This window comes from Lissotriton helveticus, chromosome 8 (assembly GCF_964261635.1).
Source record: "Lissotriton helveticus chromosome 8, aLisHel1.1, whole genome shotgun sequence".
In the NCBI taxonomy this organism is placed as follows: Eukaryota; Metazoa; Chordata; class Amphibia; order Caudata; family Salamandridae; genus Lissotriton; species Lissotriton helveticus.
Genome location: NC_136069.1, coordinates 1,716,762,415 through 1,716,834,503, shown reverse-complemented (window position 1 = coordinate 1,716,834,503; position 72,089 = coordinate 1,716,762,415).

The following is a 72,089-nucleotide window of genomic DNA, read 5'->3' as shown; positions in this document are numbered from 1 at the left end:
TTGGCTGATGAAGCCGCGAAGGCAGCGTTCAAACGGCTTCCGTAGCTGCAATCACTCATTCAAAAACAAAAATAGACAGCGAAATAATGCAAGCTGTCACTGCTTCAGTAAAAGACAGTGGTAAAACACTCCCAAAAGGCTTTCCAGTAAAGTACTCATATATAACTAATGCAAATAATGTTCCTTTTGCTCAAATCCCTGGAGTGGGGGATAGGGCAATTCCAAACATGGAACATAGGTTAGGACTAATCTTAGCAGCACATGAAGGGCTTGCGCCTCTGCACACGCAGGAGTTTCCGCCACGGTATCATTATTCAAAGAGAGATATTGGTGGCCATGCATGAGGAAACAAACTAGAACCTATGTTCTAGAATGTGAAATCTGCCAAAAAATTAAAGTTTCAACAGTGAAACGACCTGCGCAGACGCCCCTTCTGATTTCAGATAAAAGATTAGCGTGAGTTTACCTGGACCACTATAGTCCCTTACAAAGGGTTGGAAACTATAAATATATCATGGTCGCAGTGGATTTCTGCTCAAGATTCATTTGGATGTGGCCTCAGCGCTCAGCTGACGCTAGAACTGTTATAAAAGATTTGCGAGTCTTTATTGGCACATACGCAATCGGCATGCTACATTCTGACCAGGGTCCTGCTTTTAGCTCCAGGGCTTTCAAGGAGGCCATGGCCAGCTTGGGCGTTGCATTGCGGTACTCAAGTCCATTCCATCCAGAGGGAAATGCAGTAGTGGAAAGAAAAAACCGTGACATAAAGCAATCTATAACAGCTAGGGTATTAGGTTCGGGTGACATGTGGGTCAAACATCTAATAAATGCCCAACGTAGTCTTAACAATCTGCCAAGAAATTCTCTGGGGGGAATCACTCCATACGAAATACTTTTTGGTACTCTAATGCTCATACAGGACCTTGATCGTCACACTTCAGTGGTGAAACAAAAACCTTTTAATATCAAAGAACGTTTGGCTGTTTTACAGGACTTAAATGAAACAAGAAAGAGTCTGAGCAACACACAAGAGAAGCCAACAACCACAGAAGGAAAACCACCTGTCACAGCAAGGTCTGTCTGGATTCCAAAGATTGGGGATCTAGTCAGAGAAAATATCGCGGACAAGAAGGAATTTGGGCCTTCTTACAGAAAACCAGTACCTGTACTAGTAATCCACGGATCAAGAACAGTGGTACTGTCGCCCCTTGCTGAAAGAAAGGAGAACAGGTCCGTATCCATCGACCTGGTCAAACCACATCATGTGGCCGATAATAAGTAGTAGGCCCAGTGGACTCCCAAGGTGTAGCAGACAACCAAATCTTGCTACAATCCAAGAGGTTCAGACTGAAAGACTTATCACTTTTGATAAACCTGCAATGAGAAAAGAAGGACTATGCAACAAAACCATGGAACTTGTACCTCTTGAAACCCATATATCTGTTTGTCAAGAAACACCTGTCTACAATGATATAGCCTCGGACTATACAAATATGACAAAGGAAGAAGCAGCTTCAAAGATTACAAACAATCCGGATGCAATTCCAACAATTGACAGAACTGCCTCTGGCTATTTCATCAACTTTGATACATTTTCTTAGGATCCCAGTGAACCGGAAACAAAGCCAGCAAATAAAACTTTCAAAGAAAAAATAACAGAACTCTTTCATCAACTCGATAAAATATACCTGGTTGTACCTTGGATTTAATTTTGGATTGTGTTAGGTGTACTTTTTCTCCTACTTTGGCTCATTCTTGATTTAAGTTTGGGAAAGATGATAGATGAAAAATACAGTACAATGGACACAGCAAGTAAGAACATCAACTTGCTCCTGAAACCTCACAAATCATCCCATCGTGAGCGAAGAGATCTGTCATCAGTAAACATCACAGCCATTCCTCTACCTGGTGGTATAGCATTGGACAGAACTGATTATGGCATTTATGGCCCGGTGGAACTATTGAAGATTCCACACCAGTTCAAGGTTTCTTTGAGTGACTTTGTTTCACCTAGCACATTTTCTGATGATTGGGACTTTGATACTGTTAATAACATGATGACAGATTTAGAAATGTCAGCTAAATTCACAAAACATGAATACTTAGAAGGTTCATCAGATTATGAACAATTGTATTGTTATAATCATTATGGTCACCATTATTTGCATAAATCAGCAACCCCTAGAATTTATTTTACTTATAATCAATGGGAACAGAATAGTGAAAAAAGAAATTGGCAGGGGGGGGGTGGAGCAAGATGGCGGGTTGACGCCGCTGGGATGTCAGGCACTCTAAACAGCTCCCGCTAAGAAGCCCGAAAAGCACTACCACAGCTGTCTTTTTTTTCATCGGAATCGCTTACTCTGCCGGATGAAAGCACGTCAAAGCAGAGAGAGCTGAAAAAACGGAGAAAATGCTAACGAGATAAAGAGCTAACATTGTTTCCGAAAAAGAGCTCCAGTTTGGATTTGGATTTGTTATCTTAGGATCTTAAAGGTATACCGCTACTGCTATACTTCACCCTACCGCTTTGCTGGCACACGAGGATTGTAGTCATTTGCTGGTGGGTACTGCAGCTCTCTCTCCTTCAGGACATTAAGAATAAACAAAGTTTAAAGTTTTAACAAATCCGCAAAAAAGTAATCATACATACCTGCCGGTAGAAGAGTGACTCATGCTCGCGCTAGCCGTCAGCATTGGAGTCTTCAGGCGAAGCAATAGATCACGGCAGTTTTGTTTGCTGTGTTCTGGAGTAGGCTGGGAGCTCTGGTTGTCCTGGTCGGCCGGCAGAAGCAGCAAGCTCGGAATGGCCCTGCCGAAGGTACCGGCTCGTCCTACGCAGGCAGGGAAGCCCCCACCCCCTGCTGCAGTGTTGGAAACAGCTTGGATCGAGGACGGGACAGGAGAACAGGGGGCTCTGAACATGAGACTCCGGGCAGACAACTCAAAGGTTGGTAAACCTATCCTTCAGCTGATCCACTCAGGGAAAGCGGCGGAGCTAATTTCGTCTAAAGCAATTATAGATACTGACTCGAATCAGGATATTGCGGCGCTGCTCATGGAGGCTATACTCGGCCAGGAATCTAGCGCAGAAGTAGGCTATGATGCACCGGATGATGGTGAGATTGTTGAGCAGGGGGCAGATGGTTTAGATTTGGGGGATAACGTGACTTTGAATTTGAATAACGAAAATGCTGTACTAGAGCAGGACCTCAGACCAGCACTACAGAGGTATTAGAGGATGGCGCTGATAGGTTGAGCATAATAGAAAATGTTGTTGAGCTCAGTGCTGTAAATGAGTCTAATGCTATACAGAATTCATTGATGTTGAGCTCTTCAGAAGGAGAGGCCCATCAAAAATTAAATCAAAAGGGAGATCTAGACTCAAACATAAAGAACACACCCAGTCTGGGTGCCAAGAAAAAGAACGAAATAATTAAAAGCAAACATTTGAGGGGGTTTAATAAGAATACACCGGCTAAAGCGGTCCAACAGGGTGGTGTTTCAGGCCACAAGGAAACTCTTGATTAATCAATCAATCAATCACAAGAATTTGTATAGCGCGCTACTCACCCGTAAGGGTCTCAAGGTGCTATGGGGGGGGGGGGAGTCGCTATTGCTCGAACAGCCAGGTCTTGAGTTGTTTCCTGAAGGAGAGGTGATCCAGGGTCAGCCGTAGGTGAGTGGGGAGGGAGTTCCAGGTCTTGGCTGCCAGGTAGGAGAAGGATCTTCCTCCGACGGTGGATTTCCGAATTCGTGGGACGGAGGCGAGGCTGGCGGGTGGGTGTGTAGAATGTGAGGCGTCTGTTGAGGTACTTCGGGCCCGTGTCGTGGAGAGCTTTGTGTGCGTGGGTGAGGAGTCTGAAGGTGATCCACTTGTTGACGGGGAGCCAGTGCAGGTCTTTCAGGTGGGCAGAGATGTGGCTACGGCGAGGGATGTCCAGAATGAGTCGTGCTGAGGCGTTCAAAATGCGCTGGAGTCTTTCTGGAGTTTGGCTGTGGTTCCAGCGTAGAGGGTGTTTCCGTAGTCCAGACGGCTGGTGACGAGGGCATGGGTGACCGTCTTCCTGGTTTCTATGGGGATCCATCGGAAAATCTTTCGGAGCATGCGCAGGGTGTTTAAGCAGGATGATGAAACTGCGTTCACTTGCTTGGTCATCATGAGGGAGGAGTCCAGGATGAAGCCCAGGTTGCGTGCGTGGAACGTTGGTTTGGGTGCACTGCCCAGGGCAGGGGGCCACCAGGAGTTGTCCCATGCGGAGGGTGATGGTCCAAGGATGAGGACTTCCGTCTTGTCTGAGTTCAGTTTCAGACGGCTGATCTTCATCCATTCTGCGAAGTCTCTCATTCCTTCCTGGAGGTTGGCTTTGGCGGTGTTGGGGTTGTTGGTGAGGGAGAGGATCAGCTGGGTGTCGTCGGCGGGCGATGGCTGCGAGAGGGCTCATGTAGACGTTGAAGAGGGTTGGGCTGAGTGAGGATCCTTGCGGGACGCCGCAGATGACTTCGGTGGCCGTGGATCGGAATGGGGGAGGCGGACTCTCTGGGTTCTTCCGGCGAGGAATGAGATGATCCACTTTAGGGCCGCTCCTTCGATTCCGGTGTTGCTGAGGCGCTGTATCAGGGTGCGGTGGTAGACGGTGTCGAAGGCTGCTGAGAGGTCCAGGAGGATGAGGGCAGCCGTTTCCCCGTTGTCGAGCAGGAACCTAATGTCGTCGGTGGCTGCGATGAGGGCAGTCTCGGTGCTGGGGTTTGCTCGGAAGCCGGACTGTGAGGGGTCGAGGGATCCGTTGGTCTCGAGGAAGGCGGAGAGTTGTCTGTTGACGGTCTTCTCGATGACTTTGGCTGGAAAGGGAAGAAGCGAGATGGGGTGGAAGTTCTTCAGGTCCGTGAGGTCCGCGGTGGGTTTCATGAGGAGGGCGCTCAGCTCGGCGTGTTTCCAGCTCTACGGGAAGGTGGCGGATGCAAAGGAGCTGTTGATGATGTTCCGGAGTTGGGGTGTGATGATGGAGTCAGCTTTGTTGTAGATTTTGTGTGGGCATCGGTCGGTAGGGGAGCCGGAGTGGATGGTGTTCATCGTGCGGGTGGTGTCTTCGGTGCTGACTGGGGTCCAGTTGCAGAGGGTGGTGGTTGGGGGCATTGGTTCGGCGGTTGGGTACGTGGTTTGTGCGCCGAAGCTGTTGTGAATGTCGGCGAACTTGCGGTGGAAGAACGAGGCGAGGGAGTCGCAGAGGTCTTGCGAGGGAGTGATGTCGGTGTTGCAGGCGCTGGGATTTGAGAGCTTTTTGACTATGCTGAAGAGCTCCTTGCTGTTGTGGGTGTTGTTGTCCAGTCTTTCTTTGAATGCTATCTTCTTGGTGGTGCGGATCAGCTGGTGGTGCTTGCGGGTGGCGTTCTTGAGGGCCGTCATGTGTTCTGCTGTCTGGTCGTGGCGCCAGGCTTTCTCGAGGGTGCGGCAGGTTTTCTTGGAGTTTTTGAGGTTGGTGGTAAACTACGAGGCTTTCCTGCTGCCGGGTCTGCTGGGAGGGTTCTTCAGTGGTGCGAGTTCGTCGGCGCAGTCGGTGAGCCACAGTGTGAGGTTGCAGGCTGCTTCGTTGGGGTCCGTTGTGTTGGTAGGAGGGTTCTGGCTGAGGGAGGTGGTGAGCTGGTCGGCGGTGATCTTGCTCCAGCTTCTGCGGGGAACCTGTTGCGGGTGGTGGTGGGTCGTGGTTCTCCTGAAGTTGAAGTGGACGTAGCTGTGGTCTGTCCAGTGTAGTCCGGTGGAGTGGCTGAAGGAGTTGTGCTTGCTGGAGGAGAAGACGGGGTCGAGCGTGTGGCCGGCGTAGTGGGTTGGGGTGTTCACCAGTTGCTTGAGCCCGAGGTTGGCGAGGTTGTCCAGCAGGGCGGCGGTGTTGCAGTCCTTGTCGTTCTCCAGGTGGAACTTAAGGTCCCATAGGAGGATGTAGTCTGAGGAGGTGAGGGCGTGCGGGCTGATGAAGTCTGCGATGGCTTCGCTGAATTGGGTGCGTGGTCCCGGGGGTCTGTAGATGAACGTGCCTCTGAGGGTGGTCTTGGGGTAAGTGTGGATCTGGAAGTGAAGGTGCTCGGCGGCGGTGAGGGTGTCGTCAGAGTTGGTCGTGATGCGGATGGTGTTTCTGTTGATGATGGCAATGCCTCCTCCGGTTTGGTTGAAGCGGTCCCTCCGGGTGATCTTGTAGCCGTCCGGGATGGCTATGGCGATGTCGGGGGCTGGGGAGGCGTTCATCCAGGTTTCCGTGAGCAAGGCGACGTCTGGTGAGGTTGTGTCGAGGAGGTTCCAGAGTTCGATGGCGTGCCTGTGGACGGAGCGGGTGTTGAGCAGGATGCACTTGAGGTGGTTGTTGTTGGTGCTCGGCTTGGCGGGTGCGGTGCAGGTTCGGAGGCAGGTGAATTTGCAGGCTTGGCAGGTGAAGGGTCCGTGGGTGCGTTACGGGATGGCTCGATAGCAGGCGAGGTTCCGGCCGGTGTTGAGTGCGTGGAGGGTGGCGGCGTCGTAGGTCTGTCGGGTGCGCTGGCATCGTCGAGGTCCAGGGGTCCTGGCGCTGGGCGCGGTCCAGGCGTGGACGGGCGTAGACGGGCTTGCCTATAGCGGCCCGCTGCGCATATGCATGGGCTCCATATGAGGCGAAGTGGGAGGGAGGAGCAGCTGGGAGGCGGGATCGGGGGGGCCAATGGGGATAACAGAAAAGAAAAGGGGCGGGACCACGCGGCAGCAGCGGCGGGAAGCGGGGGGAACACCAGGGGCACAATCAATTGGACAGAAATGAAGATAAAATTAATTACAAGCACAGAATGAGGGCAACAGTACAACTAACGAGGCACAGAACAGTTCACAGTGACTAAAATAAGTACAGTTACGACAATTACGAAATAAGGGCAACAGCAGGGAGAGAAAAAATGAGCAGCAGCGAGGGGTGCTGAGGTCAGGAGCGAGCCTGTGGCATTGGGTGCAAACGAAGGGCGGTGTTAAGTCACTGGTCTTAAGACTCTCAGGGAGGAGCCCGACAGACACACCTCAGAGCGAAGGTGTGATAAGGAAAAATACGGATGGAGGTTCCGTTGCTTCTGCTGTTTTCAGTATGTCTCCCAGTATGCCTCCCCTTTCTGTGATGCTGTGCTGACCGGATAATTGGTGGTGACTGTGGTCTACTACCATCTTAGTATAGTGGATACATCCCTATTCTTAGCCTATTCTTAGAGTTAGCCTATTGACTTTGATATAATTCTGTGCTCTTTACATCGTTTTTGGGCCTGTAAGGCCCAAACGAGAGAGACTCCTTTTTCCTTTCTGCCTCGGTTGCCCGAGGCGCTTGTAGGTCAAGAGTGATATTTTCGTTATGAGCTGTTGTTCGCTGGAGAAGAACCGGTCAGAGCTGGCCCTTATCGGAGGAATGTAAGCGAAGCTCGGGTTTAAGACGCAACAACAGGTGGCCACTGTGGGAGCATCGGGAGCCGGGCCTGGTACAGAAGTCTGGTGGGCGGCAGGTTACTGTCTGGAAATTTCCACGAACCAAGGGCTCTCTATATTATCGAAGTGCAGAGAGGTAGAACGGGCAGACGATCTTTGGGAGAGAAACGACACAGACGATTTTTGGACAAGCAGATGATCTTTTGGAAAGACCAAACCTCTACCGTTAATTGGTCTGTTAGAGCAGTTAGAGTTATTTTGTAGCCAGAATTGGAATAATCAGAGTGAAGAAGTTAGTTGAATGGATGGTTCTCAGAGTAGTGGAAACTAAACTATTAGATTGAAGCTTGGAAGTGAAGACAGTTCGTGGGAGAGAGGAGAAGTCAGTGCAGATTGGACGGTGCAGAGCTGAGAGGCAGAGACGAAGACCAGAGAAGGGTTCCAGTGCTTTGGAGGGGTGACGGAGGTGAAGGTGCATAGTGGTGGAGACGTGTATCCGTGGGTGCAGAGCAGAGTCTGAGATGAGCCAAGGCACAGATGAGAGAGGGACCCAGATGACAGCCAGTACCGGACTACATAATTATAAGGTGAAGTCTTTCCTGCTATTATAGTGCGCAAATATAATAACTCTTTCCTTTACTTTTCAGGCTATGCTTAGATTGCTAGGTGCTACTATGAATGCAATGTTTATTTTTATTGTTTAATAAAGGGACCCCAGTTCTTAATAAATGCATCTGAGTATTGTTTCCATGATAGAGTTAATCTTTCTTTTTAGCCAGATGCTGACGAACAGAAGGATGGGACATCCCCTTCTGAGAAGGTAACTGATGACAGGGGAGAGTGTAAGTCATAACAGGACTAATTCTTGAATGTAATAATGCGGCAGTTCTTGTGTGAGAGGATCGGATCTCCTATCCAGTACACGAGGGATAATAATAACTCATGTGAGATAGATACTTCCAGTAGATATTAGGTACTTAGGAAATTCCCAATAGAGAGCAGGAGGTATTATTAGGATAGTGGGAACACTATAGAGTGAGATCGCTCAGGATAGGACGTTTTATATATATATATATATATATATATATTCACTGAAAAAACCATAGGTTATAGACCATATATAGTTAGGAATTAGCATTTAGAAAACCTTATTTTACTCACACAAAACCATTGAAATTCCATATATAGTTAGTTGCACTAACTATATATCGCGCACCCGCAATCCACTGCTGATGATGTCACATATTACATCATTCATGACATGGTCAGTGACATCACTGATGACATCACTGATGACATCATCTAGTGTCTGTGTGTTTTTGTAAAGTTTAAATACGTTTTACATATTGAAGAATGACTGGATGGATGGAAGACTGAGTGTGTGTGTGGCTGGCTGGGAGGTGTGTGACGCTGTGCATATCAATGTGTACTTGTATCAGTGATTGTATAAGAGAGTAAGTATGTGTTAGTATATGTGTGAAAAGTATGGTGTTCTGTGTTTAACTATAGATGAGGAAATCGAAGTGTGATTGATTCTTCACAGGACTGACTAGGTGTATGAGTGCATATGATAGTGTTCTAATAATAACTGACTGTATGTATGAGTAATTGTATGGGTGATTGAGTGAATGTGTGTGTAGACGTACGAATCAGTGAGTGCGTATGTAGTAACTGGTATTGGTGTGTCATGATGTCATCAGTGATGTCATTTGAGACGTCATCAGTGATGTCATTTCAGATGTCATTAGTGATGTCATCAGTGATGTCACTGAAGTATGGTGTTCTGTGTTTAACTGTATAGATGAAGAAATGGAAGTGTGATTGATTCTTTACAGGACTGACTTGGTGTGTGAGTAACTCCATGGATGAGTGGCAGTGTGTGACTGTCTGCATAGGTGTATGAGTGCATATGATAGTGTTGTAATAATGAGTGACTGTATGTATGAGTGATTGTATGGGTGAATGAGTGAATGTGTGTGTAGACGTAGGAATCAGTGAGTGCGTATGTAGTAACTGGTATTGGTGTGTCATGATGTCATCAGTGATATCATTTGAGATGTCATCAGTGATGTCATCAGTGATGTCATTTGAGATGTCATCAGTGATGTCATCAGTGATGTCACTGACCATGTCATGAATGATGTAATATGTGACATCATCAGCAGTGGATTGCGGGTGCGCGATATATAGTTAGTGCAACTAACTATATATGGAATTTCAATGGTTTTGTGTGAGTAAAATAAGGTTTTCTAAATGCTAATTCCTAACTATATATGGTCTATAACCTATGGTTTTTTCAGTGAATTTTCAAGGTTTTGTAAATGCTAATTCCTAACTATATATGGTCTATAACCTATGGTTTTTTCAGTGAATTTCATTGGTTTTTTAACAGCTAATATCTGTAGCTGTAAAATGTATTCTTCTTTAAATCCAAAAATATATTTTATATGTTTATTAATAATTTTTTTTTTAAATATTTTTTTTTCTTCGTTCCCGCTTCGCGAATCGGGAAGCTTCCCGTTAGCTGACCTTGATGCCGCGAAATAGACCGCGAGCCGGTAAACGTTTCTTTACCGCAACTGCCGCGTTAGAAAACATCGTGACGCCTCCCGTCCGCATGACGTTTCACGTTGTCGCGTGATACGTCATATGACGTGCTACGTTAGCGAACTGGTACGCTTACCGAGTCGCAAAGCACAGGTTTCTGGAAGCAAAGCGGGAGGCCCTGTAAAGCGCTTAACGTAAACACAGCAGGTCATGTGACTTGGTAATAACACTTTTCATTGGTTCATTTCACTTTTGGTTTCCTAATGATGTAAGACTAGGTCATATAATCTAAAATGAACACTTTTCATTGGTTGAGAACTATTGTTTTTCCCAAATGATGAAAATCCCTCCTTCTTTCCTCACTCTGACTTTCATCATTGTGAGAGAAAGACCCTTTGTTACCAGTGAGCAATGGCTTCTTTAGTAGCTTCAGCTGGTGCTTCCCCACCACCTCCACCACATCCAAGGAAGAGTGGACCACCTGCTGAAGTTATAATTCAGCAAGAAGAAGAAGAGGAACAGGACGACGAGCACGAAGAGAGGCACTTTTTGCCTGAGGAGCCCAGGACGTCTCACCGGAAAGAAAACTTCATTTGGCAATTTTTTTAAATTCCCAAAGGTCAGAAAAAAGTAAATGCAAGATACGTAACTTGCCTTATATGTCAAGATAGACTGTCCAGAGGGACCAACAAAAAATACAGTTTCGGAAACTACACAATGCATCGCCATATGACTAGGTGGCATCCTAACAACTACAGTGCTGCACAGTTTCGTAACGACCTAGATAATCTCCCTATTATGGCCAGAAGATCTGTTGTACCGGAAGTAACGGGACCAGAGGGCAGGGAGATGGTGCCAAATATTCAAATGAGATTTCATGAAGTAAAACACGTCTGCGTACATTGCAGTGGATTCATTTGCTACGGAGAAAGAAGCATCACTCTGATCAACAGAGCTATTGACTATCATATGCAAGTTTGTACGAAACGCCCCAAATAATAAATACTTTTTTTTTGTTTTGTTGCTCCTGTTGAGCCCTTTACAATGAATCGTTTTCATTGCCCCCTGCAAGAAAAACCCAAAAAAATATAAAACTGTTCAGAAAAATTCAAAAAAAGTAAAAAAATGTTCAGAAAAATAATAAAAAAAATATAAAACAACAAAAACAATAAAAAAAAAGTTCTTTTCAGAACTACCTCCCCGTTATTAAAAAATTGGTACAATATTTGGAACTGTGCCAACCTCTATTTCTCGTAGTACGCTTCCCAGTTCGCTCGCCGGTACGCGAACCGGAAGCGAACCAAAAACAGTAAGTATAAGGGAAGGAAACAGACACTTATGTTAAAAGAAAGACAGCTATAGGGGAGTAAACTAGAGATACTATTACCCGTAATCCACTGCTGATGATGTCACATATTACATCATTCATGACATGCTCAGTGACATCATCAGCAGAGGATTGCGGGTTTTTTGGCAACGTGCCTTATCCACGGTTTAATAACGCTGCCTTTTGCTTTATATAAGTTTTCAAATTGTATGAAATATATACCAATAGGTCGTTATGAACCTTTAGGTAGTGCTTTTCTTCATGAGGTCTGGTCGCTTCCATACACATACAGATGTTTCAAAGATGATCAAGAAGTTTATCTGAATGGAGAGGAATGCACTGAGACGCCAGATCATTCACTAATGTGTAGGCCAATACAGTTACACGGTTCATGCAACAAACACCGACCAAATATGGCTTGCGTGTTGCAAGGCACGCCAGTTCCTGCTATCATCCCCACGTTCAAGTTGTTGGAAAATGGTAGTTATTTGATGCTCAATAATGAAGATAGTTCTGGGTTAATTAAAAGTATTCCTTTTATCGTAACAGTAAGTGAACGGGTTATTTGCTGCAGAAATGTTCTATTTCCTCCCACACATGAACATAGGGAGTTTTCAATCTGGCCACAAATACCAACCTTGGGAGCAGATTTCAACGGCATGGCAAGAATAAGAGCTCTTTTGTCTCAGAGAGAGGTGGCCTTGAGTTCGGCCCGTGAAACTTTCGTGCTTCACATAGCGAACACCCGTACAGAGGTGCAGACCCTTTTCAATAGTGATTCGCCTTTCCATTTCAGCAAGATGGTTCGGACTATCTTTAACGCGTCCTCCACAAAGGCCCTGGCGCACTTTTTTAAAGTTGTTACCAGTGGTCTCGTGACTTCATTTGAGAAAATCTTTGGAGTCATCCCTGCTTTCTTTCATTCTATTTTTTCCACTGTGCTTCGTGGATTGCCATTTTTACTTGCATTTCCAGCGGACGCTCTTGTGCTTTTTTACATTTTTAAATATGGATGTCCCTCCTGTGCAAGCTCCCGCCCTGCAGCTGCTGACACTGTTCCGCAATCGCATGCTAGAATATTATGGCACAATGCCGTTGGCGATATTAAGCACGGCATATGGATTATCTTTTCGATTCTCCTACTTCACCTGTGTCCAGCCTGTATTTCACTGCCTGACCTGTGATTTCGATTGGGCCATTGATTTGTGTCTCTGCGGACCGGTTTCTCCTGACGTCGACTTTAATCAGCTGATGACTCCTATCATTACTCACGAGTTGGTTTGTCCTGGCGAAAGGATTATGGCTGTGGCATTGATGCATGGACTAATTGGTCCCTGGAATTTACTGGCGGCAACACAGTCTTTCTTGGAACAGAGCTTTCTTGAAAACCCACCGAGCTGTCCTCTGATGGTGATAGAGGATCCGGTGCTGGGAGAGCACGTATGTTCTTTTCCGCTTTTAAATTGGATGGCTGAACTCTTTTCGGATGAAGACGGTGACTTCCTATTGGAGGCTGTTGCAGCTTATTTTGCATACACAGTTATGTCATAGACCTTTTTCATGTTTGATATGCTGAGTACTAGCATTTCATTGACAATTCATTGACTTATTTGTCAAGTTTTTATTATTTAGCTTGCCTATTGGCTTAAGACTCGATAAAGTACTTGGCTGTTTTATTTTTCTTTAGCATTACATTTTCCTAGTTTTTAATGTTTTACCTTGCGGACCGTCCACATATAAAGTTGCAATCTGCTCTCATGAGATGGCACTTCTATTATCTTATTCAGTTCGTTTCCGGATCATGGGGAGGTGTCATCTAGGTCCTGGATATCTTTACACCGTGTTAAGTTAGCATGGGCTCATTACCGGTTTAAACGCCATTTTTCCTTTTTTGCAACTTCTGCACACGACACTTAGTTGTTGCTTTAGCTTTCAACCTAGTAGTTCATCGTGGGTTACATGAGAATAATATGTTATTGCTCTACTATCTGCTTTGCTTGTTAAACTATATCTGTACAGCGAGTGCTGAAGTTTCAAGAACAACACGATACAGAATTGTTATGAGGTCTGATCTGCACGACTTCATACTCATAACATAAGTGCAGCTTCTGCCAATTCTGGGCATGAGGCGGGTTTTATATTGCTTTGCCGAACACACATACACAACAGTTGATGCGGTTCACATGAAGAGAGAGCTGGTGTATGCTGATGTGATTCCTTCAAATCTAAGACACTAAAGTATGGGCACGCCCTAAACCAACACAAACAGACCTTCTTAGCAAATAATATAATATGTGTATTAGGGAGGGTGAGATATAAGCAGCCGCGGGCCGTGGAGGGAGTTACAGTGGGGCAGGGAGGCGGGGAGGGGGAGGGGCAGGGTGGAGCCCTCTCCACCCTGCCCCTCCCCCTCCCCGCCTCCCTGCCCCACCGTAACTCCCTCCACGGCCCGTGGCTGCTTATAAGTGTTGATAACTCTTATTCATTTACAGCATGTTAACATACTGTCACCATTCGCTTTTTATGTACTAGTAACTATGCTGGTAATTTTGCTACTGATAATATGTGTACTTGTATTATCTAAGATACTACGCCTGAGAAGACGGCATTAGTAAATAAACATTTCAAATACACATGTGTTCTTCTTAACTCCATGTTCTGGTTTCTAAGAAATATATAACTGTGGTAAATAAATAAATAATACCTTTATTTTTGATACAATAACAGATAGCTCAATAAATAAGAGTCAAGATTCGAGGTAGCTGGAGTTTGCAGGTTTAATACAGCATAAAGGACAGGAACAGGACAACCTGCACGGAAACAGGATGGCAGCGCTGCCGGGGGCAGGATCTGGAATGAGCAGGCTCGAGAGGGTAACTTTAATAACAATGTACAACATATATATAGTAAAACAATAGCATTACAGTGAGTACAGTAGGCGTAGCAGTGGGCGGAGCAGAAGGTGTGTCTTGTAGCAGTCGCGAAAGATAAGACTAAAAGTAGGTGTAACAGGGCGTATACATAGACATGTGATGTAAACGTAACAGAATATGTCATAAATGGGGCAGAAACATGGAGGGGGCTACCTAAGGAGCCGGGACCTCTGACCTAGTGGTGCGCGCAAGCTGGCAATGACGTGTTACTAGGAGAAGCTGGGGGCTATGACTTCTGCGCTAGAGAAGGAGACGAAAGTCTGGAGAGTCAGGGCGACATGTACCTAACCACTATCTAGTATCTGATGTTTAGAGAACATGTTGATAGAATCCAAAAGTTATCAGGGCAAAGGCTAACAGACTCTAAGACTGGTGCATGCATTATTCTACATGTAATGTGTGTAAAGGAATATTAAATGACCATTAATACAGTATTTCCCTTACATGGAGACGTAAAGGCTAGACGATGACTGAAACTATTGATGCGATTCAGTAGCTTAGGAATGCAGAGAAGGAGAGCTGGACTGATAACTAGGATCATAACGAATGTCTGACAAAATATCGAAATCAAAAATATCGAAATACAAAAATATCGGGACAAAAATATCGAAGTCAAAAATATAGGAATCCTATCCCTAACAAGGTAAGTACAAAAATATCGAAAAAATAATATCGTAGTACAAAAATATCGTATTTAAAAATATCGTTTTTTTAAATGTATTAATAATAATGTAAAAATAATTATAAAATACATATAATGTTACAAATATTAAATAAAAATATTAAAACATAATTAAAAATGTAAAACTAATACATATACATTTAAAATAAATAAAAAACTTAATAATGTAATGTAATTTTATATTTTTTAATTTCATTTAATTGATTTAATTTAAATTAATTTTATTTTTACCCTGTACGACTGTACCCCAAAAACCCAAAACTGACCCTGAACCCTAAAAATACCTTTACCCAAAAACCCAAAACTGACCCTGAACCCTAAAAATACCCCTTCACCCATGAACTGAAAACTGACCCTGAACCCTAAAAATACCCCTTTACCCATGAACTGAAAACTGACCCAGAACCCTAAAAATACCCCTTTACCCAAAAACTGAAAACTGACCCTGAACCCTAAAAATACCCCTTTACCCATGAACTGAAAACTGACCCATAACCCTAAAAATACCCCTTTACCCAAAAACTGAAAACTGACCCTGAACCCTAAAAATACCCCTTTACCCAAAAACTGAAAACTGACCCTAAACCCTAAAAATACACCTTTACCCAAAAACTGAAAACTGACCCTGAACCCTAAAAATACCCCTTTACCCATGAACTGAAAACTGACCCTGAACCCTAAAAATACCCCTTTACCCAAAAACTGAAAACTGACCCAAAACCCTAAAAATACACCTTTACCCAAAAACTGAAAACTGACCCTGAACCCTAAAAATACCCCTTTACCCATGAACTGAAAACTGACCCAGAACCCTAAAAATACCCCTTTACCCAAAAACTGAAAACTGACCCTGAACCCTAAAAATACCCCTTTACCCAAAAACTGAAAACTGACCCTGAACCCTAAAAATACCCCTTTACCCATGAACTGAAAACTGACCCTGAACCCTAAAAATACCCCTTTACCCATGAACTGAAAACTGACCCTGAACCCTAAAAATACCCCTGTACCCATGAACTGAAAACTGACCCTGAACCCTAAAAATACCCCTGTACCCAAAATTAATTAATATTATTTAATTACCAATTAATTATTAATTAACAATAACAATAAAGTAAATATATTAGCACATTTGCTGTAATTAATTTAATTTAATAATTAATATTATTTTGCACAATTAATTAATTAAGAATACCAATAAATTATATATAAAAAAATTACTATAATTAATGTAATTAAATAATTAATAATAATTAATTACCAACTAATTAATAATTATAAATATGTAAAAATTATAATAATTAATTAACTAATTAATAGAAATTAATGACCAATTAATTATTAATTAAAATATGTACAAACATATATCAATTAATTAATTATTATTAAATTACTTCCCACCCTATTCCCCTATAAACCCATAACCCGCTAGAGAACATATTTATCTATTAATAAATTAATTAAAAATAATTAAAAATTAATTCTCAATTAATTAATTAATAATTCCTACTAATTAATAATTAATTTAACATAATTAAATTACTTCCCACCCTATTCCCCTATAAACCCACAACCCGCTACAGTAGTAAAAGACAATATTTAATAAAATAACATTAAAAATAAATAATAAAACATAATAAATACAATATAATATACACTAAATTTATTTAAAACTTGATATTAGTAACAAAGTTATTAATTTCGATATTATTAACATCGATATTTACAACTTCGATATTACTGATATCATGCCAATATCGATATTTAGACTGTCGATATTACTTACCTTCGATATTTTTGTATCTCGATATTTAAACTTCGATATTTTGTCTTTCCGATATTTTATTTTCGATATTTTGTCTGTGTACCGATCATAACATACTCTTGGCAGACTGGCAGGCAGAGCCTGGCCGTGCCGGGCACTGTGAGGCAGGAAGTAAGTGAAAGGTCAGGGATACAGGTGGGGGCTGTATCGCTCCTCAGCGAGGGTTCAGGAGACAGGAGCTGAATCTGGTGTCCGGGCCCTTTTGAGGCCTAGAAACGGGAACTTTTACTGAATTTACGTGCACACTGTGAAACGTGGCAACATAACTTTACATAGGCCTAATACTCGTAGCTTTCACGAGAACTGGAAACTGGCATATTAGAGTTGGACACAACTGGAATTGCGTCTTTAATCGATCATAAGGGAATACATATGCATATTAATCATGCACATATAACATAAGATGGGGAACACGTAGGGACACAGAACATGGCAAAATTTACTTTTCCACATTCCCTCCTTGTCACTACGTTTCCATCAGGAAACATCAATATTCATGATACCATCTATCATTTCATACAGTATCATTTGCTCGTCTCGAATTATCTTGGAACGGGATCTAGAGCGGGGCTTAGGACTAGGACTTGGAATACAGGATGTAGCACAAATGCCGCAAATCGCAGGGCCACATTGTAAACAGAGGCAGCAACTGAATATGATCATTACTGCTATACCTAGGAATGACAATACTTTCCATCCCCAGGCAGAAATTATACTCCAGAGCCAACCGGACCATGTCCAGGTGCCTGGATTCTGGTGTAACTGATGGGCAATTTTATGAAGTCTGGTCATAGCTGAATAAACAGACGGCGCGTTATTAGGAATGAAAATGCAGCAACTAGATCCGATGACTCTACATGCCCCGCCCCTATCGGCCAGTATGACGTCAAGGACGAGACGATTTTGCAAAACTACAAATCTCATAGCAGATTGCTCTTCGGTTAAGTTACCTAGAGCGGAAGTAGTCTCATTCACTACTGCTTCAAGGGTTCTGGTTAACCTACGGATTAGCTTACTATTCTGGACGGGACCTAAAAAGAAGAAGAATCCTTTATTAAAATCTTGATACTGTTCTAGGGTAGTTTCAGTTTGATCGACAATCGGGGACTCGATCTCCCTTCTATGTCTAATGTGTACTAGATGTGTGTTTCTATGATAGTCGGATGGGGCTAGGAAAACTGGTGGCAGTAGGAAGGCAATGTAGCAGGTTCCATCCCAATCGAGGGGCAGACGAACATATGCGGTCTGACCACAAACAAAATATGAATGACGTGAGGCTTTGAAAATAGATTCCCTACTGTCACTATACTTGACAATGGTAGTACAATCACTATGTCCTACATGTGCAGAACCATTCTTTCTGACACATAATTCGCCTTTGACTGGTAGTACTGAAATTGCAGGCAAATCTGGAGTAGTATCAGACTGAACATTCAGGACCATAAAATTCGAAGAATAATTACCTAGATTATAAACTTCATTTTCTAGATCCAACCCGGTTCTATGGGAAAGACCTTGCTTGTCTGGAAAACATGTACTGTTTAGAAGGGACATATCAGTTGAGGATGACGTTAGCGTGGACCATGCTCCACACGAACCATTATGTGAAAATGGATAAGGAAAGAGTGGCAGAACTCCCTTCGGTGTCTGGAAAGGGGGGAGTCGACCACACACCCAACAATTAGTGGCATTGCTGGTCTGGTGTGAATAGTGTAACATACGGATGAAGGTGTTATTACGCATAGCAAGGCGATAGGATAGCTCATGAGGAGGCAGATCACTAAATATGTGCTCTACTGTAGCATTAGAAGACTTATTTACATGAGAAATTGGAAAACATAAATGCAATGCATAGCTCGTGCAGGTAACCATCAAACTCAAAAATAGAAGAAAACATAAAATAATGATACATCTGATAGAGTTTTGACTAACTCTCTCACTATGGGGGTCTATCTTATACATGTCAGAAACCTGTCTAACCGTTTCACCTAGGGGAGGACTTGGACAATTAAACTGGCTGACTTATTTTACTAGACCGGAGCTTACGTTTATACTCCTGCTGCGGAGTTTCCTCTAACAGGGAGGGCTTGGTGTCAATGTCATTTGCGGGACAGTCCTTGAGAACAGTATTTTGGCAGTCTTTAAAATCCTTGCAATTTTCGGAAATGTTTTTGGAAATAGTCTTTAGTCCATAAAATGTCTTTACATGAGACAGGTGCACCCACCCCTTCCTGCCTTCCAGCTTGACGGCAGTACGGGTGGTAAGAAGGACTTGCTTCGGTTCCTTCCAGCGAGGCTCCAGCGGACTTGAACGATCAAAATTTCGGACCAGCACGAGGTCGCCTGGTATGACCTCATGCGGTTTCACCTCGGTATTGTCTGGGAATGCAGCGGCAACCTGTGAACGACAAGAGTGTAGGGCAGACATCAAGGAAGCTAGGTAATCTGTCAGCATATTACTGGAAACATCTGTAATACTTCGGGGTCTAGGTGTACCCCACATGTTAGGGGGGCGGCCGAATACGACCTCATACGTGGACAGACCTGATCTGGAATGTGCGACCATGCGCATATAGAATAGGGCGACTGGCAGAGCTACTAGCCAGTCCACACCTTTCTCTTTACAGACTTTTGCAATACGGATTTTCAGGGTCTGATTATGTCTCTCTACGAGACCTGCTGCTTCAGGATGGCGTACACAATGAAACTTCCACTGGTACCCTAACAGAAGGGAAACGTTCTTCATGAGTTCAGATGAGAATGGCTGGCCGTTATCAGAATACACGACCCTAGGGAGTCCATAACGGGGGAAGAATTCACGAACCAGCTGCTTGGCAGTGGTCGCGGCTGTGTAATCTGGAACTGGATATGCCTCTGTCCACCTGGACAAAGCGCATACAACTACAAGGACATACTTGAAACCTCGACATCGCTCCATCTGAATGTAATCCATCTGGAGGACTTCAAAAGGGTGGTCAGGAGGCTGGAATCCCCCTTGTTCCACCGGGACACTTTTACCTGGATTGAACTGACAACATATCATACAGGTACGGACTTTCTGCTTGGCTGCAGCTCGTAAATGCTTGTTAAACCAAATGTTCTGGATACTGTCTAACATGGCTTTTTCTCCTAAATGTGCAGGACTATGTGCGGTATTAATAATGACTTGAACCATTGAGTCGGGGAGAAACCATGTGGCTTTTCCCTTCGTCAACCATCCCTGATCTGTCTGGACCCCTCCTTGTTCGGACCATTTCTTGATTTCATCGGGAGTAGCATGTAACTGGATATCTATGACATCTTGAGTGGGGTCCTTAACTGTCATACATGTAGTCGGATCTGGAGTGTGTGTCAGTGTTGTGTTAACTGGAATGTCTGGAGTCTGAGCTGTGAGCTTGGCTGTTTGATCTGCTAGATCATTACCTTGGGAAATAATGTCAGTGACTTTCGTATGTGCTTTGCACTTCATAATAGCGATAGCTGTCGGTAAATGTATTGCTTCTAACAGAGCTTGAATAAGGAGACCATGCTGAATCTTGGTTCCATGAGAAGTCATGAAACCTCTCTCCTGCCAGAGCACTCCGAAGTCGTGTACGACTCCAAATGCGTAACGTGAATCTGTGTAAATGTTAACTTTCAGGTTCTTGGCACGTATGCAGGCTTGGGTCAGAGCGACTAGCTCTGCTGCTTGAGCGGACAGAGTGTCAATACGATGTGTCTCTACAACTTCAGTGTCAGTAGTCACTGCATACGCGGCTACTAGTTCTCCTGTACTTGTTCTCATACATGAACCATCCACATAAAGTGTCAGGTCGGGGTCTGGTAATGGAATATCTGTCAGGTCTTGTCTTGGCTTTGTCATGGTGTTAACCACTTCCACACAATCATGTGTGGCAGGATTTGAAGTAACTGACGGTAACAGTGTAGCAGGATTTAGAACGTTGCAGCGTCTGATTTCTATGTGTGGCTGGAACAGTGTCAATTCATAACCTGTTAAACGAGCAATTGTCAAGTGCTGAGTCTGTGTTCGATTTAAAAGAACTTCCACGGAGTGTGGAACTTGTACTGTCAGGGAGTGTCCTAATACTATGGAATCACTTTGTCTGATAGCTAGTGCTGTGGCTGCAACTGACTTGAGGCACGCAGGCAGAGCCTGGGCTACTGGATCTAATGTGCTCGAAAAATAAGCACAAGGCTTGTATTGTCCTGCTTGATCTTGTGTGAGAACAGATAATGCTGTACCTTCACGTTCTGTGACGAAAAGTGTAAAAGGCTTACTGTAGTTCGGTGTAGCTAGAACTGGAGCTTGGCATAGAGCTTTCTTTAATTCATTAAAAGCAAGTGTATGTTCAGATGTCCAAGGGAGAACAGTCGATACGGCTGCCTCCTGTGTCGTTAACTGTATCAGTGGCTTGGCTAGAAATGCATACTGGGGAATCCATTGTCTGCAATAAGAAGTGAGGCCGATAAAGGCACGTACCTCCTTCTGGGTCTTGGGCTGAGGAAGACTCGCTATTAACTGGATACGGTCAGGTGTCAACTGTCTACCCCTCTTGGACAGTAAGTGGCCTAAATAGATCACTTGCTGGACACAGAATTGAAGCTTCTAAGGGGACACCTTGTGTCCCATCTCGGCTAGGAAATACAGAACTGTCAGTGATGCTCGCTCGCAGTCACGTTCAGAACGGGCTGTGATCAGTAGATCATCGACATACTGGAGCAGGGCAGTGTCAGTTGGCATGTGAATATTGTCTAGTTGTCTCTTAAGTGCTTGACTGTAAATGCTAGGACTCTCTGTGAAACCTTGAGGAGCTCGTGTGAACTTATAGCTCCTTCCATTTAAACAGAATCCGAAAAGAAACTGGCTGTCTGGATGAATGGGGACACTGAAAAATGCATTTTTAAGGTCTATGACTGTAAAAAATGTAGCTTCAGAATCAATGGCTGTCAATAGGGAAGAGATATCTGGAACAACTGGGTACTGGGGAATGATACATTTATTAAGTTCTCGAAGGTCAATCACTAATCGATATACTGGAGGTGCATTTGGATCAGTACGTTTCATGACTGGAATGATAGGAGAATTACATACATTGGAGTCAGTTTCTACAACCACTCCTTGAGCAATGAGCTCGTCAATAATTTTGGATAAGGCTGCTACAGCCTCAGGTGGCAATCTGTACTGTCTGATTCGTGGTAACACTACACCTGGCTTGAGAGTCACACGATGGGGTGTGATTTGCATGAAACCAACATCAGTTGGACCTTGTGCCCATAGATGCTGGGGGACATTCAATAATCTTGGATCAAAATCACGTAATACATAGTGACCTTTGAAGTCACGTAAAAACAAACGTATTCCCTCTGGGGAGCAGCAAATAACTGCACCTAATTCTTTCAGTGTCTTAATGCCTAACAAATTTTCTGGACATGACTTCGTAAGTAACAGGTCAGTAGTTCGGGACAATGGACCTACTTCTAGAGTAACTGGTTTAGATATCTCGTTTACAATAGGCTTTCCTGAAAATCCAAGGGAAACATTTCTTGAGCCTGAGAGCGGAGCCCCTGGAACCTCGTCGTGACTTATGGTCGTCCTACTTGCCCCTGTATCAATCAGAAACTTTCTGTCTTTCCCTAATACTTGACTGTGAACATAGGGACCTTCTTGATCTACAGGTATCTCGATGAGAGGCAAGCCTACCTCCCTCTCTAGGCTGTTTCATGAGTACTGCTGGTACTCTGGATACTCGGACTGTGCATACTGATACATTTGCTGTGTAACATGCTGTGTTGCAGCGATAGGCTGCGGTGCTGTAACTGTCTGTGGTGCATTCTGTGGTGACTGAGAAGTCTGCGAAACTTGTTCTTGTCTAGGCGGACGTGGTCTTTCTTTAGTCTTACCGGTAGCTATATTGTGTTTCAGAACTGCACACTCGTTTATAAAATGACCTGGTTGCTTACAGAATGTGATCGGTAGCTTGAAATACTTGTTCTAGAGAACCTTGTTCTGGTGCTGGATGAGGAACAGTTTTCTTGTAGTTTAGACGTGAATGTCGGTCGGAAAGTCTAGTTCTACCTACATACGCTATTCTGGTGGGATTCTCGTCGTCTACCTCTTCAGTATCAGAGTTACTTTCTTTCTCGCTTACTAGTGCTTCTTTGCGTTGTTCGTGTAACCTTATTATTTCTTTACGAATTTTCTTGTACATACTCTCTATACTACTGATGGTTCTGTGCTTACCCTCAGCTATGTTATCACTCCACCTTGTCAGAACTTTCATTTCGGCCGGATCTTTAGTCGGGGAATCTTGTTCCCTTATTAAACAATTAATCAGAAACTTTAATAGCATGAGCTGAATCTCAGCTTTCCTTTGAGATATCGCTTCGGCAACACTTTCTGGATCTGTTCCTGTACGAATGAAACGATATATTCTGTCTAGATCTTCTTTCATATTCGGTAGGGTGTCCAAATATTCGGTCACCCGTCTTATACGTACGGAATATAGAACCATACTATCATCGCCTGGGACTGGATCATAACGGCATTCGGTAAGAGCTCGCCTGATATCTGCGACGGACTGGTGTTTAGGCGTACGCTGTAACGCACGTTCATGTAACTCGACTGATGTTACACGTCTGTGTGGCGGCGGGGTTCCCGGGGGACCTCCCCCCGCGGCCCCTAAACTGGAATCGTCGACGGATATTCTTCTTGCTGGCATAGTGACTGATGTAGCGGGTACTTGTAATGTAGGCTGGACCGGGGGTACCGTAACAGGTACTGTGACAGGTGCCCCGGTGACTGGAGGAGCAGGGATTGCATTATTTACAGGAGCTGGCGGAACAGGATTTGCATATTCGGGGACTGTGTCGTCCAAGTAGGACGAGAGAAAAATATCAGCTGCGGTCGGTTTGTGACGTAGCTTGGTCGGAACTAATGGTGGCGGAAAATTACTGGATGCCTCCAGGGCTGCTTTTGGCAAGCCCTCGGCAAGAAGAGGGTACATACCCTTAATAAGGGCATTCCTCTGTCTGTCTGACTGTTCGGTCTTAACTCGTTCACCTATTTCAATTAATTCCTTTTCTTGAGCTCTTTCTATGGATTCTCTACTTAATTCTGACTTTCTGATTTCTTTTTCGGTTCTTTTATGAGATTCTTTGCGCCATAACTCGATGGCATCTTTCTGTGACTGTCTGGCTTTCTTTTTCCATAATACTTCTTCTACTCGCATGATGCACTCGGCATCCCATGTGCCTGATACAGGCCATCTATACTTTTCTTCTAATTCCTTGGTGTACTCGACCCATAAATCTAGGTACAATATGGCACTTATGCCATGCTTGAGATACATAAAATGACCTGGACTGTCCCTAGGCGGGACAGGAACTGCTTCTTCTAACAGACCTTTCCTAGTTTTTAACTGGTGTAACTTAGAAAACAGGGGCATGGCTGAACTAGAGTCTAGACACAATAAAATACACAATGAACACAATAATTACAACACATTCGTACCACGACATTGAAAACACAATGAAATAACATTTAAAATAACAGTTCGGACAAGATACTACCTGAAATATTGAGAACAGAACACATGAATTTTCTCGAGAACAGAACTGACTAGAGTTACTAGATGCACTGCTGAAACAGTACGAAACTTACCGGTCTCATAAAGAGACACGTCAGGACCCGCACCCACCTAGGTGGACACTTCGTGTTGGATCTGTGTACCCCAAACCCACGGACCAGAGACAATTAGATTGACCCTGTCTAGATACTACCCCAGCAACGGTACTCACCGGGCAGCAAGAACGGAAGGCCTCGGACTGGACTGGACTGCTACGACGACGGACTGACGAACTTCGGACTTTAGTTACGGGTGGGCCTCCGGATACCTCGGACCTTGGACTCTCGGCTTGGGCTCTGGTCGGGACTCGCCGCGTTCCTCCACCGCCTCGTCTGGATGCTGGACCGCAACCTCCGTCTCCTCCGTGGGCCTGAGGGATACTTGAAGCAGAAATATCTGCACGTGCACGGTATGGTTCCGTCACGGCTGCAGAGGATCAGGGGGCTGGCGTGGCTTCTCCGGCGCGTGGGGAAAGGGCAAGTCCCTATTCGGGCGCCATTATGTGGTAAATAAATAAATAATACCTCTATTTTTGATACAATAACAGATAGCTCAATAAATAAGAGTCAAGATTCGAGGTAGCTGGAGTTTGCAGGTTTAATACAGCATAAAGGACAGGAACAGGACAACCTGCACGGAAACAGGATGGCAGCGCTGCCGGGGGCAGGATCTGGAATGAGCAGGCTCGAGAGGGTAACTTTAATAACAATGTACAACATATATATAGTAAAACAATAGCATTACAGTGAGTACAGTAGGCGTAGCAGTGGGCGGAGCAGAAGGTGTGTCTTGTAGCAGTCGCGAAAGATAAGACTAAAAGTAGGTGTAACAGGGCGTATACATAGACATGTGATGTAAACGTAACAGAATATGTCATAAATGGGGCGGAAACATGGAGGGGGCTACCTAAGGAGCCGGGACCTCTGACCTAGTGGTGCGCGCAAGCTGGCAATGACGTGTTACTAGGAGAAGCTGGGGGCTATGACTTCTGCGCTAGAGGAGGAGACGAAAGTCTGGAGAGTCAGGGCGACATGTACCTAACCACTATCTAGTATCTGATGTTTAGAGAACATGTTGATAGAATCCAAAAGTTATCAGGGCAAAGGCTAACAGACTCTAAGACTGGTGCATGCATTATTCTACATGTAATGTGTGTAAAGGAATATTAAATGACCATTAATACAGTATTTCCCTTACATGGAGACGTAAAGGCTAGACGATGACTGAAACTATTGATGCGATTCAGTAGCTTAGGAATGCAGAGAAGGAGAGCTGGACTGATAACTAGGATCATAACATACTCTTGGCAGACTGGCAGGCAGAGCCAGGCCGTGCCGGGCACTGTGAGGCAGGAAGTAAGTGAAAGGTCAGGGATACAGGTGGGGGCTGTATCGCTCCTCAGCGAGGGTTCAGGAGACAGGAGCTGAATCTGGTGTCCGGGCCCTTTTGAGGCCTAGAAACGGGAACTTTTACTGAATTTACGTGCACACTGTGAAACGTGGCAACATAACTTTACATAGGCCTAATACTCGTAGCTTTCACGAGAACTGGAAACTGGCATATTAGAGTTGGACACAACTGGAATTGCGTCTTTAATCGATCATAAGGGAATACATATGCATATTAATCATGCACATATAACATAAGATGGGGAACACGTAGGGACACAGAACATGGCAAAATTTACTTTTCCACATACCGACCGACTGTTCATGAGTTCCACGTATCCTGAGGTACTATAACTTCATATTCTGGATTGTCTAAACATTGAGAGTTTGTTATATCCAATGTGACACTGTACCTAGCTTGCTAAGGGGTTTTTGATTACTAACGTGAGTTTTGGGGCACCCTAATTCGCCGAGGTTCCAATCCTCTGTCCACAGTTCTGTGTGAGAACAGAAACCCTGCGACAGGGGCACCCCCGACCCTTGCTGGAGCTTCATCACACTTGCGATACAACTCCAGCAATGCGCCACCTTTACGGCACAGATACATCACGCATCTGTGCTGTTTTTGCCCCATGATGCGCCGCATTGTAAATGCAGCACACCATAGGTGACGGAACAGCGGCACAGAATGACTAACACATCCCTGGTGATGCGCCAGTCATCATAAATCTATCCCTATGCTTCTTATCTTGTTCGAGATGAACCGCCATATGTATCATCAAAGTTTTTTGCATTTCCTAAATAGCGAACTTTAAGGAATAAATAGCGATTCTTTACCATTCCTAGTTTGCGATGAGCTATTTGCTAATTACAAATTACCCATTCATTTCCTTCATTTCCATAGGGCGGTTGGACTCACTTTTAGCTCGAACGGCTGAATGGATTTCCACGAAACTTGGCAAAATTGTAGGGACTGGTAGCCCGATGTGCCTTTGCTATGTCTCAAGATATATGCTCCAGTGGTTTTTACGAAAATTAACTTTGAAAATATATATTGGGCTACATTGGCCTATATATATGTTGGAGCCCAAATGTAGCCCAATGTAGCCCAATGAAGCCCAATGAAGCCCAATGTAGCCCAATGTAGCCCAAAGATGGCCGCCAGAGACAAAAAAAACAAATGTAGCCCAAATATCAGCCAGATGTAGCCCAACTATAGCCCAGTGACAGAATGACCAATCAGCTTCGCAAACCTCCGTTACGCGAAGCGGAGCGCTGTTACAGATATATATCTTTTTTTTAACGTTAATTTCTCAAAATCCACTGGAGCACATATATTGAGACCTAGCAAAGGCACATCGGGCTACCAGTCCCTAATATTTTACCAAGTTTCGTGCAAATCCATTCAGCCGTTCGATTATTATTATTATTTATTTTTTTTGCCCCGCGGGGCCCTTTTAAAACCTCCACATCAAACCTAGGGGGTCAGCGAGGATCTACTATGCCCCCTTATGGTCATTTGCCCCTTCGCTTTGGCCTCCTCTTGTCTCTCGATCCTACCGAGAGACAAGATGGCGGCCGCTACGGACTGTTTGGAATGTTTACAGACGCCGGAGAACCAATCAGCTTCGCTTCACAAAGCTCCGTTGCGCGAAAAGTCCGCGAACCGGAGCGCTTCCCGGTCCGCTGTTACAGATATATATCTTTTTTTGAACGTTAATTTCTCAAAATCCACTGAAGCACATATATTGAGACCTACAAAAGGCACATCGGGCTACCAGTCCCTACAATTTTGCCAAGTTTCGTGCAAATCCATTCAGCCGTTCGGGCTAAAAGTGAGGCCAACCGCCCTATGGAAAACTCAATGTTAAAAACACGTTTTGGGACCCCCCTTTTTTCTCAGCCCCCCCTTGACGAACCCCCCCCAAATTTCCAGGGGCTGCTCAGAAACAAAATGTTCCATTTTCCAGAAAATTTAAGCCAATTCCGTCCACAAACGCCAAAGTTATTAGACATAGATTTTTCAAAAATCCCATAGAGAAAAAATCCTAACTATATATACCTACTGGCGACCGCCAGTAGGTAATGTATATATATATATATATATATATATATATATATATATATATATATATATATATATAAGAGCTGCTCCCCGAGGAGTGAGGGGGTAGAGTAGTCCAGGCCGGATCGTCGTGGGACTACAAGTGGAGAAAGAGAGAGATCGCTCAGGATAGGGCATGGTATGCTGGAGCTGCTCTCCGATACGAGAGAGAGTAAATTAGCCCGAGCCAGATTGTTGTAGGGCTATAAGGTAAGATTATAGGATATAGGATGGAATTCTGTAGTTCCTATAGGATTTAGTGGTATATTAGCTGTGTAAGCTTGTATATATTGTGGGTTCCCCATACCCCAGGTACTGTTTAAATAGGGTCTGGGAAGGGATGAAGTTACGTGATGACTGGGTTTGTGGTGTTTGGGTGAGCTGACAACTTGGTCAGAAAATCCGGTCATTACAGATGCCTACGATAAATCCTACTGCCCCAGCCAAAGTAAAGCCAACTGATAGCATTTCTGCTTCAGGTCCTCCTGGGGCTGATGACGAAGATGACGAAGATGCTTTAAATTCGAGAACTTGTTTGGAATCATCATTAGCTCTGATCTTTCAAGCTTTAAAGGATCAGCGGCAAGAAGCACAGGAACATTACTCACAACTTAGGTCAGATAATGCTGGTATTCAACTGGCTGTCAGAAGGCTACTCCAAGTCCATCGAAGCCGACGATGCTCCCAATGCCCCACCACCTCAGCAACGGCCAGAAACAATCTAAGCCGCTTCTGAAGCAGAAGGGAAAGGGGAAGTGGATTGAAAAAGAGAGACAGCCTGGTTGAAGGTTTTCTTCACTGGTCTTCTGCCAACGTCGAAGGATAACACTGGCACCTGCAGTAAGACACACACTTAACCTTCTCTGATACTCTTAACAATTTACAAGGAATGACAAGTCTAATTATTACTAACGTTACCTGGAAGACCTGGCTATATGCTTCTCTCTTATATGATGGGTGGCTGACAGCTACTTGTTTGGTTAGACTGTTCTGTGTCTGCAAAACATATACGTATATATATATATATTATTAGCTATAATTTCACTATAGCGTTTAGTGACTTTTCACCACGTCAGAATTTTATCCCAGAACCTTTACTCACCAACTCTATATGTTTTGCTGCCTCAAAGGTTACCAGAAATAACTGAGAGTTCCTGGTATATTAACTTCAACTGTGGAAAAGAAAAGTCCAGACCACTGAATGAAGCCCTGGGAGTATCTAGGAAGAGTTACGCCTCACACAGTCCTGGCGTTAATGTCAGTAACCCTAGTCTTACTCCCAAGGACCTCAGTGTTGAATTGTTCCTTCAGAAATGAAATGAACTAAATAAGTCTTTTGACAAACTGTCTTTTAGAAAGTACCTGTAGATGGCACTAACGTCCTGTGCCTCAAAACTGGATTCAAAACCGCTTACTTGGCTCTGAACTGCAAACGATGCTGGTGATCCCACGTAGCGCATGCGACTTGCTTGAAGAAGATTCAGAAGACTGTAGAAAACTTGGAAGCTGAAAGTCTTGACTAGAAACAGAAAACTGGAACGGCGGACTTGACAGATAACGCGACCGCTACGGTGCGAATTCAGTTGAAGTGCGTCACTACTTAGTTCAAATCAGAGCTTCAGCTGTACTGCCAGCGCGAGCTCTCGAGCACTAGACCGCTGCCGCTGGACAGCGATCACAGGACATTTGGCGGCCATACTGATGAGGATTGCATAGTGCCCTTAAACATAGTCTCCACATAAGATTGGACACTAGGAACCCTCTTCTCCCACGGGGAACTGATGGCACCTTTTTGCGCCGTATCGGCCTTGCTACAGATTTCGACCTAGAGCCCCGGTCAGTACCCATAATCCTGACAGTACCTCCCTCCAAAGGGGACCCTCCCAATTTTGGCTTCGAGGGATTGGTCTGATGAAATTGTCTAACTAACTTAGGAGCATGAACATTACTGGAAGGCTCCCATGATCTTTCCTCTGGGACAAAACCCTTCCAATCGACTAGATAGAACAATTTCTTCCTGGAGATTTTAGAATCTAAGATTCTACTAACCTCAAATTCTTCATCTGATTCTACTCTGATTGGTGCTGGTTTACTTTTGTATCGAACCTTAGGAGGATTTTTCTTTAGCAAGGATAGATGAAAGGCTGGATGAACTTTTAAACTGCGGGGAAGTTGCAATTTGACTACTACCGGGTTTATCTTTCTCTGTATTTTAAAAGGGCCAATAAACCTAGGCTGAAACTTCCTATTACCTTTCAATCTAAGATGTTTAGTGGATAACCAAACCTGATCACCTATCTCAAAATTTTCTCCTACCCTCCTCTTTTTATCTGCCTGCTGTTTATATGAAATCTTTGCTTTGGTGAGATTTAACTGAGCCTGCTGATAAGATTTTTTCAAGTTTGCTATCCACTCTACCACAGTTGGATTCTCCTCAATAAGTTTCCCCAATGTTATCTTAGGGTGACGGCCATAGTTTAAATAGAATGGGGTAAACCCTGTGGAGGCATGAACTGCATTGTTGTAAGCGAACTCAGCTGACCACAGCAGGTCTGACCAAGTCCCTTCTTGCTCCATTAAATATAATCTCAGTTATTGCTCCAACTCCTGGTTAACTCGCTCGGTCTGCCCATCTGTCTCTGGATGGAAACTAGTTGAGAACCGAGTGTCTATGCCCAAACTGTGCATATAGTTCTTCCAGAATCGAGACACAAATTGAGCACCTCTGTCCGAGATTAGAATCTGAGGAATACCATGAGCTCGCACCACATGCTGGTTAAATAATTTCATCAGCTGTGGGGCGGATGGAACTTTTTCCAAAGGAAAAAAATGACCCATTTTAGAAAAGGTGTCTACCAACACCAAAATGGCAGTGTACCCCTGACTAAGTGGTAGATCTACAATTAAGTCTAATGATACTGTGTGCCATGGGCCTGGAGCATTTGGTAGAGGTTGTAATAACCCCTGTGGACTCTGTCTAGAGGGCTTTTCTTTTATGCACAGTTCACAGGTTGCGACATACTGTCCCACTTGAGCTGCCATTCCTGGCCATCAAAAATGCCTCTGTAACAACTGCAAAGTCTTCTTAATGCCCTTGTGACCAGCCAGCGGATCGTCATGACAACTGGCCAGTGCCTTTTCCTGTAATTCACTGGTGGGCAAATACAAAGCTTCTTCGTAGTATGGTAAAGAATGTTTTATCGATTTTTTCTCATCGTCCGCTGCCCACTTTTCCAATTCCTGCCATGAACACTTTTTCAATATCTCCTTAGTGAAGTCTTCTAACTGAATAGCTCCCACAATTCTCTCTCGTGGAATGATTGGTTCATCACCTGGAACTCTTTTATCTTCTGAACAATTCATTCGTGATAAAGCGTCAGCTTTTCCGTTCTTCACTCCTGGTTTGAAAGTTATGACGAAATAGAACTCAGAAAAATATAACGACCACCTCAGTTGACGAGGAGTCAGGGTTTTGGCTGACTTTAAAAATTGCAAATTCCGATGGTCCGTGTACACAGTTACCTTGTGCCTAGCCCCAAGCAGATAGTGACGCCAATCCTGAAATGCTTCCTTTACTGCTAGTAACTCCTTGTCTGCAATGGTGTAATTAAATTCAGTTTCAGACAATTTCCTCGACCGATAAGCCACAGGATGAAGTTGTCCAGTAAGCTTGTTTCTTTGTGAGAAAATTCCACCCGTAGTGAAATCTGACGCATCCGTTTCCACGAAAAATTCCTGCGCTGGGTCTGGATGCATCAAGATAGGTGCCGTGACAAACGCCCTCTTAAGGAACTGAAATGCCTCTTCCGCTTCAGGGGACCAAAAGAACTCCTTCCCTTTCTTAAGGAGTCGGGTAATGGGTTGAACTTTGGCCGAAGAATTCGGAATAAACCTCCTGTAGAAATTGGAGAAGCCTAAGAAGCTCTGTATTTCCTTGACGCTCTTAGGAGATGACCAATCCTGAATGACTTGTACCTTGGATGGATCCATGGCCACCCCGTCAGCCGACAAGATGAATCCTAGGAACTCCACTTTTTCCACGTGAAAATAACACTTCTCCAACTTGACGTACAAATGGTTTTCTAGCAATTTCTTTACAATTGCTCGCACCTGAAGAACGTGGTTCTCAATGCTGTCCGAAAAGATAAGGATATCATCAATGTAAACAACGGCTACTCGGTCCAGAAATTCTCTTAAAATGTCGTTCACAAAATGTTGAAACGCCGCCGGAGCATTGCTCAATCCAAAAGGCATTACCTTATATTCGTAAAGACCGTACTTGGTACGAACCGCTGTCTTCCACTCCTCACCCTCAGCGACTCTTACCAGATGGTATGCCCCTCGTAAGTCCAATTTAGTATATATTCTTGCTCCCTTCACTTGGTCTAGTAGCTGCGATATGAGTGGTAGTGGATAACGATTTTTTACAGTCACCAAGTTCAATGCTCTGTAGTCTATACAAGTAAGTAGTGTACCATCCTTCTTCGGCCGGAAAAACAGAGGCGAAGAGACGGGTGATTGAGAGGGTCGTATGAATCCAATCTTTAAATAATCATCCAAAACCTTCTTTAAAAACGTATTCTCCGCTTCTGTAAGTGCATAGATTCGACTGCATGGCAACCTGGCTCCGGGTTCAAGCTCAATTTTACAGTCGTACTCACGATGGGGTGGGAGTTTTTCTGCATTTCCTTTATCGAACACACTGGCCAAATCCTGATATTCTGGGGGAATTTCTATAGTTTTCAGTGCACACACCTGATGGGTGAGTTGAGCCAATTCCCAAGCTGGTGAACCCTCTGTTTTCTGATGAGAAGGGGTAAAGCAAAACCAACGACAATGTGCTGAGGTCATTTCCACTGATCTCTGTTCCCAATCGATTTTTGGATTATGCTCTGTGAGCCAAGGCAATCCCAATATTAATTGGAACTGTGGAGCCTCTATTAGATTGAAACGAAGAAATTCCCGATGGCCCTGTAATCCCAACAGCTCTAAAGTTTCAGACTCTTTAGTGATGGGTCCCGAAGTGAGATTAGTGCCATCCACTGCTTTGACTATTTTCGGGTGTCTCTTAGTCACAGCCTGAATCCCCATTTCTTTGGCATAAGACAGGTCACAAAAATTGCCTGTGGCACCTGAGTCAATCATGACTGATACCCCAGAAATTTCTTTAGTGCCAAATCTCACAACGAATGAGACCGTCAAATGTGGAGCTGCCGACTGAAGGGTGTTTATTAACTGCTGCACCTCTGGAGTTGAATTTTGTTCTTTTCCCACCAGAGCAACTCCCTCTACTGGTGGGATTTGGCTTTTAAACTTACACTGACCTTAGGTTTTTTCAAGCAGTCTCTTACGAAATGACCTGACACACCACAGTACAGGCACAAGTTGTTGGCTCGCCTTTTTTCTTTTTCCTCTTTAGACAATGGTCCCCTAATGGAGCCAATCTGCATAGGTTCCTCCCCTGCACCGTTTTCAGATCGACTAGTTTCACTCTTTACCCGGTCAAGACGTGGGAAATAGGTCCGAAAGTCTTTTTTCTTCTCTGACTTCCTTTCTGAAAGTCGATGTTCCAACTGCAAGACCAGGTCTATTAATTCTGATATCTCTTGTGGTCTCTTGGGTATCTGCGCCAATGCATCTTTTAGCTCGTCCCTCAGGCCTCTGTAAAAAATGGCGGAGCGTTTACTTTCTGGCCACTCGGTCTCTACGATTAGTTTGTTAAATTGAGCAATGTAGGCAATTAACTCCCGGTTTCCTTGTTTTAGGTCCAAATGTTTATTGTCCGTGGCCTGTTATGCAGTTCTGCGATCAAAAATCAGTAAAAATTCTTTTTTAAAGACATCGAAGTTGTACAGGGCTGGGTCATCTCTAGAAATTAATGGCATTGACCACGCTGCTGCATCACCGCTCATGTAGGACAGCATGAACGCAACCTTCACTCTATCATCTTTAAATACAACAGGTCGACAGAGAAAGTGCAGCGAACACTGTGTAAGGAATATCTGGGCCTTATGTGGGTCTCCCCCAAATCTCTCTGGATTAGCCAATGGGACTACTGGAGCAACGGAATGAATTACCTGAGTAGCTGCTTCTGAAGCAGAATTTCTACTCGATTCCGAAGACCTTCCTGCTAGGAGTTCCTCCATTTTTGACCTAATTATATGATTCTCTTGTTGGGACCTTTTCATTTCCTCTCTTAAAGCCCTATTATCTTCAACGGACTGAGTCAACTGACTTTGCAGTCCATCCAAAATTCCTGCCAGAGTTTTCAAATCAAAGCCCTCTGCCATCGCGGCTTAGATGGAAAGTTGGCACTTCAATCTGTCAGAAGGCTACTCCAAGTCCATCGAAGCCGACGATGCTCCCAATGCCCCACCCCCTCAGCAACGGCCAGAAACAATCTAAGCCGCTTCTGAAGCAGAAGGGAAAGGGGAAGTGGATTGAAAAAGAGAGACAGCCTGGTTGAAGGTTTTCTTCACTGGTCTTCTGCCAACGTCGAAGGATAACACTGGCACCTGCAGTAAGACACACACTTAACCTTCTCTGATACTCTTAACAATTTACAAGGAATGACAAGTCTAATTATTACTAACGTTACCTGGAAGACCTGGCTATATGCTTCTCTCTTATATGATGGGTGGCTGACAGCTACTAGTAGTTGTATAAGCTTTATTCGAGAGAATTCTCATAAAAGCACATAAAATCAGAACAATTACACAGAAATACATAATCACAGTAAAAAGTCATTAAACACAGTGCAGCTCATACTACGTTATACATAAAACAATTTATACCATTTACATAAAAATCTGTTAAAAAGGGAATCCCAGGTTACCAGCTGTCCCCCAAAGACCGCCGTCTTATCGCCCAAGCCCAGCCCATGTATTTAGCTACCCCCGTAACTATCGAATCCTGATTTGTTGTGCACAGGATTCTTAGGGCCACTGCACTATCTCGTGTCCCCAGGTTTCTGCATATCGGCGAGAGCCATTTTCTCCTCGGATTTACATAAGCATGACATGCGAAGAGAAAATGGCCTATGCTCTCCTCGGCGCTCTCACAGACGGGACATAGGTTATTAGTAGGACTGTGCCAGCCAGATGTCAATTTCTTAAGGGGGATAGATCCTGCCCTTAGCTGGAAGACAAGTTTCCTGTCCATAGGTACAGTGATATAGACCCAGTATTTTTCTAGGACAGGTAAAATTTTAGTCTCCAGGAAGCGACCAGACATAGAATCTGCCCTGGTGTCATTCAGCATCCTACCTCCCACCCAATCCCAATATTGCTCCTTGATAGCTTCTTTACTTGGGAAGGTTTCTCCCTCGGGGTTGTTCCAAAGATTCAAAAACCCTAGATTTACCAACATGGTCTTTAGGTGTTTTAACCATTTTATCTTGTGGAAGATATCTTCCTTGATTATCCACAAAAAGCCCTCCGCGTACTGTCTTATTTCTGGAGTCGTCCAGAGGCGTCTCCAGTAAAGAACTGGTCGCAATCGGGCTCTGTCGACAATCGTACGTCTGCCTAACTCCAAGAACAATGGGATTAGGGGGGTACTCTGTGGAAGTCCAGTAATCCCGCGCATGAACTTGTTCTCGGAAGTCTGGAGAGCCACCAGACTATTCCAAGCCCACAGTTCCGCGCCATATAAAGTGGCACCCAGAACCTTCGCATCGTAAACTGTCATTACAGGTTTTATAGGTTTTGTTTTTGATTTACGATGTTCCCCCCTTAGGGCACCTGAAAGCTGCTGGTGCTTTAGGACTACTTTATTCACATGATGCGTCCAGCCATTTCCCCCCGCGATCTGCACTCCCAGATACGTGAATTCCTTAACTATATCAAGCCTGCTATTATTTAGGGTTATCTTTGGATTACTCCTACGTCCTGCAGAGAAGACCATTAATTTGGTCTTTCCTACATTCACCTCCAGTCCGTGCTCCAAGCAGAAAGCGTCAAAAATGCTTAATGCACGTTGCAACCCTATAGGGGTCTTAGACAAAATAAGAGTGTCGTCAGCGAACATCAGGATCGGAACCCTGGTGTCCGCTAACGATGGGGCATCTACACTAGCCTTCAACATTCTTTCTACTATCCCGTTAATGAATAACGAGAAAAGTAGAGGGGCCATGGAACAGCCTTGCCTAACACCCCTTTCCACAGGGAAGTCCAAAGTTGTTTCCCTACTTCCACCCCATTGGACTCTAGCAGAGTTGGATTCATGTAGTCGCATGATTAATGTTAACAGTTCAGCAGGGATACCTAGCTTTTGGAGGACCGACCATAACTTATACCGGGGGACTAAATCAAACGCCGCCCGTAGGTCGACAAACGCGACGTACAGGCTACCCCTTCCCAACTCAACGGTCTTCCACCGCAATATGGTGAAGCGGAAGACCTGGTCAATGGTACTAGTTGCTTGCCTAAATCCCGCTTGGTATGGGGAGAGGGCGCTATTATCTTCTACCCAGTCCATTAGCTGGTTTGTTACCATTCTCCCAACAATTTTCTGCATGGTGGCTATTAAACTTATAGGCCTGTAATTAGCAGGCAATGAGCGATCGCCTTTCTTGTGAATGGGGATGATGGTTGCACCCTTCCAAGTGTCTGGGACCACTGCCCCCTTTGCTAGGGCATTTACTACAAGATGGATGTATCTAGCCCATCTAGTCACATCATGTTTGAAAATATAGGGTGGGATACCGTCTGGACCTGGCGCCCTCCCACACTTCGCCGAACAGATGGCAATTTCTGCTTCACTAAGGGAAAATAAATCTTTAGTTGCATAAACCGGTATTATATTATCAGCTACCACGGATTTATTACTTTCCGCGTACTGTGGCCCGAAATAATCGACCCAGGCTTCCACTGGTACATTGCTGTCAGGTTTTACTGGGCCCGCACCACTACCCCACTTAATGATTTTCCAAAATAACATTGAGTCTTTAGTATCGGTGGCTTCTTGTAATTGGGCCCAATGGTCTTCGTCCCATTTCTTTTTGGCGCGATAAATGGCCAATTTGTACAGTTTCCTGTTCTTTACCACTGCGGCACGGTCCCTGTTCCTTATTGCATGCCCCAGGTCTAGACGTGCTTTTCTGCAGTGGTTATCAAACCACCTGCCCACTTCCTTAGTTTTCTTCCCTTTTCTTTTCTTGATGAAAAAGCATGGTCTTAAAAGGGAGAATAACTTATTATGAATTTCAGTGATACCGTTATCCCCTGGAACGACTGGGACGGCTGCTTCAATCGCGGAAATTGCACAATCGACCTTATTGGTGATATATATCATAGTGGCCTCGTTTGCTAGTACCCTGGGCCATTTTAACCTGCGCTCATCGTTACTTAAAAAAGGGGTTTCATCGTGTGTCTCAAATGAGTTTCCTGGACTGGTATTCCACCACCTGTGGGACACACATAGGGGGTTGTGGTCACTTTCAACCCGAGGCCTAACAGCCATGTCAACAACCCCACTCCACAACTGTAGGCTACACAATATATAGTCAATTCGACTCCTATTAATACCATTATCAAAAGTGCAGCTGCCCTCCATGTCACCGGGTGTCCTGCCGTTAAGAGCTATAAGTCCATGTTCCATACAAATTCCATTTAGCAACAAAATCTCTTTGGTCCATCGCTTCACAGGTTCTAAGTTAAGAGATGGTACTCCCCAGAGATTATCCACTTCACTCTCCATAGGGTCATTTGTGCAGTTCAAGGGTTCAAAAGTCCTATTTAAATCCCCAACAACTATCTTTACATTTTCCTGGGAATTAGCCTCTATTGCATCAGACAACAACTCAATAGTGGGTAGATTTGTTGCTTTATCTCCTCTCACATAAACATTATATAAGTCAATTGATTGGCCCTTAGCAACAGGGATTCTTAGTACTTGTAGATCAATATTTCCCACGTCTAGGATTTTTATGTTTATGTGCAAATCCTGCCTAACCCAAACAGTTAGGCCACCCTTGGGCCGCCCTCTTCCTCCTTTTGAGGCTGGTATACAATAGTTCAAGTAACCTAGGCAAAAGAGTGGTTCACAAGCCCAGGTTTCTTGGAAACAACAAATGTCAAAACCACTTATGAAATCCACCCAAAGTTGGGAATCCAACTTGCTAGCCAACCCAGCAACATTCCAAGATAAAAAGGTACCAATATCAGTATTTGTCCCATCCCGGTCTTTAACAAGTGAAAATACACGGGCTGACATTGGACTTTCCATTAGGCTACCCTGGCTTTCTAGATTGACTATTGGATTCACTGGTAAATCGTCTATTACAGGGTATAAGACATTTGTGTTTGAGGTTCCCAGTCTTAAGTCACCTTCTTCAGCCGCACACCCAGCCTCACTGTTACTCACCAACGGATTTATAGCAATGGTATTACTACTAGCTTCACGTTGCCCTCCTGCCTCTTTTATAATTCCACCCATACTATCAATGCCAGTATGTCAGTACCCCCAGCTCGGATCCTGCCATCCTACATGGGGATTGTAATGTATACGTGAAGTATGAATATGACCAGCAGGGGGAGGTGGTAGAGGAATAACTGGCCATGGGACAGTGGGGGGAATTAGAGGCTCATTGAGTAAGCTTGTTGTAATACTTGAGGGTCGGGGTAGAAAAAGGTAAGGTCCACAATACCAATACCACCCTTGTTTGTTCCCCATCCCTGCCTCGTTATCCATCCCGCTACCCTAGGATCTTGGAAATTAACCACTATACAGTCCCCCCCAAGGGTTTTTGGTGTATAACCCATCCAGTCAATTCTCCTTGCCCCTATTATTAGCCCATCAATATCACCCAGGAGGGGACGGTTTTCCTTTAACCAGTGCATGGTCTTGTTTTTAAGCATCTGGAAATTTTCTCTCTGACCTGGGGGTAAAGATGGTACATTGATAAGAACTGCCACATAGGGGAAGGAGTCTGGAGTAAGATTAATTGGGGGTTTTCTATAGGGTGGCTTTTGCAAGGGCAGTGGGTTAGATTTCGGAATTTGGGGGACAAGTTGAAGGGGAGGTTTCTGCACCTGTGTATTATTATTTGGTTGGGACGTTGCTAAAGATTTACCAGTAAGCTGGCATGCATTAGCCCCGTTTCCTCCCCCCGAGATGTTTGGAGGTATACGTATGCTATTAGTTACGTTTGCAGAGGCTGACACTTTACCCACTTGTTGGCACAGAGTAACCTCGATGTTTGCAACAGCCGGTGGATTTTGTATCTGGGCTAGTATAGGCTGTGCAGGCTGTGTTGAAGTCGACTGCAATGGTTCAAAACCGGCAGCCTCTCTCTCAGCCCTGCCTAAAGTTTTTGTAACGCCTTTAGCTGGAGGTTTGCTTTGTTTTGAAGGTGGAGGGGAGGCATTCTGGGGAATTCTACCCTTGTCCTGTACATAGTGATTATGCGACCTGGGAGTTTGTGTTTACTTCCACCCTATTTGCTTTAATTAGGGATTTTGTAGAATAGAAATTGTCTAAAGTTGTCTGTTCGAAGTGGTTTAATCTATCTACGAGCTTAGCAATTCTATCCTCGATAGGGGTAAGTAATTGTCTAAACATTTTTTCAAGTTCTGGGAGCACGTTTGCAAATAGTACAGTGTATTCATTACTTGATACATTAGAAACATTGCATGAATTGTCCGCTATGTCTTGATTTTCCTGGGATACAGAGATAGTTGGTATTACACTTCCAGAACTTTGGACTTGTTCATTACCTGCCTTTCCAATGTTCACAAGTTTATGTAACTTCCTGAATTTTTGTGGAGGTCTAGCCGCCTTTTTAGATTTATTTACGGAAGCTGGTTGTTTCCTTTTGGACCCAATTTTCGAATTGGCCGGTGTAACCTGAGAACCTAGATCAGGCTGCGGTGATAGATTAGAGTTGCCACCACAAGGATTATTTAGATCTGCCACGACACTCTTGTTTGCTTTATCACCCTGGACCTCAGAGTGTTCGTGTGTGACTGGTAGGTTCACTGATGATAGAGGGGTTACCAAAGTGGGGTAGGCTACAATTGAAGACTTGTCCGTGGAGTTCTTAAGAATTTCAATGGATAGCCTACGCTCTGCACGCTTCTCAGCCAAAGTTAATTCCTTATCTATAGTCAATGATCGATTAAAAAAGAATTTGTCTAAGGGACCAATGGCCAAAGGACCAGGCTCCGCCGGCAGAATCGTCAGGTGGCCAATTACAGGACTTGTGTTTCCAGACATATCGTTTACAAATGGTGCAAGTTTGTGCAAAATAGTCTATGTCACTTACTGAGGTAGGTGGTGTATGGCACTGCCCAGAGGGGAGGCCCAGCCCGGCCTCCTTCGGCCCCGGACGGCCACAGACGGTCCCGCCCTTGTCCCGGGCTTCTCCCAGCGCCCTCCCGCGCGCTCCCGCGCAGCGGAAGTAGCCCCTGTACTTAAAAGGTGTGATGAGCGCAGGGGGCGTGGCTAGCAGGGAGAGCGGGGCCAGGTGTTCCAAATCGGCCGAGCAGGGACTCCTGGGCAATGGAGTCCCTGCACTCGCGCTCGCAGCCCTGCCCTGCCCCTACGCTCACCGGTGACAGTAACTCCAAGCAGGGACACACCTCCTCACGAAGCGGGACCCGCGAAGCGGGTACCGCGAGCAGTCAAAGCAGTCAGGTAGCACGGAGGCACACACAGCGGGCAGCCCAACAGGGACGTCGATAATCCAGCAAGCAGGTTGTAGGAGTCCCGCCGGTCAGCAGATGGAAGGGAGTTTTAAGGACCTCTTCACAGCAGCGCAGGGGGCGTGGCTAGCAGGGAGAGCGGGGCCAGGTGTTCCAAATTGGCCGAGCAGGGACTCCTGGGCAATGGAGTCCCTGCACTCGCGCTCGCAGCCCTGCCCTGCCCCTACGCTCACCGGTGACAGTAACTCCAAGCAGGGACACACCTCCTCACGAAGCGGGACCCGCGAAGCGGGTACCGCGAGCAGTCAAGCAGTCAGGTAGCACGGAGGCACACACAGCGGGCAGCCCAACAGGGACGTCGATAATCCAGCAAGCAGGTTGTAGGAGTCAGCTACTTGTTTGGTTAGACTGTTCTGTGTCTGCAAAACATATACGTATATATATATTATTAGCTATAATTTCACTATAGCGTTTAGTGACTTTTCACCACGTCAGAATTTTATCCCAGAACCTTTACTCACCAACTCTATATGTTTTGCTGCCTCAAAGGGTACCAGAAATAACTGAGAGTTCCTGGTATATTAACTTCAACTGTGAAAAAGAAAAGTCCAGACCACTGAATGAAACCCTGGGAGTATCTAGGAAGAGTTACGCCTCACACAGTCCTGGCGTTAATGTCAGTAACCCTAGTCTTACTCCCAAGGACCTCAGTATTGAATTGTTCCTTCAGAAATGAAATGAACTAAATAAGTCTTTTGACGAACTGTCTTTTAGAAAGTACCTGTAGATGGCACTAACGTTCTGTGCCTCAAAACTGGATTCAAAACCGCTTACTTGGCTCTGAACTGCAAACGATGCTGGTGATCCCACGTAGCGCATGCGACTTGCTTGAAGAAGATTCAGAAGACTGTAGAAAACTTGGAAGCTGAAAGTCTTGACTAGAAACAGAAAACTGGAACGGCGGACTTCACAGATAATGCGACCGCTACGGTGCGAATTCAGTTGAAGTGCGTCATTCCTTAGTTCAAATCAGAGCTTCAGCTGTACTGCCAGCACGAGCTCTCGAGCACTAGACCGCTGCCGCTGGACAGCGATCACAGGACTTTTGGTGGCCATACTGATGAGGATTGCATAGTGCCCTTAAACATAGTCTCCACATGAGATTGGACACTAGGAACCCTCTTCTCCCACCGGGAACTGATGGCACCTTTTTGCGCCGTATCGGCCTTGCTACAGATTTCGACCTAGAGCCCCGGACAGTACCCATAATCCTGACACTGGCTCTCCAATCTTCAACAGCTAAAATGGACTTTTTGGTAAGCGATATAACAGATCTTCAGCAACATATTGCGGAAACTGAGGAGGCTGTGCTACAAACAGCAGACTTAACACAGACTCAGGATACTTCTATTAAAGAACTCCAACTTAAGGTGGAAGATCTTGAAAATCGCCAGAGAAGACAGAATTTAAGACTATTTGGTGTCCCAGAAGGGAAAGAGGGTTCCGACTCTCGAGCTTATCTTGTACTGTTGTTTCAGAAAGCTTTCCCAGATCTGCCCGATTGGTTTTGGGACAGCCAGATACAGCGGGCATCTTGGATGGACTAATAAAGTAGCACTGTATGCGGATGATTTGATGGTGTTTACAGACAATTTTCTAGGGTCTATTGGATCAATAGAAGAAACCCTAATCAACTTTGGGAAGGTGTCGGGGTACCCGACCAACCATGCAAAGACTGAGATTATGTCCTGGAATACACAATTTAACAACCCCTATATTAAAGACAAGATAAAATACCTAGAAATCAACCTGGTTAAGGATCTAGATAAAGTGACTCAGATGAATCTTAACAGAATCGCTTCAGAAGTTAGAAAACTACTCAAAGTATGGTGAGTACTGTCCCTAAGTTTCCTGGGAAGATCCAACATAATAAAAATGTCCATTTTGCCTAAATTCACCTATCTTTTCAACACTATACCTTTAGAATTCAAGAGAGAATCCTTAAAGAAACTCCAGGGGGAACTAACTAGTTTCATTTGGTCATCCAAAGGAACGAGAATAGCTTGGAGTAAATTAAGGAGGGAAAAAGAACAAGGAGGTATAGCTAGTCCTGACCTATTCGAGTATTACAGAGCATTCCAATTCAAAAACATCAGACCATTATTGAAAAGCTGTGAACGGTACCCTGAATATCTACAAACAATGACAGGAAGACTAGACCATTTCTTATATAAATTCGGCCACCCGAAATGTTTTAAAAAGGTAAAACTAAAGATTCTTTGCGCTGCAGCAAAACTATGGTATCAAATAAGAAATACACTGAACATACCATACTACAGTACTTTAGCCCCCATATGGGAATCCCCGGGCACCCTAGATTGCCTTAAGGACCGCATGGCCACCCCACTGAAAGTAGCAGGTATTAAAGAATGGGGCCAATTGATGATGGAGAATATCATAAACACCTGGGATCAACTGACCACAATCACAAATGCTTCCCTATCTAAATTCAAATATTATCAGCTGAATAGCTGGGCAAAATCGCTTACAGAAAAGAAAAAGGGAACTGGAGACAGAAATGACTAAGGATTCGCCCATAAAAAAAACGAGATATCCCAATGGTATTGGGCCTTAATAATAGCAGGGGAAGAAGATTTCCTGATTCCACAAACGATCTGGGGGAAAGACATGCTGGCGCTGGATATCCAGAACATATGGCGAGTATCTATGGATAAATGCTGGTCCATTATAAAACCAGCGGCCTTAAGAAGAAACCATTTATTTACTACCCACAGGGCTTACTGGACACCAAAAAGGCTATCCACGTTCAATGGGGCCAGAATCAAGAACTGCCCTAAATGTGGAATGGAGAATGCAAATGATTTACATATGTTCCGGCAGCACCCCCATCTTGACATCTTCTGGCAGGAAGTGGGTAAGACTCTAAGAATGGTATTGAGAAAACAGCTGGATGCAATTACAAATCTTGTCATCTTTGGGGTTGATAGCTCAAATGGTATGGGTAAACTAACCAAAAAACAAGAGAACTTGCTGTTTGTATTGATTTTATTGGCAAGGAGAGAGATATGTATAAAATGGGTGAGTCCAACACCACCTACCCATGGGCAATGGGCTCTTGAATGTAGGGTGGGAGAATGTAGGGTGGGGAGAAATTGGAAAAAATGTTTAACAAGACAGTTAAAAAAAGGGGTAATTACAATAAGGCAGGGTAGAAATAAATGTAGCAAAATGATGGATTACATTAAACAGGAAAACAAATATTTTTATGATGAGTAAAATTAAATGTATTATTTGGAATGATTCTGGCTTAAATAGTAAACTCAAGAGGCAGTTGGTACGTGAGGAATTGAAAACATATAACCCGCATCTGGTAGTACTAACTGAAACACATTTAGCTTATAAGGATTGGAAGTTATTAGGTCAGTTGTGCTATGAAACAATTATATGCACTTCACAATCTTGCTCCATCAGGGGGGTGGCTATTTTAAATCAAAAGGGATTTTGCTGTGTCCCTCTAAAGACTTTAACAGACCGAGCTAGAAAATGGGCCTTGGCCCAAGTTGAAATACAAGCTAAAAAGTATGTTATTGGTGCTGTATATGGCCCTAATTTAGATGAATCACTCTTCTTTGACTCACTGAATATGGAACTTTTAAATTGGGAAGGTGAAAAAATTATTATGGGGGACTTTAATTGTATTATCGATTACAATATAGATACTAGCAGACAGTCATCTGGTTGCAGAATGAAAAAGTCAAGATCAGCTATAATAGAAATGGGGAGATTACATCTAGTGACTGATCTCTGGAGACATCCTCATCCTAACACTCCAGGCTTTACTTATTATTCATCTCCGCATCAGTCATATTCAAGAATTGATATGGTGTGGGTTTCTAATGGCATTGCTATTACAGCTGAGATGACTGTATGTCCACGCATACCTTCTGACCATAACCCCCTTATGTTAAAATTTCAAGTCACATCTGTAGAAATGAATCTCAAAACTTTCACCTACCCAAAATACTTGCTTACTAATGAGTCTTATTTAGAGATTATTAATAAGCATCTTAAACTTTTTTTTCAGGAAAATAAGGACACCTCTACACCTACTGTAATATGGGACAGATGGAAAGCGGTGGTCCGCGGTCTGACATTGCAATTTATATTGCAGCAAAATAAAATAAAGCAAGCCCAAAAACAACAAGATATTTTGCTTATGATACAGGCTGAAGAGGCCCATGTAAATGCAGTTCGGTCCGCTTCACCTAATCAAGAGGTGTTGTTATGTAAATTAATTGATCAAAGGGTATTAGCTAAAAAGGCACTAAGAGAAAGTATAGTGAATAGATTTAATAAATACCGTGCTACACAATATGAGTTTGGGGAACATATGGGAAAGGTTTTTGCTCATAAGGTAGCCGATGAACAGGCTAAAATTTATATTAAAGCAATTAAATTAGCTAAAGGGACCATATACGCAGAACCGAAGGGTATTTTAGAACAATTGTTTGCTTACTACAAGAAGCTATATACCTCCGAGACCTTTGCTAACGACCAAGATATACAACAGTATTTTCAGAACATACATTCGCCAACATTAAGAGAAGAAGATATAGCTAGTATGAGTAATGATATTAGCTGTGAGGGAATAATATCGGCAATTTCTGCACTTTCCTCGGGAAAAGCTACTGGGGAGGAAACGATTCCTCTGGAATTTTTTTAGGTTTTCAAGGAGCACCTCATTAAGCCATTTAGGGATTTAATACAATATATTGGTCAAAACGGAGTAGTACCGGAATCTTGGAACCTGACATGTATAGTCTTCTTCTTAAAGAAAGATAAGTCTCCTACCGGGTGTGGCTCTTATAGGCCCATTTCACTTATTAACTCAGATGCTAAAATTTTTGCCAAAATTTTAGCTACTTGACTAGCACCTGTAATGACTGCGCTTGTAGCAATCCACCAACATGGCTTTATTCAAGGTAGAGACTACGTCTCATATAAATATTGCCATTTCCTCTTTCGATCTAGCCGAAAACAGAGGGATTCATCTGAGTATGTTGCTTTTAGATGCACAAAAGGCCTTTGATCGGGTGGATTGGAAGTTTTTATGGGTAGTATTAGAGAGGGCGGGTTTAGGGGGAAGATTTAAACTATGGGTTCAAGCTCTATATGGCAACCCTAGAGCCAAACTGATGTATTTAGGTACACAATCGGAAATATTTTCTAAATTTCGTGGTACTCGACAAGGCTGCCCACTCTCTCCCCTTTTATTTGCACTTTATATTGAACCTTTTATTTTCTCGTTACGAGCGAATCTTCAAATCATCCCGTTAAGGCAAGGCACAAACACATTAAAGGTAACGGCCTATGCAGACTATTTAGCTGTATTTTCATCCGATCCACTAAGGGCAATGTCAGAAATAGAAAAAGAAGCAGATAGATTTGGAAAGGTAGCTGGATATAAGCTAGATGCACATAAAACACAGGTGGTGGTAAATTTCAACACGGGGATACCCTAAGCGGGTTAAGCACTATAGCTGTTTATCTGGGGGTCAGAATACCAGCGAAGGTTAGTCAAATAATTTTATTAACTATGAGTTATTGGTTAAAGAAAAAGCGATCCAGTTAAAAAAATGGCACAAACTTCCAGCCGGTATCATCGGCCGTGCCAATATAATGAAAATGAAGATACTGCCAACATTTTTATATCTCTTTAGATCTATTCCTTTACATGTTCCTTATAGTTATTTTAAAAGGTTGGATGGTCTTTTTAGCAGTTTCCTATGGGGTTATAGGACAGCACACAGAGCCATGGCTCTATTGAAGTGTCCTTTTGAACAAGGGGGCATAGATCTTAAAATGTACTTTTGGGCTTCTTTTACCGCCCGTTTCTAGAGTTGACTTATTCCTACTTATGGAGGGCACACTTGCACCCCGTAGAGAAGAATCAACATAAAACCCTTCTCAAAGGCTACAAAGCCTCAGTACTGACAGAAAAACAGGCGTATTACTCCAAACTAACGTCCTCTCTTAAGTCACCTAGGGATCTGTTTAAGATAGTTGACAATCTTTCCCTTATTCAGACTATTGATCCCATAACAGCCTCCCAGGTTCTGTGTGACCAGATCTCCACTTTTTTTCATGTGAAGATCTTGGATATCTACACTGACCTGGAAGCCCTTAATTCCAGTTCTCTACTTTCCACCCCTCCTACCTCCATACCGGAAACCCAACTGCCTGTTCCTTCCCACTCCCTTTCCCAGTTTCCCCCATCACTTTTGAACATCTCAGTATGCTGCTCGATAAGTTAAAGTCCGGTTCACCCCTCGACCCCTGCCCTCTAAGGGTTCTTAAAGACTGCAGACAGGCCGTTCTGCCCCCTTTGATGGAGACAATGAATTTGGCCATTTCAGAGGGGGTCTATCCCCTGTCCTGGAAATTGGCCATTGTCAAGCCTTTACTGAAAAAACCTACTTTAGATCCTGGGATACTAAAGAACTTTTGTCCCATTTCTCTTCTCCCTGCCCCTGCTAAACTCCTGGAGGCATATCTTAACTCACATCTGAGTGCCTTCCTTGACAGTACCAACTCCCTAGATCCCTCACAACATGGCTTTCGTAGGATTCACAGCACTGAGTCGGCGCTCACAGTGGTTGTTGATAGCATGCGGTCCAAGGTTGACACAGGCCGGACCACCCTACTGGTGTTATTAGACCTTACGGCGGCCTTCGACACCCTGTCCCATACCATCTTGGTCAGCCGACTCAGTGAGCTGGGAATCAAGGGTCCCGCACTTAACCTCCTATCATCCTTCCTCGACCAACGGAAGCAAAGGGTTAAGCTAGGTGAGTACATGTCACCCATCAAGCCTGTGAAGTGCGGGGTGCCTCAGGGCTCTTCTTTGAGCCCGACGCTTTTTAACATCTATGCTGCCCCACTCGCCAGGCTCATAAGATCTTTTGGGTTGGAAGCTCTTTCCTACGCCGACGACACGCAGATTATGGTCTCTATCTCTCAAACTGTGACCATAACTGCCCATAATTTTAAAAACTGTATGGAGGCGGTCGCCGGATGGATGGTTAAAAACTTCCTTAAGTTGAACGGGGAGAAAAAGGAGGTCCTCATTTTTGGGGGCAAGAGTGAGATCTGGTCAATGGACTGGTGGCCTTCTGTTCTTGGCACCTGCCCCCTGCCGTCCCTCTCTGCCCGCAATCTTGGGGTCATCCTGGACACCACTCTCTCACTTGACAAACGAGTTAGCAGGACTGTGTCCACCTGTTGCAATGCGCTGAGGATTCTCAGGAAAATTATTCATTATCTCTCCCCCGATGCACGCAAACAGGTTGCAGTTGCGCCTATTGCATCCAGGCTGGACTATTGCAATGCGCTGTACCTGGGCATTAGCAATGGTCTGGTCCAGCGCCTCCAGACTGTGCAGAACACGGCTGCCCGGTTTGTGGTGGGGGCTCCTAAACGCTCCTCGGGCACGGCTATTAGAAAGAACCTGCATTGGCTCCCCATGCAGGCGAGGATTAACTTCAAGGCCCTTTGCCTTACACATCGTGCCCTCAATGAGTCTGGGCCTGAAGACCTTTGTTCTCTTGTAGCTCACTATACCCCCGGTAGAGCACTTCGCTCTTCCGCAAAAAATCTGCTGGCTGTTCCCAGAATATATAAAGTCAGATGGGGGGAAGGGCCTTTCGCTTACTTGTGCCCAGACTCTGAAACACGCTCCCCAATGAGCTTAAGGGGATCTCTTCTCATACCCTGTTCCATAAAGCCTCAAGACCTGGTTATTTCAAGAAGCATACCTGTAACTCTCCCCTTGTGACTCCTGAGCTTTCCGTGTACCATCCTCCAGCGCCTTGATGCCTACGGGTTTAGTTGCGCTTCACAAATCTCTATTAATAATAATAATAATAATAACTTATTCCTTCTCGCATCAACTTTTTTCATCAACTGCTATTGGCAGAAAACAGCAAGATGTATGTGGGACTCCACCGACTGTTGCTGCTGTTTTGCTGGGAGCAGGCTGCCACTAGTTCTTTTTCACCGCTAACCCCCCTGGACTGTTAACTACTAGCCGGACCCGCTTCGCGGGTCCCGCTTCGCAGTTCTAGGAGGGGGCACATTTGTACCTGGAGCAGAGCGTGAGGGGCATTGTAGCATCGGCGGCAGGGCTGCGAGCAGAGCAGGAGGGACTCCGTTTCCCAGGAGCCCCTGCTCAGACTATTGCCCACACCTGGTCCGCTCTCCCAGCTGGCAACGCCCCCCGCCCTTGAGAGGAGATAACCATCGTTTCCCAGTACCTTCGTGGGACTCCACTGACTGTTGCTGCTGTTTTGCTGGGAGCAGGCTGCCACTAGTTCTTTTTCACCGCTAACCCCCCTGGACTGTTTGTTCTGTAACCTTCGTTTCCCAGTACCTTCGTGGGACTCCACTGACTGTTGCTGCTGTTTTGCTGGGAGCAGGCTGTCACTAGTTCTTGTTCACCGCTAACCCCCCTGGACTGTTAACTGCTCGCCGGACCCGCTTCGCGGGTCCCGCTTCGCAGTTCTGGGAGGGAGCACATTTGTACCTGGAGCAGAGCGTGAGGGGCATTGTAGCATCGGCAGCAGGGCTGCGAGCAGAGCAGGAGGGACTCCGTTTCCCAGGAGCCCCTGCTCAGACCATTGCCCACACCTGGTCCGCTCTCCCTGCTGGCCACGCCCCCCGCCCCTTTATAGCACGAATAGGATACCGCTGCGCGGGAGCGCGCGGGACGTCCCGGGAGAAGCCCGGGACAAGGGCGGGACCGTCTGTGGCCGTCAGTGGCAGTAAGACACCTGGACTGGGCCAAGGCTCTTGGCTGTTTGCTGTAGAAAAAGGTTGTCTATTTTTGTTACGTAATTGTTTGTTCTGTTGAGGCTCATGGAGTGCCGTGAAACCAGAAGCATGGTTGCGGCAGGCAGAAAACAACTGACTGGAACCTTAGACGATTTTATTGTGCGCACTAATTCTTTAATTAACCAAGGCATTGTACTGATGGAAAGGAGGGTTTCCCAGGAATTGGCAATTGCTAGAAGATCGTCTTTGGGTCTCATTGGCTCTGCCCGTACCCCTGATACCTCATTACTTATACCCAATCCAGAACGAGTCCTCGCTGATATCCATGAGAAAGACCGCAGTCAACCAAGTATATTAGTCCCACCACCCCTTGACCCTCAGGTTGATACTCATGATCGTATAGAGACCAGCTTGGAGCATAACCAGCTTAATCCCCAGGTTGACCATTTGGTATTGTCTATCGATGATCAAAGGAGGGGTATGAGGGAGGGGGCGATCCCTAAACGTAAGCAAACTAATACTAACATCATTGGAGCTAAGAAAGCTCGTGTTGACCCCCCAAGGACAAAAAACAGTAATGATACAAAAGGGAAGGGTGGATTTGCAGAGACGGGAATCTCGGATATTTAACCCACTGGGGAGAATACAGGGGCAGTAGTGGCCCACCCAGAGGTCGCTAGCCTACCCCTTGCTATCATAGATGATACGATCTTGGATGATTCTATGGTGGACATCCTTGAAGACAGCACCACTGCTGATATGGGAGGGCGCAATTGGGATGGTTAATGGGGAGGAGGAGCCCTTAGGTTGCACTATAACTAAAATCATTAAAACTTTACTTACACCTTTAGAGGCGAGGCTTCATGGCATCGAAAAAGTCCTCCATGATATACATAAGGAGATAAGGTTCCATGATAGTAGCCTTGCTAACAGGGTCACCTCTAACATCGCTCCAGCTAATAAATCTCGACCCGCGGCCAAATCCACAGCCGGGGTAAAAAATAAGACACCAAAGATTTTGACATTAAACCCCCCAAACCAACCGATTAACAAAGTTAGCACCCAAACCCTAACAGTCAACAAGCCTAATGATCAAGCTAACCCGAACAACCCTGCCATCCCTACTCCCAAAATCGGCGTTGTACCAACCCAAAAGATCCTGACACAGAGAAACATTCATTTACCGCCAGATGCCTCTTCTTATGTGATTATCCTGATGGGGATCACTGTACTGGTACCCTCAAATAAAGAAACATTTCAGGGGCTTAAAAATAAGGTATGCCACTGGTTAACGAATAATCACCCTTTACCACCAAACATTTGTGGTGATATTCTAATGGTGGAGAGAACACCCTGGGTAGGATATAATAAGAAAAAAATCCAGGGAGACTGTATCGTTGTGACCTTTGAGGATCCCCGGGTGGCGGAGTATATCTGTCGGGGGAACCCTCGTAATGATAATAAAGGTACCTCGGTCATAGCCAGGCCCCTGTCTTATTTTTATATGCCCTACGAACAGCAGGATGGTAGATGGAGTTGGCTTAAAGATACGAATTACCGTAGAGGAGAAATAAACCAAGAGACACCTAGGGAACGGAACACCTATAATTGGGATAGGGGTGGCGAGGAGAGGTGGATCCTAGCTCAGAGACGAGGAGGCAGACATAGTCGAAACAATAGTTACCATGTAGACAGGTTTAGGGATGGTCGGATGAATGTTAGTTACGTTCACAACCAGGTTCACATCCCCCATCCCTCAGATAATCTTTATAACATCCCAATGTCTAATCAGTATGATTGCCTGTCCGATTTGGGCTGGGTCGATTGACAAGAGGCAGGAATAGTACTGGGAAATGCTGAAGGAAATAAGACCAACCCTGATTGCCCCGGAAACCCAGACTTGGATATTAGGGTACTGCCTAATGTCGCTTGCGAGCTTGGGAATTGTAAAGATTTAGAAATCCAGAAATCTTAGACATATCAAGATAGGAACTTGGAACATCACAGGGTTAAAAAATAAAGCAGTTGACCCGATCTGGAGAGAATTTTTGGGAACGGCAGATATCATCGCCTTGCAGGAGACGTGGGACACAAACAACACATTTTGTATGGATGGATACACCACCTATTCTCTCCCCGCTGTCCCTACTACCAGAGGCAGGGCGAGGGGAGGGTTGGTAACACTAGTGGCAGCTAACATTTTAGGAAAGCACACGATGATTGATTCTGGTTCCCCCTATTGTTTGGCAGTTAAAATCGCATGCAAAGGGGCTCAAAATGTTTTGATTGTTAACTTTTATAATTCATTCGACAGAGCTACTACTACTAGTAACTTAACAGCTTTACATTCCTTTTTAGTAGACTATAGGGAGCTGCCCGAAAATGAATGTCATATAATACTTTTGGGGGATTTCAACATTCATAGATGCCCAGATAAATGCCCGCCCAATGATCCCTTTGCTCCCATTGAACAGGCTGACTCACATTTTGAGCACACGGAGCAGGGGACCTTATTGGAATATATCTTAGCTGAGAATGGCCTAATGTTACCCACGGGGGATGAGGTGAATATACCAACTTTTAAGGGAAATGGTGGAGGGACTACCATTGATTTTATCTTTACAAGTCTAACATTGGGGAACAACGTGGTAGATTATTTCCCTGTCTGGTCTCATTTTAGCGACCATAATCCTGTTTTTTTGCGTGTTGGCGGTCTTTTTAGTAGATCCGGCACACAACTAAACAGGGTTGATAAGCAATATATTAGAGCCTCAGATCAGGCACGGAGAATTAGATGGTGTAAAATTATCCCTGAGGATTTTCAAGGCAATCTTTTACATAGTAGGGGGGTTGAGCTGCATACATGTATGGATAAGGAAGCTGGAGATAGCGAGGTAATGGAGGCATTCCAAAAGGTCTGCCAGCAAATATTGTCTGATCTTGTTCAATCTGTATCTTCGACCTCTGGTTGACCTGATAAAGTCATTCGGCATATCTTTCATCAATTATGCCGATGACACTCAATTGATTTTTTCATTTGAGGGTACTAAGGCAGTATCGAGAGACACTTTCCACCGCTGTATGTCGGCTACAGCTGAGTGGCTGCGAGCCAACTCGCTTCAATTCAATGGATCCAAAACGGAGGTTCTTCATTGCTCTCTAGACCGTACCCCTCGTCCGCTTCCGGACGATTTTTGGCCTACATCTATCCTAGGTACGGTAGAGGCGGCTGAGTCGACCCGTAATTTGGGAGTTCTGTTTGAACCCAATCTGCAGCTTGATGCCTCTGTGAACAGGACTATAGCGGTTTGTATGGGCTTGCTTCGTGCCCTTCGTAAGATCTTACCGCTTCTTCCCACAGAGGCTAGGGCAGAGGTAGTGCGCAGTTCTATTCTTAGTCGATTAGATTACTGCAATGCACTACTTCTGGGAGCCCCCAAAACTTTGATTCTAAAGCTGCAGAGGATCCAAAATATGGCGGCTAAATTGGCTCTATCCCGTCCTCGCTCTGCCTCTTCGTCCGGTGCATTGGCTGATCTTCATTGGCTTCCCGTCCAGCAGAGAATCTCCTTCAAGGCGTTATGCCTGGTTTTTAAGGCTCTGCATGGACAGGGGACGATACCGCTCCAAAATCTTTTTTCCTGGTACTACGCTGCCAGACTTCTAAGATCCTCCTCCGCGTTTCTAGTGACGGTCCCTAGGATCAATAGAGTGAGGATGGGTGGCCGTGCTTTTAGTTTCACGGCCGCTACTCTCTGGAAAACCCTCCCGCTGACGTTGAGCAGTAGACAAGACCTTACCTCCTTTAAAAAGGATCTTAAGACCTTTTTGTTCCCTAGAGTAATGTAATAGCAGTCCATCTGTAGGAAAGACGCAGTCTCAGCGCCAGGATACCCTTTGGGTGGCAGTTGCGCTTAATAAGCAAATAAATACATACATACATACATACATACATTTAACGCATCAAGGAAAATCGAAAGAAGCGGGGCCAGTTGGCTGGTTTAATCATAATTGCTCAGTAGCCAACCGCAAACTGAAGGAGGCCTTGAAATGCAAACCTGTTGATAGAAAATGCGTGGCAGTTTTAAGAAAAGCTTATAAAACAGCTGTGGAACAGAGGCGGCGGGAGATTAGGGAAGATGCTTGGGCAGAATTGACCTCCATTGATGTTATAAAAATCAGCGCTAAATTTTGGGCAGTTATAAATCAACCCTACTTTGTAGATACAAGCAATAATGTTTTAGACTGCGGTATACAGGAGGATAAGTGGTTCTCCCATTTTAAGTCAGTCTACGAACATGGGTCCGTAGGGGTTGATGATTTAACCTTAGGGGTTACTCATCAATATACATTACTAGTTACCGAGGCTGAGGTAGAAGAAGCCATCTGTAAAATGACAAGTAATAAGGCCCCCGGCCCCGATGGCATACCAGCCGATCTATTTAAGTCTAACTTAGCAATATGGTCTAAAGTTTTATCCAATGTTTTTAATAGAATTTCTAAAACTGGTATCCCAACAACCTGGTCACAGTCGGTAATTGTACCAATCTTCAAAAAAGGGAATCGGGGCGAGCCAAGTAATTACCGGCCAATCTCCCTTATAGATTCTGCAGTGAAGGTCCTGGGCAGAGTGGTCCTATGTAAACTATCTAATTGGTTGGAGGAAACGAACACCCTATCGGCAGTTCAGTACGGGTTCCGAAAGGGGCGCAGCACTACTGATCAATGCTTTAATCTCCAACTATTGATAGGGAAGTATACCCTAGTGAAGCAAGGCTGTTTGCACATAGCATTTATGGACCTGTCCTCGGCATTCGACCGGGTAAACAGGTCCAAGCTATGGAGTCAACTTTTAAAGATGGGCCTTGACGAAAATGTAGTATATTTTCTAGCAGATCTACATAGGGACCTCACAGCTACGGTAAGATATGACCGTAAGGGGAATTGCACGGGGAAGATTGGTATAACTAATGGGGTCAGACAAGGCTGCATTCTAGCCCCCCTTTTATTCACACTATATATTAATGGGCTAGCTAGTGTTCTGGCTGCAGCGTGTAAGGATATCCCAAAGGCGGGTAAGTTTTGTCTTCCCGCATTATTATACGCGGACGATGCCGCACTTATAGCGCGTACACCAGTTGGTTTACAAAGTCTGTTAAATGCTTTTTATGAGTTTATGTCTTCCCTGGATCTTAGTGTGAATTATACTAAATCACACATCATGGCTGTGGGCACAAAGGGCGGGCATAGGAAGCCCATGTCACTCCATTGTAATGGGAACAAGTTAACCAGGGTAAGCAAATTCCCATACCTTGGGGTTGTCTTTGATGAAAGTTCCACCTGGCTTCCTCAACAGTACGAGAAAATAAATATGTTTGTACGGTCCATCTCGGCTGTTTTGGGCTTTTCCCGCAAATTGGGGGTGAAACCGCTACAAGCAGTGTTAAAGGTTTACGACGCAAAATGTGTGTCCATAGCTATGTATGGTGCAGATCTATGGGGTTTTAAAAATGTTAAGCAGTTACAGGTTGCTGAGGACACATTTTTAAAGTCTATTCTGTCTGTACCTCAATCAACTGCAGGCTTTATAGTTCACCAAGAATGTGGGGTGGGATACTTCGAGGATCGGATTGCCATCGCCCCTTTATTAAAGTGGATAACGGTTTGGTTAAACCCAGAAGTGGATGTGAATCATGAGATTTTGGCGGATTGTCTTAAACTAGAACATTGGCAGTCCATTCCGTGGTTAAGCAATGTTAGAAAGGTTGCAGTTTTACTGGGGCGGCCAGAAATATTTGAGGAACCATCTAAACTGGTCGAAGGAGATATAAAATGGGTTAAGTCAGCCTTTAAACGGCGCAGAGAGGTGGACAGAGAGGGCTTTGAATTGAACAAGCCCACTGTGAGAACCCACCAGTTGATTGTAACATCAGACAATGACCTAGAGTTATATCTGAAGATTGTTAACAACGCAAACCACAGATACTTGCTAACCAAGTTCAGATTAAATAAAATTCATCTACTTATTTCAGGCTGCCCGAGTTGGACTAAGGTCACAGATCTGAAAATATGCACTTGTGATGGTTTTTCTATAATGGACACTGCCCACTTCATGTTCTTTTGTGGCTTTTTTAAGGTTATACGGACAAAATTTATTGTACCCCTTTTGAAGGACAAAGGGTTTAAACAAGTGAAACCTGCGCTATTATATCTCCAACTGTTGACAAATACGTGGGAAATTTTTAATGTTGCTACTTTTTTAAATATAGTAATGAGACTGAGGAAAAACATAGTTAGTCTCAGATAATATTCTTTTTATAGTACCAATTTCTGCATTTTTAAATTCAGATGAAATGTCCAGGTTTTTAAATTTATTCATGAAATTGTTATTTAGACCACAATGTCTGTGTTATATTTCTTTGTTTATTTGATGTGTTGTTATCCTTGTTAACCGTATTGCATCTGAATGTTCTTTCCCTTTTGGACCCATGTATACTTTTGTGGTTTTTGTTATGAACCGAATAAAGTATTTTGACTGACTGACTGTATATTTATAAAACTACCAATCCTAATTTGTTTAAGCAGTTAAAATTCAAGACTGTGCGAGATACTATTTCTATATGGAAGACTATCTTTAACGGCTTTGACCAATCCTATCATCACGATAAACTTCCGTTGTGGGGGAATCGAATGCTCCCAGAGATTTTTCATGATAATGTATTACGACAGTGGGCAGATTTCGCGATTCAGTCATTGGGGGATTTATTTGATCATGCTGGGTTTGCTTCATTTGAGAAACTACAACTTTTGTTTAACTTACCCGGTCATATGTTTTTTAAATATCTACAAATTAAAAGCTTCTTGGTGACGCATTTAAAATTGACTAATGTTCTTGAGTCGGATATATGGAACCTATTATATCAAGACAGTGCTAAATTCAAGATGAGTCGAATGTATAAGCTTCTTACTAGTAATAGAAAGGGGATTTGTAACAAACTAGCTCATAAATGGAGTGCGATACTTGGGGACGAGGTCTCGGAAAAGGACATAGAGCAAAGTTTACATATTGTAAAGAAGTCTGTGCACGCCACTAATTTACAAATGCAGCAGTTTCGCACTTTTTGCAGCTTGTATTATACACCAGAGAAAATAGCTAAATGGGTTCCTTTAGGTTCATCGTGCACACGTACACAATGTCCAAAAATGTGATCGTTATGCTGCAAGTTTGATGCATATGTTATTGGACTGTCCTAAGTTGAAAGATTTTTGGCAACAGATAGGCCAAGTCTGCTCTCAGAAATTAGGGATTGATTTTTCTCCAAATGCAAAGGATATTATGCTAGGACCTAGTATGTTTAGCCATCAACAAAACCAGTTACTACTGATTTTGTTTGTGGTCGCTAGATTGGTTATCACTAGAGTCTGGATTAGCATATATCCTCCTCATATTAGTGATTGGTGGATGCTGTTGAAGGAAATATATTCAATGGAACACATATTGGCAAATTTTAGGGGCTTACAAGCCCAGAATAAACTTAATTCTGTTTGGGGATTTATATCGGAATGTTTTTGATTAGGAACTCAGTATAATTGCTTACGTATATTATGCCTCTTGCTTTATGTTAGCCTTTATATTATTGTGGTGTCTCTATGTTTTTTATCCCTGCCTATTATTATTGGATTGAATTATTGAATTATTGTAAGATTGTTTATGTTATGTTACTGACTAGTTGAATTAAAAAAAATAATAATAATAATCAATGGGAACATTGTCCAACACCGCCAACGGGCAGCTCGGAAACATTTTATGAAAAGTTTCCATACTTCTCAGGTTTTAATGTCACAAATGCAGAAACGTTTTATTTCAAAAATATGAATAAGACAGGAATGAAGAACATGTTGACCAATACTAAACAAATGTATCCTGCAAACTTTTATGCTCAACTATCTACATTAGGATTTACCTTTTGGAACGATGGCATTGACACAAAAACTGTCTGGGGCACAAAAGACTGGCAGGTACAGGGTTTAGAAGCTCTGTTCAGAGCCTGCATTAGCCCAGAACAAATAAGGTTTTTAAATGATACAATTCAACAAACATCTTGTCTTGGCTTGGGTAAGATAAAGGATTTAAACAAACCATCCATACCTAAACCTACGCCTGATAGTAAGAGTAATAGTACTACAGATGAGGAGGTAGACGTAAACCAGATTTTACAAAACAACAGAACTAATCCTGATTGGAAAAAATGGTTAATCTGGCCCACAGACACGAATAGCTGTCAAGATAGATTCCTGAACAAAACACAAGGGTTCACAGTGAATAGGCCAGAACCTAGATACTCCCAGAGACAACATCCAGGGATAGTAACAACTTACAGTGTAGGAAAACTATGCCTTGAGTTGAAATTATACAACGCTTATCTTTACTTAAAAAAGGCGTTGATTTGCGAGACTTCCTACTTGGACCTCGTAAACCACATCAAAAACATTTCATATTCGCCAGTATGTACGCTGCTTACAATGAAGCATCAAAAATCACGCAAATAGAAACGGCAGAAAGAATACGAGAAATTGACCGTATTAATTTAGCGAAAGCTCTCTCTGTAGTGGACAATGGGTTAACGACTCTGTCCTCCAGAATGTATTCTTTGGACAGCATTGTGTCCTCTGCCATTGACATAATGGAACAAGACTTGCTAATGTTACAACATGGCCAGTCTCAATTACGTTCTATAATGCTGCTAGGCTGGACGTTACAAAATCTCCTTTCAGGCTATGTGCCATGGCATCTTATCAACACCACGTCATTGTTTTCTGTATTTAACCTTACAGATAAACAAATCTCTTTGGCACAAAGAGGAGCAGACTATACGGTGCTAAGCATAGAAAAACTGGAAAGATTACCATTAACTGTTTCTGAGAAACCAGCAATTGAATGGATAATACATGGCACCATCACGATACCAGTGACGATTTTCCAGTTTCAATATTGCTTGCAACATATACCAGCAGGCCAGTATGAAAGGTTGGGTAAAGAATACATTAAGTCAACCTGGAATTTACCATACACACACAAATGTTGGAGTGGGGGAAAGGAGGTATTTCTAAGTAGTAATAATTGTAAGAACTCGCTAAGCGGTACACTTTTGTGGCAAGGTATTAATTTACACGGAGCCTGCGAGGGTTCTTCAAATAACCTTTCTTGCCACCTGCATGGTTCTCCAGCAGCAGCGATAGACCCAGTTTTTAGGCAGCTATCCAATGGTAGCTACATAATGTTGAGTGATCACAGCTGTTGTGGCATGATGCCAGGTGTGGCCTATCTCGTTAGTGTGTCAGCCAGGGTCACTTGTTGTATGCAAGTATTGTTTCCTAAAAGCAAGACGGAAGGGGAGACGCCGCTATGGCGTTCAATGATTTTCTCTTTTATTCGAATTGATACTTTAAGCAGAATGAAAGCCATTCTTTTGCAAAAAACTGTGCCACTGACCTCGTCCAGAGAGACGTATGATCTGCAAGTCGCAAGGACTTCGCAGAGATACATGCCCTATTGTCGACTAACTGTCCTACGCAATTCATAGAAATGTTTGGTCATATCTTAAACTTGTCTGATACGAGTAGTATTGCACATGTATTTAAGACAGTTTTATCGGTACTGTTAGCACCCTTCGAAGCAGTCCTCTGCATTTTTCCAAACTTCGTGCACTCTGTGTTCGGCGGCCTGCCTCTCATCTAGGGACTCGTAGCAGGAATTCTTGGTTCCTTACATTCAGACCAATCTGGCAAGATTGCATCTTACCTGTTCTACAATGCCTGCTTTGCGGAGAAGAATGCGTGTTAGACGTTTGTCTTACACTTCCATCAGCAATGCCAATGGATGTTGACGCTTTGCTAGGTTCGGTAACGGCTCATGCATCGTGTTGCCCCCAATGGCTTCCAATCCTGATGACAGCATTCGTGGAGATCACACAGACACAAACATCTGCAAGTGAGATACGTGGAGCAACAGGCACACAGGTACCATCTACTGCAAACATTGTTACTACGGATGACTCTGCGGCGATGCTTCTCATCTGTGCACAATTGTTCTACTTAACGAAGTAGTTCCACTTTCACCTACTGTGGTAGACGATTTCTTTGCCAGCCTAGACGATTTGATGTTTTCTCCAGACACCGAGAATAACTTTTTAAATCTACACACGGCATTCCATGAACTCTGAATTCGGCCTTCACTTTTCATAAACAACTCTATTTATTTTTTCTATAAATTAATTTGAAAAATAGAACATATTTTTTTTTGGCACAAAGTAATCTGCTTAGAGTAGAACTATTCTTAGAGAACAAGAATTAATTTAGACTTCCCAGAGACAATATTTGGCTTATACTCCAAACCAAAAAAGTATATTTCTTCTGCTATGGATGGTCTCAACTTTTCTTCTGTATAATCAGAGCCATTTCATAAAATAAAAAAAATTCTTAATTCATTCAGTTAGCATTGCCTATTTTATACATTATGCTTCAATATAATCATTGCCTTACAATCCGTACGGTTCAAATGCTTACATTTTTCGTTTACAACCTTTTCAAATGCATTTATTGTATTTTGGGTGGGATTGTTAACACATGCTTTAGATATGCTTTTACTTAGAATTTGTTAATGTTAAACATAATAAACGTGGAGTGGGTGTTGTAGAGCATTTTAGGACCCGAGTGTAATTTTGCCGATTCATGCCCTTATATAGGTATAAATCACCCTATCCTTAAATAGGCATAGAAATCAAAACCATATTTAGACATAACTCATGCAGTCCAAATACGTCAGGACTACTTCCACTAGTTCCGAAAATCCACAACGATTTCTTGGAAAAACCCGCCTTCAGCAGTCAGGGCCCTCCCCTTGCATGAATATTGATTTGTCCAAGAAATCATGGAGTTTTCAAAGAACTGAGTCTTTAATGATGTTATTATGTCCAACCTTATGTCAAACTCAGCACCTTTAAGGTATAAATATGCCCACTCTTGCCCAGGCAAACACACAGTGGTCTGGAGCAGTTTGACTATCTACCTACGCGACACAGCTCGCTGCAGCAAGTGCCGAAGGAAGCCGACCCTCCAGCTGACGCACTGAGAAACGTTGTCTTTTCTCCTGCCAAGAAATTCAGCTCCAGTGTTTCCAGGCTACCCTTGCAGGTCGCTGCGAAATCGAGTCCGGAGAGAGAGAGAGATACCATATCTCCTTCATTCTAAAATCAAGGTACGGATCTGATTAGACCCTTAGAGAATTCTTGGATAGATTCTTGGCAAAGAATACTAAAACTTAAAGCTACACCTCACTTACTTCTTCCCTTGTACTAGACCTAGGTTAGGTACACCGGGGTAGGTGTATTTTAGAAGCATCAGTTGAGTACTTTTAGTCTTTATTTATTAATGTATGGATTTTTTTTTGGGCTTAAAACCATACCCTGCTTTTACAGTATTATTTCATAATACTCTTCGTACTGTCACATTGTATTTTGCAAACAGTCTTACGATTGTAGCAGTTCATTTCCTCTGCATGAGAAAGAAGACTGTTCAATAAATACCTTTTTATTGAAAAAGTCTGTCTCACTATTTCTCTGCACCTCTGGTGAAACGAAGCATGCACGATTGACTGAGTGAAATAACTATCTATTGTTTCTGCGACTCAAGAGATATATTTCTTATTCTTGGGAAACAAAGTTGTCATGTTCTAAGCGGTTGTCAGAAACTAATCCCTTCTTATTTATTGGAGAAAGTTTCTATTGACCTCTGAGCTAGCTGGCACTCACAATTAAGTCTAATATATTCGATAGAGACCTAGTCGACCTCAGTCCTACGTCTAACCTATAGGATATATTATTCCAATGCTCAGAGCCTATTGGGAATATAGGAACTACACTACAGCACTACTGATTTTAGTGATAATTATGTGGTGCAAGTGCTGCAAAAATAAAAAGACACATACAGTGAATAAGAAGGGAAAGAAAAGAAATGTTGATGAAATGGAGTTAGAAGAGTTGAATAGTAACCTTTACAAGAAAATGAAAAACTTCCAAATGAATAATGAAAGGAAACCAAATAAGTTGTTTGAAGAAATTGCAATGGGAAAGTGTTGAAAGTTGCCATCTGTTTCTGTAATTTGTGATGATATAAAATATCATCAAAGAGGGGATTGATGGAGCAAGGTTTCGCATGTAAAGAGACTTGCTTGTATTCAACCCTCTCGAAATAATAAGCTAATATACTGATCAACATGTTTTGTTTACTAATAATTGCAATACACAACATTTCTAGTGTCTAGGGGAAGCTTTACAATGTGCTTTTACTAACCGTAATCCAATTGCATTAAAAATGGCCGCCGCAATGCGGGAACTGTTCTGCGCATGCGTCTGTCCCATTCACATGACATGACGTTCTTCTGCTTTGGTGGGAATTCTTGCTTCTGCGCACTAGAGCTAAGATGGCTGCTTTGTGTCTTAACGTGCTAACGCTTGTATTGCTGCTTTTACAACATTGTTTGTTTTGCCTAATTTTAAAGCCACAGTTAAAATCAAAGTAATGGGAATAGAGTAGAGATAAGTGGTATACAGAACATTCATTTATTCTGTGTTCTAAAACTGTTTATTTTTTACTTTGCTACTAGCTCGTGTTTGGGCCTGGGAGGTGTTTGAAACTCCATTTTGAAACCCACACTGCGCATGAGCGGATTTCTGAAGAATCCTTGAGTCATGGCGTTGAACCTGTGCCAGTGACAGTCTTGACTGAGATGCGCCTGAGAAAATGAACTTATGACTCTGCGAGAAGAAGACAACTTACAACCCTTCTTCTACATTGTATTCATTATTAAAACATCCATTGTTGGGTGGAATAAAAGTGCATGGGAAAATAAAATATTGGGTGGGAACATTGATCTGAATATTGAAGAAGATGATCTCATAACTGGTATGGTGTGATGACCTCTCCTTGTCTTTTGACCAATCAAATTGTGGGAATACACGAACTTGCAACATTGGGGTGTGGTACATTGCCCTGGAAAATGGCATAACTTAGGTAGGCTTAGCTAACTAGATTGTCCGACTTGTCGAATACCTGACCTGTCACTGACCCAACGCACTCAATAGGTGATCGAGAGCAGAGGTGCGGGGGGAGCACTCTGTCAGAAGATTCGATAACCCAATTGGGGTTCAGGGAAGATCGATAACCCAATTGGGGTTCGAGAGCAGAGGTGCTGGTGGAGCACTCTGTCAGAAGATTCGATAACCCAATCGGGGTTCTACTGTTAGCCGCAGAGAGGGGTGTAACGCTGGCGTTGCACTTAGCTGAGGGCACATTTTTCCAACCTAATTTGATATTCACTTGTCCTGATGTACATCTGTGTCGTCCTACTGGCATCTGAACTGCTAGAAGTCCTGTCTTTTATCCCAGCCCACGGCCAGGGTTGGTCTTCACACTATTCTAGGTAACTATACATTCCATGTGGGTATGTTATTGTATGTTTTCCTTTTCTCTCCCTTTCCTATGTTTTAAATGCCTAAGAAAAGTCTTGTAACATTTCTGCATATCATTACTTTAATCCTTATCATTGTAATTGAGAAAGCCTTAGTTTCACATTTATGGACTGTAGTCTTTGAGAACTGACATAGATAAATTGTTTAAACTTTTCCGGCGTCTTTGGTTATTTTAGGAGTACAAATGTTATTTCTATCTATTATTCTAACACCCTTGATACTTAGGACTTTAGGTACCAGAGACAAGGATTGGTAAGTCAAGGGGTACAGGTTAAGTCCTAAACGAAAACAAAATGTATCTCTGATTAGAGCGGGGTTACAAGATAAAGTATATATGTTTATGGGCCCAGGTAAGTATGTTAACTAGTCAGGTGGCCCCGCGCTCTATCACATCGTCAACTTTCTTTCCTCTAAAGATGGCTTCCGCACTGTGTGTTTACGTCAGCAATACGCGCTAGCCATCGCTTCATCACCGTCACTAGAAGCCCTCCTCACGATTCTAGGTCAGGAAGCGGAGGCGAGGATTATGCATGTCCTTTCTCCATTTTAATGACAGCAAGTTAGAATAAAAAACAGCAAAAAAACATAACAAAACTACATATCCCATGAGGCACAGTAGTAGCCATGGGAGCCAGTCCACCAATCACAGTCCATCAAACAGCATATAGGGAATCTCCTAATGTAGTCCTTCCTCTTTCTCCATTACTGCCCCTCCAGTTAAGTTCCCTTTATTTCTAACTTCATACTTAACGGGGTTTTGTTGGTGTGGGCAGTTGTTTTTGGACATTATTTGTTGTGTTACTGTAGCGGTGTTTCTCCCGCTTCACTTTCGAGCGGTAGGCTCCAGGCTCGAGCGTCTTTCCTTCGCGCATGCGTTGGGTGGTGCCGTTTTTCATTGACGCGCTGTCGGTGCTTAACTTTCTCCACAGCGCCTTTTGCGCGCATGTGGAGAAAACGCGCTAGAGGCTAAGCACTTCACTTTTCCTTTGTTCTGCCTCTCTCCCCTGCACTGACACTGCGTTTGCGGTACGTTTACACGGGCTTTGCCCCTTTTTCTAGTTTTGTTGGCTGCTTATTTATTTGTGTGGAATTTATCAGTTCAACAACACTGGCACATTAAATGTTGCTTTCTTGAGGCATTCTACAGCCATAGTGTTAGAAGCGGCTGTCTCTAGTTGGCAGAGGTATACACTTCTGACAAATAGGGACACACCTTTTCTAGTCAGGGCAAGGAGATCACACACTTAGATAACCCCTGCTCACCCCCTTGGTAGCTTGGCAAAGCAGACAGGCTTATCTCAGAGGCAGTGCGTTAAGCATTTATGACCACAGACAGTAATAAAGTGAATACACTACAAATGGACACGACACAGTAGTATTATAAAAATAAGTATTTTTATATAAGGCTTAGCACAAGACCAAATAACGACAAAAATATACCACAGTCTCAATAAATACTCTTGGAAGGAAAAATAATAGTTCAAGCACGGTTTCTTCTTAGCACAAAGTCTTTAGTATCAAAAGCAACTCTTCTTCTCTAAAACACAGTTCTTGGCAACAATGTAACCCACACGGGAGTCACACGACGTCGAGGCAAAGTTAATCCAAAGGTTCGGCGTCGACCGCGAGGAGCGCTACGTCGAGCCCGGAGTCGCACAGACCCCAACAACACAGTACCTTGGAAAAGTGAAGCACTCGATGATCAGCGGCGTCGAGATGTCCGGCGTCGCGTCTTCGGCGTCGATGTCGATGTTGCAAGAGTGAGCAGCGCTCACGGCGTCGAGAGGGCTCGAAGTCGATGCGATCAGCGGCGGTGCAGACACGGGGTCACTTGGAGCTGGAGCCGAACTCACTACTCACTGGAGTTGCTGCTGGCGTCGATCGGGCCCGGCGGCCGGCGTCGAGGAAGCGGGACACTGGAGCCGTTACTCACGATGTCGAGCTGGATTCGGCGGCGTCCGTCGGCGTCGAGATTGCTGGATTCTTTCAAAGGTGCTGGATTCACAAACTCCAGCAAATAGCACTTTAAGCAGATGAAGTCCTTTAGCCCTGTGACTTCAACAGGAGACTGGCACTCTTCCAGCCCTTGGAGATTTTCTCAGCAAAGAGTGAGAGTACACACACAGTTCCTCTCTCCTGGTTCCTTGGCAAAAATAAAGAAGCAATGCAGGATTCCCCCAACAAACAGCACTCTGGCAGAAGGGGTAGGCAGTCCTTAGATCAGCAGGCTTCTTGTCCTTGGTTCAGGTTTCCTTGTCAGAAGTGATCTCAATTCTTGGTTCAGGGGTCCTTCTCTTATACCCCTTTTTGGCTTTGATCCCTTTGTCCATGCAGGGGAAATTCCCCCCATCCTGGGTTTGTTGTGGGTGTTGCCAGGCCAGAGCACCTGGCCTATTCACTGGGCAGGGCAGAGTCCTCAGCCGCTCAGCAGGAGCGGAGCCAGCATTGTTACTGGCAGGGGCAGGGCCATCAGCTGCCCGGCAGGAGGCGGGCCAGGAAAGTCCCAGGCAAGCACAGAGTCATCAGTCGCCTGGCAGGGGGGCGGAGCCAACATTGTATCAGGCAGGGCAGGCTATCAAGAGCTACTCTTCCCCTACTCTCAATGCAAATGCCCCACTCATCCCACACTGACTCATTCAGACTCTCTGGAGCCACCCAGCTCCTGTCACACACACACCAGAACCAGCAGAGACCGGTAGACAGTTAGACAAGAAAATAGCTACTTTCTAAAAGTGCTATTTTCAAACACAGAGTCCAAAAACCATCCACACAAACGGATGCGTTATTAAACCCTGAGTTCAGAGATACCAAACTCGACATTGCACCATGCTCCCCGAGCCCGCTAGGATTATAACATTAATAATCCTGGCAGCCCATTCTAACTGATGGAGAGCAGGCTACCTTACAATAGTGAAAAACGACTATGGATGTAATTCACTATTAGGACATGCCAACCTTGTCAGGCTTGTCCTACCTTATGCTTACAATGCACCCTGCCCGTGGGCCTACCATAGGGGTGACTAACATGAAGTTAAGGGAAGGTTTAGGGACTGGCAAGTAGGTGTACTTGCGCAGTCCTCGTGACAGTCAGACTGCACGTGGTCTGGCAATGGCAGACCTTCAGACATACTTTTACTAGGCCGCTCTTGTGGGTGGCACAACATGTGCTGCAGGCCCACTAGCAGCATTTGTATTTACAAGCCCTGGCACTCCTGGTGCACTCTACTAGGGACTGATAGTAAACCAAATAAGCCAAACATGGAAGTCAATCAATACAGCAATTTCACATAGGGAGCACTTGCACTGTGGCACTGATCAGCAGTGGCACAGTGCCCAAAGCATATACCAGCAAAAACATCGTAAACAGAGGAGGCAAACAGAAAAAATGGAGGAGAGACTCATGCCAATGATGCCAGGTCTAACACGTGTCCCCTCCAGCTGAAATGTGGGGAGAACTACCCTTACCCTAGGGAGTCCTCATCACTAAGGCGGAAAAATCTGGACAGACCATCAGCATTGGCGTGATCTGTGCCAGGGCGGTGTTCCACCGTGAAGTCCATCCCCTGTAGGGAAATGGACCACCTCAACAGCTTTGGATTCTCACCCCTCATCTGCATCAACCATCTGAGGGGCCGGTGGTCTGTCTGCACCCGGAAGTGAGTCCCAAACAGGTAGGGTCTCAGCTTTTTCAGTGCCCAGACCACAGCAAATGCTTCTCTTTCTATCGCACTCCACCTCTGTTCCCTGGGAAGTAACCTCCTGCTGATGAAGGCTACCGGTAAGTCTCGGCCCTCTTCATTCACCTGAGCTAGAACAGCCCCCACGCCATGCTCTGAAGCGTCCGTCTGGACAACAAATTCTTTAGAAAAGTCGGGTGCCTGGAGTATGGGTGCGGTGCACATTGCAGTTTTCAGGGTGTCAAAGGCCGACTGACAGGCGTCAGTCCAGTTCACAAGTCGTGGCTGCTTCCTGGAAGTCAGCGAAGTCAAGGGGTGCACAATGTTACCATAATCCTTGACAAACCTCCTGTAGTAACCAGTGAGACCCAGGAAGGCTCTCACCTGAGTCTGGGTTTTGGGCGGTGCCCATGCCAGGATGGTATCAATCTTGGGTTGTAGGGGGGCCACCTTGCCGCTCCCTACTTGGTGCCCCAAGTACACCACTGAACCCTGCCCAATCTGGCACTTACTGGCCTTGATTGTGAGGCCTGCTCTGCGCAGGGCCAACAACACTTCCTGGAGGTGGCACAAGTGTTCTTCCCAGCTGGCGCTGAACACTGCGATGTCGTCCAGGTAGGCGGCACTGAAATCCTCCAGCCCAGCCAAGACCTGGTTGACCAACCTCTGGAAGGTGGCAGGGGCATTCTTCATCCCAAAGGGCATAACCCGGAACTGGTAGTGCCCATCTGGTGTGGAGAATGCTGACCTCTCTTTTGCCCCATCGGTCAAGGCGATCTGCCAGTACCCAGACGTTAGATCAAACGTACTAAGGTACTGGGCAGCCCCTAACCGATCGATGAGCTCATCAGCTCTGGGGATGGGGTGCGCGTCAGTCTTGGTGACTGAATTGAGTCCTCGGTAATCCACACAGAACCGAAGTTCCGGTGAAGCACCAGGCGCTGCAGCCTTTGGAACCAAGACCACGGGGCTGGCCCAAGGACTGCTAGAGGACTCAACCACCCCTAGGGCAAACATCTTGGAGACCTCCTCCTTGATGTATGCTCTGACCTTGTCAGTCACTCTGTAAGCCTTGTGCTTGACAGGAGTGCTGTCCCCGGTGTCTACATCATGGACACACCACTGAGTAACACCAGGAATCAAGGAAAACAGATCAGGGAATTGCCCCAACAAATGGCGACAATCCTGCTGCTGTTCAGGGGTCAGTGTGTCAGAGAGGACAACACCATCCACTGACCCATCTTGCTCTTTTGCATACAGGAGGTCAGGAAGAGGCTCACTCTCCTCCTCCATTCCAGCATCTGTAGCTAGGAGCATGCCCACTTCGGACCTTTCTAAGTGGGGCTTCAAACGGTTGACATGCAGGACCCGCAAGGGGTTCCTGGGAGACTTTAAATCCACCAGGTAGGTGACATCGCTCTTCTTCTCCACAACCTCAAATGGTCCAGTCCACCTGTCCTTGAGCGCACAAGGTTCCACAGGGGACATGACCCAAACTTTCTGTCCAGGCTGAAGCTCTACCAGAGTGGCCCTCTGGTCGTACCACCGCTTCATCTCCTCCTGGCTGGCCTCCAGATTTGCCTGAGCAAGATCCCTGAAGCGCCTAGTCTGGTTCCTAAAGGCCAGCATGTAACTGTATACATCCTGGGGAGGTTTCCTGGGAGATTGCTCCCAGCCTTCTTTGACCAGACTTAAAGGTCCTCTTACCGGGTGACCATACAAAAGCTCAAAGGGGCTGAACCCTAGAGACTTCTGTGGCACCTCACGGTAAGCAAACAACAGGCATGGCAAGAGGACGTCCCATTTACGCCTCATTGGTTCTTCAAGACCCATGATCATGCCTTTAAGGGTACGGTTGAATCTTTCAACCAACCCATTACCTTGAGGGTGGTAAGGAGTGGTGAACTTATAAGTTACCCCACACTCCTTCCACAGAGACTTCATATAGTTGGAAATGAAGTTGGTGCCCCGGTCTGACACCACCTCTCTGGGGAACCCCATTCGGGAGAAAACACCCATCAGCGCCCGTCCCACCACGGGGGCAGTCACTGTTCTGAGAGGGATGGCTTCCGGGTACCGTGTGGCATGGTCCACCAAGACCAGGATGAACCGGTTGCCCAGGGCTGTCTTGGGGTCCAGTGGCCCAACAATGTCAATCCCCACCCGGTCAAAGGGGGTACTGACCACGGGAAAAGGTTGGAGGGGAGCCTTCTGCTTCCGCCCGCTTTTCCCACTTGCCTGGCAAGTCTGACAGGTCTTGCACTGGATGTCTACATCCCTTCGCATCTGAGGCCAATAGAAATGGGTGACAAGCCTGTCATAGGTCTTGTCCTGCCCCAGATGTCCAGCTAAAGGAACGTCATGAGCCAAACCCAGTAGGAAGGCTCTGAAGCGCTGGGGTACCACCAGCACATGGGCTGACCCAGGCTCAGCAGCCTTAGGCTCGCTATACAGGAGGTCGTTCTCCCAGTACACAAAATGTGACCCTGACTGATCACCTGAGGTTTGGGCTGAGGCCTGCTGCCTCATACCCACAAGAGAAGGGCACACTTTCTGTTCTGCACAGAATTCCTCCCTGGAGGGACCACCATCCTGCTGCCAATGGGTCAGCTCGGGCAGGTCTCCCAGTTCGGCAACTTGTTCACCTGTGGGTTCCAGGGCATCCCCCTCGAGGTCTGCCTCCTCCTGGACCACGGGAACTACGGGGGACGGTTTCCCGCGCCCCCTGCCTCTTCTCTTCACAGCTGGGTCCTGGGCCATACTTTCAGGCTCCAGAACCCCATCAACACCCTTACTTGCGGTCATGGATCGAGTGGTTGCACACACCCACTCTGGCACACCCAACATTTTCAAATGTGTCTCCCTCTCCACCTTAGCCCAAGGGGAGTCTTCTAAATCGTTGCCCAGGAGACAATCAACAGGCATGGCGGGCCTCACAGCAACCTGAAGAGTACCTGAAACTCCCCCCCATTCAAAGGAAACTTGAGCTACCTCACACTCTTTCTGGGAGTTGTCAGCAGCTATCACAGGGTAGAATGCGTGGGGAACAACCTGCTCTCTGGACACCAAGTGACACTTGACAGCTGTCACACTCGCTCCGGTGTCTCTGAGAGCTTCCACTCTATGGCCATTAATGGTCACCCACTGCCTATATTTCTTAGTGTTACTAGGCAGAGGGGGTGGAGGGACCAATTCCATGTCTCCTAGAGAGACCAGGGACATCTCCGCGGGACCCTCCCCACCATGGGCAACCATCTCCTCCCCTCCCAGAGCTACACTAGCCAACTGACGGGGTGGTGCACTGGGTAGTGCACCAGACTTCTTCAAGGGACACTGAGGGTCATAAAAACGGTGTCCTACCTGCTTACAAACGAAGCAGGTCAGTGGGCCCCTATGACCAGGTTTACCTGGCGGGGCCTCTGATTTCTTCACAGGGGGAGGCTGGGAACCTTTCCCTTGGTTCCCTTGGGGATTACTTTGGGGCCCTTTCTGGGACTCCTTCTGTTTACCCCTGTCCCCCCCACTCTTCTGCTGGGGACCCTGCCCACCTTTGGCTGAGTCTCCCACTGGACCCTTGTGGACCCTGGTACTGACCCAGCGGTCCGCCTCTTCAGCAAGTTTTCTAGGGTTAGATATCTTGCTATCAATAAGGTGCTGGCGCAGCTCTGGAAAACAGTTATTAGACAAGTGCTCCCAAGCAAACAAATCATAAAGAGCATCATAACTTTCCACTTTGCTGCCCTTTACCCAACCATCCATGGCTCTGCAAAAATATGACACATACTCCACCCACGTGGTACCAGGCAACTTCTTACATTCTCTAAAGACCTGTCTGTACTTTTCTGGGGTTAGGCCATACCTTAACATTAAAGCATCTTTCATATGAGCATAAGACGTCCTATTCTCAACAGGCATGTCTAACAGGGTATCTCTTCCCTCATTCACAAAGCGACCCCACAACCCCGCTCCCCAATCCTTCTCAGGGACCCGGTGGGCCAACAATGCTAACTCATATGCTTTAAACCACTGACCAATATCCTCATTCTTCTGAAAATCTTTGATCACATCTTTGGGAAAATAAAACCTACTTTCTGCAGGCACAGATGGGACGCTGCCACCAGAGGGATTCAATTCTAACTCCTTAGCTTTGAGCTCCATGTCCCTCACCATTTTCTCACGCTCAAAAGCTAACTTCTCTCTCTCAAACTCTAATCTTTTGATCTCCAAATCAGCTTCTCTCCTGCCTCTTGCATTCTCTATCTCCAACTGCCCATTTATCTTAAGTTTTGCCATTTCCACGTTGTAGGCTCGCTCCTTCGCCCTTTCTTCTCTTTCTTCAGGGGAAAGACCCTTGGAGGAAACACTGCTGCCAGGAGGGGATACAGGCCCAGTCACGGGCACTTCCTCCTCCCCTTCCTCTGTCGGTCCCACCACCGGATCAGAGGGATTTCTGGCCTCTAACCAGGCTTCCAATGCTTTGAAATATTCTGCTTTCTTGGAGAGGCCTGGAGTAGGGACTTTCAATTGTTTGCAAAAGTGTTTCAGCTCCTTTAAGGAATAACCATTTATCTTACTCCTATCAAATTCCTCCACAACAGCAACAACAGGTGTAGTGCTTCCAGCAGTACTCATGGTCAAAACTGGCAGTTTCAAAAATCAAGCTTCAGGAAAAGCGGAGAACAAAAATAGAATATCCAACCAAAACAGATTGTGGCTGCGCTATGGTCTGCTTTCACTATGTAGCGCACACTAATCACTGCACATGGGTCATAAATGCAAAGTTCAAAATCCCACCGCTGACCCACCAATGTTAGAAGCGGCTGTCTCTAGTTGGCAGAGGTATACACTTCTGACAAATAGGGACACACCTTTTCTAGTCAGGGCAAGGAGATCACACACTTAGATAACCCCTGCTCACCCCCTTGGTAGCTTGGCAAAGCAGACAGGCTTATCTCAGAGGCAGTGCGTTAAGCATTTATGACCACAGACAGTAATAAAGTGAATACACTACAAATGGACACGACACAGTAGTATTATAAAAATAAGTATTTTTATATAAGGCTTAGCACAAGACCAAATAACGACAAAAATATACCACAGTCTCAATAAATACTCTTGGAAGGAAAAATAATAGTTCAAGCACGGTTTCTTCTTAGCACAAAGTCTTTAGTATCAAAAGCAACTCTTCTTCTCTAAAACACAGTTCTTGGCAACAATGTAACCCACACGGGAGTCACACGACGTCGAGGCAGAGTTAATCCAAAGGTTCGGCGTCGACCGCGAGGAGCGCTACGTCGAGCCCGGAGTCGCACAGACCCCAACAACACAGTACCTTGGAAAAGTGAAGCACTCGATGATCAGCGGCGTCGAGATGTCCGGCGTCGCGTCTTCGGCGTCGATGTCGATGTTGCAAGAGTGAGCAGCGCTCACGGCGTCGAGAGGGCTCGAAGTCGATGCGATCAGCGGCGGTGCAGACACGGGGTCACTTGGAGCTGGAGCCGAACTCACTACTCACTGGCGTTGCTGCTGGCG